Raw genomic sequence first — 72,089 nt, forward strand, 5'->3', positions numbered from 1 at the left:
TAAAGTTTGTTTGCCCAATGCAGTTGATGTTGAGCCCAGGGAAGTGTGCAGCATTCCTCAATCCATGCATGCAGAAAAAAACATTTCCTCTATAACTCAGAAAGGAAGCAGTGCTGCATTACTGAAAAGGACTTTGTCAGGAGCACAAGTAGACAAAGAAGGAAATACGGACCATAACCTCCTACTAGACTGTAAATCTGCATTAAAGGGTGGTGTCCAAGAGTTCTCTACTGTGAACAAGTGGCTTCAATCTCAAACACAGGAAAAAGGAAGAAAAACTGTCACAAGAAAGATAGTTTCCTCTAGAATGAAAGGGGATGAAGTGGAGAGTGCTTCAGTTACAGAGAGTGCTGAAATTGAGAGCAGTCGCAATGTCGAAACAAACCTGAAGTCTTTGGAAAAAGGTGGTCTTCAGGAGTCCATCAATGGAGACAAGAATCAGCAATGCCAAACACGCACAAGAGGAAGAAAACCTGTCACAAGAAAGGGGATCTTGCTTGCAACAAGAGGGGATGAAATGGAGTATGCCACAGTTTTGGGAATACCCTCAGTACTGGCAAACAATGATGAATCCAGCATCGGAGACAACAAACATCATGCTGATACACAGCAGAAAGAAAAGGAAGCTGCCTCAAGAAAGAGAACTTTGCAGGGAGGATCAGGCGCTGAGGAATCAAATTTGGGGACGCCTCTGATTCAAGTGGGTTCCATCGTGGAGATCAAGAATGTTTGTAATGCTATCGCTATGGATGACACCACACAAATTGAAGGAAGGAGCAGGAAAAAGAGGACTATGTTAGGAAGTACCCAACATTCCAAGAAGCTGAAAACTTCCAATTCTCTTTGTCTGCATACGCAGCCTTTGGCAAGTTCAGAGCAAAAGCTTGTTCAAGAAACTGAAGATGCAGAAAACCAACAGTGCTATAAGGCCATCAAGGGTGTGGATAGTCAAGATTGGGCTGCTACTGATCTAACCAATCTTGGTAGGAAGATTGAGGGTTCATCAGAAAAGAAAAGGAAGGAAGAGGGCAAGAGGAAGAGAGCAATGAAATTTGATGCTTTGCCAGTGGGATTTGGATTAGGAATAAGCTGCTGGTCACCATCCCCTCCAAAATGTCAAGGGCTAGAGTTACAAGAGTCAATTGGTGTTTCAGAATTTGATGACCAGCCCCGATTAATGTCACCAGGGGAGACTGAGGAACAGCCTCTTCTTCAAGAAGATGCTATGCTGGAAGATACCAGCAATTTTATATCAGGAAAAATGGACATGAAAGCTCAGCCTACAAATGGCTATAGGGTACCAAGTTCAGAAACTGAATTGCGAGAAAGCAGCCCATCACAAACTGATGTGAAATTACAATGTGGAAAGGTTAAGGTCAAGAGGCAGGTTGGTGGCAAAACCAAGAAAACAAACACAATACTAGACGCTTCACCAAAATTGGTTGCTGCCAGAAGTAGTGGTGATATGTGGGAGGAAAAGGGAAGGGAATCAGGCATTGATGGATCGAAAATCAAAAGGCAGCTGAGCTCTGCAAAAGGAGCAGCTACTACTCGGAGTAAGCGACTTACTCGAAGGACAAAACAGTAAGCTCACTGCTGTATTGAGTCAAGTATGGTAGATTCTCTGTCTAGTTCTCATTTTGGCAAGCTTTGCCAAAGGTGAATGTGAAGTTTTGTTTGTCAGTTGTTAAACTCGGGAATAACATACAAACATCGCTGCTTCCAATGAAGACTTGCCATGATTGAAGAAGGTAGGCAGCCTTTGGCTTTGTTGGATTCCTCGCCCTTGTGGTTTGCCTGTAGCAAATGTGGTCTTGATTACCTTGATCATCATGTACCTTTGCTTTGTCCAAATGTGGACTATGGTTCAATTATCGTGAGGAAGATACTCAGGTAAATGGCAAGCATTATCAACGTACAGAAGCATGCATAAAATTGACCATCATGTCATGATCGTGGCGTACCTGTGCTTTTGTAAGTCTAGTCTTTGGTTCACTAGAATTGAAAGGCAGTCTTGAGCTTGAATTGAAAAGCACTTTGGTGAACACAGAAGCATTTCCATTCTTGTGTTGCTGATATTTCTACAGGGTACTACGAAAAACACAGCTGTAGAAGATGTTTTTTGCCTCGTGACATGTTTGCTTGACTAAGCCATCCCCCTTACTGTTTCTAAACCATTGAATTTCATTGATTATTTTGCCAATGAGTGTAAATTATTAAAATGGCTATTAGAGAAAATTAAGCAATATTGAATTGTGCAATAAAATTGGAGTAAATTTACTGGTCTTGCGTCCCCAGCTTCACACTGTAATGAGCAAAGCTCCACCCAAAATTTTGTCCCTTATCTCAATCTGGTTGTGTGCGTGCTTGTGGATGGATGGGCGTATGAAGATAAGCTCCAATTCAAGCCTTTCAATATGTATAGCTTCCTTGCACTTTACATAAAGCATTGAAGAAACATTTATAAGAGCTTTGTAGTTGCACCATAATTTACACCATTGCTAGTGTTCGCAAGGCAAAAAATCATATTGGTTCACACAATTGAATGCTGGTTCTTAAAAAATAGCAGGAAAGCCTTTACATGTGAACTTTTGCAGCCTATTCTTGTCTTTTCTTTATAGCATGAATTGGTAGAGGACATGGTTGAATAGCTCATTCCTCCTTCATGAAGTGTAATCAAAGCATATTTGTTTTTTGGCCTCCTTGCTTATGCACACAAAAGTTTGCACTTCCACCAAAGACCTAAGATCTGTAGTTTCGTGCATGAATCTTTTGGTGTTTTGGTGGGTTTGGCATGCTTCAATTAGGGAAACTTTGGAGTATGAAAATTGTTCACTATAGAGAGCCCTATCAAATTTCAAATATTTTGTATATTGTTTTGTAATTAGTGCTTCTTGTTAACACACTTCTTATATCTACTAAATTTTGCAGTCGTATGCTTGATAGTACTATAAGTGAATCCCAAATTTTGCACATGACCTTTCCAATCTAATTGCCTCGTGCTCACGTATGCTCTTACTATATTCTCAAGCATTTGGTTGACGCGTTCAATTTGACCATCCATCTTTTAGTTATTGAATGTACTTTATTTCATTTGTGGGCCCAATCTCACAAAAGAACCCCTCTAAAAACAATTGTTGAACTTTGGATCATGGTCACTTACCATATAAACGATATATAGACGATAAAAATTTCTATGAATGGCCGAGCTAATACAAGAGTCTTAACTATGTACTTGGTTGGTATGAATTCACACATAGTCAATTGGTATATTGTCACCAAGATCCATTTCATTGTATAATAGACGGGAGACCAACTATGAAATCCATAGAGATACTTTCCCATTTGCCATTTGGGAGTGCTCTCTCCTTGAGGCTCCCTACTTTGTTAACTATACATTTTTGGCAGTGTAAGATACAATCTTGAACATGATGATATAATCCTAGTCAATAAACCTATCATCTTACTAGTGCAGAGGTTTTTTGTATCTAGTGATTATCAGTGTTAAATGGTAAGAAGTGTTAAGCAGTTTTCCAACCCATTCTAAGCTAATTGTAAAATTAGAGAGAACCTCACATTTGTGTCTATATGTGGGGTGTACTAGATCCTACTAGTGCTTGGAGGGAATAAGGACGTGTTAGATCCCTGAAAATCAGTATCAATGCAAATAACCATCTTCGTCGTCACTCAAGTGATTCCCAAGTCACCAAAGGCTCTGCTAGTCAATCTTCACCATTTCAATAGCCGAGCAGCGTCCAAATGCAACTAGACTTATAAAAATGATTAACAAAATCAGGGTGACCAATCCTATGGTCTCTTGTTATCCAACAATATGAGGTCGCAAATCGCGATACTAGACTCTAACCTTAATTTTGACATGTCAAAATCATCTTTTGAAACACCTTATAGCTAGGAATGAAGAGAGATATCCTATGCAATTGAATGTTCTGGAAGCTTGCAGCCCTAACTTTATTACCAATAATTACTAATAACTCACGATTACATCCGCAATAATAGAGATTACATAACGCGTGGACAAATGACCAATTGTCAACTTCATAAAATAATGTGGAAAAAACAACATGGAATGTTACAAGGTGCCTCATGATAATCTGCTAGGCTATAACTATCAGTTTGCTACTAACATTCCCCCTCTCCTAAGTCATGTCGTCCCTTGACATGTTGCTCCGATGGCAAGCTAGAGGTCACAACTATAGGATTTCTTTTCTCCTCTAGAGATGCTCTAAAGCTTCTTGGTATTTGATACGAAGCTTCTTGTCTTCTTTGGACATAAAATCTTCAGTCAAGGGGGTTTCAATGGCCAAATATGTGACAAATCTAGCATTGAGTGTCTTCGGTATTAGCCCAAGCAATTCCGTCCTTAAAGTGAAGAATTTTGTATAAAATACCTCCTCAAAAGTCTGCTTATAGGAGGATGGTAAGAACATTACTATGGCATAAAATCCATAAAGGATTTCATTTATTGGGGTTGCCTTGATAGCTCATAGCATAAACATTGTTGCCCTCAAGGAAGAACATCCAAGGTGCATTGGTTTACTCTACCCTGTGAAATGTTTCCAACCAGGTGAGTAACATTTGGGCTACTTTGCCACCATAGTGCAAAAAACATGAGGGGTTTCAATAGTGCGTAATAGGGGTTTTACCGTATAATACTCATTCAAGGCTATTTCTTTAGGCTTTTGCACTCGAGGGTAATCCATCCATGTGGTGCTTGTCTTGACCAATCTAAGATGCGATGCCCAACACTTGGAACACTAGGGTTGGACAAAAAATTGGATCCTTTCTATCTCCTTTGGAGCACTTGTCGGCAATAATAGTACCTTGGGTATTTGGATCCATCTTTTTCTCCATGTGGCCTCTATATGTTTGGTTGGATCTTTAGACTCGTGTTTCCACTCCTATAGATCCTTTAGTAACTTCTCCTTCACCCCAAGATGTTCAAACTTCATTAGTGGGAAGGGAAGAGATCTTTGGTGCCAAGAGTGTCCAGTATGCTTTGAAATAACCTTTGTGATGTTGACAAAATGTAATACTCTATGGTCCCATTATGCTTTCCTTTCATTGCCCATCTTCTTCTAATAGGATTTATTGTAGCTCTTTCTTGGCTTCAATGCTCAAGGTAGTAACCACGGTCGTGGTGCTAGCTTCAGCCTATGTGAGTGGCTCTTTGAAAGGGTCTACAGTCTCTTCCTGTGTCCTTGCATCTAGCTCTAGAAGTTTCAAGCCGATTCTATCCATCGATACATTGTCAATGGGGTCATCTTCCATGACTAGCCCCATTCCCTTGACTCCTTCTCTTGATTTTCGTAATCGATACTTGAGCTCTTTAATCTCTCTCTCCATCTCCTCTTCTCTTATCATTTGTTGTACAGTGAGATTCCATCAAATTCTTTGTTCAATATTCTATATTGTTTTTATTTCAAAAGTGGCATAGGCTTCGGGTCCTCCCAAATTTTTTTGAGAAGTGAATCTTGGGCCGCTAGCCTTTCTTTTGCCATCTTTAGTTGGGCGTTTAATAGATTCAATTGAATCTTTAATCTAAAGTTTTCCATTGCATGCATGTCTAATTCCACCTTCATTTGATCCATGTTCTCTTCTTGATCTGCATATGCCCCTTGAGTAGCTTCTAACCATTCTGTAACCATGGAAATGTTTGCTAATTGCTCATCTGGAATTTTTCGGCGAGAAGGTTAAGTTCCTCTTTAAGGTGGAACACTTTCCTTTTTTTTTTTCTCTTATGAATCTACAAGTGGTTACGTATCCTTCAGATTCTCGGACCCCAATTTCTAATTGTTGCACACCTATGCAGTCATTTGTTTAACTTTTTTTTTTTTTTGCTATAAGAAACTCGTTTGAATTTTTCTACCATCATTAGCATTTGTTGTGAGCAGTTTTCTATATCTACTAGTAATGAAGCAGTGCTTGTGGAGGCCTCTATCCAAGTCGGAGGGATTGTACTTTCAGAGGGTTTCATTGTATTATCTTGGACTTGCAAGTGGAGGCACTTCAATTGCTTTACATACTTTCAGAACTTGTGGATCGGGTAGAGAGGTATTTTCCATATTGGTGGTAGCATCCAAGTCCATTTCATGATCCTTGGGGTCCTCTAAAGTAGCTGGTACAATCTATTGTGCAGTTTGGGCATTGGCTCTATCTTGTGCTGCCAATTTTTTCCTTTTTGTTGCATTTTCTCTCTCTTATTATTCAGCCTCTTGCTTGAGCTATTGGGATTCCTCCTCCCTATGGAATCTTTCAAGCTCTTCTTGGTGGCTTGGAAGAGTGAGGGATTCTTTGTGCAAGGGTTTCCAGGGACCCATTTCTCCTCCATGTCTCTAGGTCTCCATGTAGAGCATGTTCTCTCGCAAAGCCATCCCTCTCTCTTTCCAAACGTGCTTCTCTTTGGAGAGGATCTTCAATAATCACTTCAGGCTTCCTTTTGAGGGTTTATCCACCTTCTCTAAAATAGCAATAGTGGGTGGGGTAGAGATAGGTACATCCTCAAGAGAGAGGGGGGGGGGGGGGGGGGGGGGGGGGGGGGGGGGGCTTGTCTAGGAGGAGTGAAAATTCAATCATTTTCTTCTTGGGCCTTCCTCCTTTGTTCCTCTTTTTAGAGCCTTTTGGTAGTCTCCCTAACTACTCGTTACTCCGCTATTACTCTCAAAATTTCCTCCTAGTCCCTTCAGATTTAAGCCATTGTTTTCCTTTTGGCTTAAGCTCTTTCTTATCTACAAAGTTCTTCATTTGTTTGTGCCCTTTGTTTAGCCTCCTCTTCTCTATGAGCTCTCTTTTGGGCCTCATCTTGTTCTTCTTCGGCCTTTTGTTTGTTTGTAGCTCTACTCATGGTTGCTTTTTAGGTGCCAATCATGGTCTCTTTAAGAACTTTGGTGGCTTCATCATCTTCTTGGTTGCTTAAAACCTCCTTGTCCTCTTTCAACTCTTCATCACTAAAGCCTTGTACTACTTCTCAGTTTCTTCCAAGCATTGTGCTAGGCCTTGGTGCTTTCTTTTGGAGATCTTCCTTGGGCTTCAGCCGTAAGTTTTTCTTTGGGGCTTGTGGGAGATTTTCTTCCATCCCTAGTGCGTAATAGACCAGTCATGTTAGAACTTTAGCCCCTCCAATTTACTTTATCTTTTTTGGTTTTCTTCGTGGAGTTTTTTTATCAGCCCTTCATAGAAGTACTTTGCCAAATTAAACTATCGTTTGGTCCTCGTCTTTAGCTGGTGTGCCATGAGGTTTGGGATATCATGGTTGAGGGTGGTATAGCAAATTGGCCTAGACTTTGAAATGGCCAAGTGTTATTGGAAGAGTTGGACTGGTACTTCTAGATCTTTCCATTCTAGGTCTGCAAATGTTTCCAAAGGTCTAGCTTTTCTATATGTCTCTGTGGTTGTCACTTCCCTTCCCTTTACTAAATCTCTAGTGTTGAGTAATTGCAAAGCTTCTACCACTGTTTCTTCAATAATGCTCACTATAATCTTCTCCATACTAAGAATTAGAGAGGGTGGCTGTACCATCTTCTTGGATGGTAGATACTAGCTCATAAGCTCGTATGTAGTCAACCCCACAAGGAGGTAGTTAAAAATACCTTTTGAGCCCAACCTTCTTGAAGATCCTATTGAATTCATTCTATTTGGCCAAGGCCTCCATCTCCTTGGGTATGCTTGGTAGCTCCACTTTTGTACCTTCTTCATCTCTGCAGTTTTCTTGGAAGGCTGTGATTGTATGTTCTTAATCTTTGTTTAGCTAGCATGATGTCAAATATTTGATTGTGTCTTCATCTAGTTGATAGGAGATTAGATGTTGAAACTTTTCCTTTTTGCTTCTCTTCTTTGGATTTGATTCTCGGCTAGACACGGATCCTGTTTGTGCCAAGTTAAAGTTCAAAGACGAGTTATAACCTTTTTTTTCATCGTGGACATAATTTGGTAGTTTAGAGTACAAAATTAAACTTTCAAAATTTATTCAAGCATGCAAACATGGCCGATGGGCATCAAGGAACCTGTAGAAAGCAAGAAATCCAAAAATGTACCCTTTGATCAGCATTGTGATATCAGACTCATGTGCATGACGTATATGTTTTTTCTTTACAACTTGGATGTCTATAGTATGAGTATGTTTCCCAAGTCTTGGGTGATTTGGATCACTAAAAGTTGGTACAAGATCCTTGAACAAAAATTTATTTGCCAAAATTTCTCTTATGTGGCTTTTTGTGGTTTTTGCATGTTTGAATGAGTTAAGATCTAGTGGATAGGCTTTGTGAGGCCAAGAGTCGACATAGCCCAGTGGGAAATCAAGACGAGGGCCTAACTATAAGAATAGATAGGGATGATTGGGAGGCACACTCAATTCCTTGGCTCTAGGCCTCTCACTAGTAGCAAAGCATGGTCATGGTGATAATTGTAGAATTTCTTTTTGCATGCATACAGCAAGGTGTGAAGAAGAAGAAGACAAAGAGGAGCTTCGAGGTCAGGCGTGTGTAAAACCTCTAGCACACACAACTCGGAATTTTTTTCCATGCACTAAGCCGGCATTGGGAATGGGGTCAAATTAATGTTTAAGGAATGGTTCATTGATGTAATATTCATCTTCCACTTCCCTTTCTAAAATACAATCCTCTCTTATTAAACTACAATGGTATGAAGCCCCACATATCCAAAGTTGTGGTCTTGACGTAAGCCAGGACAACAGGTTAGTATCTGCTATGATGATCAAATTGAATTCCTCAATAGGGGTCTTAGATACATTCCTATCAAAGTGAATCTTCAAGTTGATTTGTGTGATTATAACCACTTGTCTAAGGTATAGATAATTCTGACTATAAGCTTGGATCATTTGCAAGTGCCTCATGAATGGTCGTCCTAATAGGACATCATAGTTTGATGTTTTTTCCAAATTCTACACCTGAAAAGGTTTTTTTGCAGCCAATTCCACAAGGATTGTCCACAATTCCATTTAACAATCTCAACGGCCACTCTACATGTTGATCTACAACTTGTAGCTCCATTCGTGTATTTTGATTGTACGTTTCTACGAAGATTCCCAAACTGGTTTTGTAGCATTGGAAATTCCCCGTCCATTGTCCAACATGGCCATGCCTTTTTATACAAGCAAATTCCACAAGTAAGGTAGGCCCTCTTTGCCCTCAAAGTAGTTTCCAACCTTGTGAACTCAAATCAGTTTTATTATTTTCCTTCGAGAGTGTTTCTGTTTTATTTCATTGACCTACTCCATAACCTAGGATCACATAGGCCATCTTTAACCCCGTCCAACCCCATTGGATAACCCAGGATACAATAGTAAAGACTATCATTTACGTCAATTTTTAAGAAATCTCAGTATATCCAGGCAAAAGGTTGTTGCACTAGCCTTGTATTAATCAGGCAATCCATATCAAAAACCTCATGGTGAAGTCTAGGTATAGAAAGGCACCTACACTCGGACAAATATTCTTAGTATAAACACATCAAAAGAAACCAGTAAAGTCAAGCATAAACAAAATCACCAAGTATAACCATGAAAAAACCAATAAAGTTACTCCATACTCAGAAAGGCTCTAAGATTGAGCAACCCATAGTAGTAAAAACTCAACAAAATATCTCATTCACATCAAATGAGCAGATTTCAACATCAACAATGTCAGTGATCCCCCATTTCAAATATGCAATCTACAACATCAATATCTTCCCTTTTGGTAGAAACCCCAACAAAAAAGTGCACCTACACTCCATTAGTTACAATATGAAAGCATGCAGGTTTAAATTAAATAATTAACCAATTTATGCATCGTACCCGATCCTATCTAGAAGACTTTTTTCAAAAGACCAAGATCCCAATGCATATTATTAAACAGAAACCAATAGTAATTTTAGCAGTTTATACCACATCATACTCATATGTGCCCCACCATAATCACCAGTATACAAAGCTCCAAAGGGTTCAAGGTCAAGTGTTTTAAAAATATGCCATTAGGTCTCCCCAATCTCGAAAAATTAAAAAGCCTTTCAAAACATCAAAAAGAAATAAGCGAAGGTGAGTTTAGGAAATGAAAGGACCCATGGAAGTGGACAGTCAAAAGACTTTTTATGCTTATATAAAGAGAGATGGTCAGTTGCACATTACTACATTTATCTTTTTCTTTGCCTAATTTCCCTTTACTGTTTTCTTCTCTTTAGAGTGTCCTTTCACTATCTAAGTAGTGAATATATTTATTTGAAGCCATTAGGTTTATATTTAAGAATTTGTCAAAAGCAGACAAATTAGTTCAATCATGGTTTTTGAAGCTATTAGGTAAACATTTCAAAAAAAAAAAAGCAAATTACACCCACATGATGCAAAGCCTTAGCAATTTATGATATTTTTTAGATGATAATGAGAGAGTGTCTAAGAAAGATCGAGTATATCCACAAAGATCAAGGTAACAGAGTTGTTCAACCACAAAGCCGACACTCGGACCATTATTCAACATACCAACATACCATGTTGCAACAGTTAAACCCTCAGAGAAGCCACCATCATTCACTCTTACTTTCAAGAGGTTTAAATGAAAATAAATTAGTAAAACAAGGCTAAGTGAGGGTAGAGAAAACCCTCACCTTGGTTAAATAGGCAACTTATCCACCATAGCAATTTCAAGACCAAGAAGGCACCCAAGTAGCACCTTCATCATGGAATCTAGTAGGGCACCTTGAATAATGCTCAAAATCCAAGAATCGAGCAGCCTTGCAAGCCTCGGTTGTGTGAGTATTGCCAAAGATTTGGCATAGGGGAGATCACCCATATGCAGGGCCAACTCGAGTACATACTCTTAATTTGTCATGCAGTGTGAAAGGATACCAGAGATAGCTATGCATAGAGGGGAAAGGACAAGGATACATAAAGAATGCTACGATCTTGTTGAGAAAAATAGAGCAACAAGCACTATTACTGGTGCACAGAGAATGGCATGAGGGCAGTAGTGAATGCTTTGTCAAGCATAATGTCACGAAATGCCACGTGTAAAAACTTTTACAAGGGCGGTATCACACACAAGGGATAAGCTATCCGTTAAGGGAAAGTACCATATATTTTTAATGTTAATAGCCGGTGGGGTATCATCAAGCACAACTTTAAAATGAATATAGTTTAAGCTACTATGGAATAATGCAAGGTAGTTAACTAAAAAAAATGGTAGGCAGCTTAGATAGACCAAGCTGGGGTTATGCCTACTGGAGGTGAGAATTTTAGGGCCTTTAAAAGCATCAAGTGGGTAGCACTTTATTGGATATGGTCAAGTTATGTTGATATTTCTATTAAAGGCTTGAGACAAGAGTATATCAGGGGAATTTTCAGCTAGTATATTAGGGGACTTAATTATATGGTCAAGTTATATTGATATTGTTATTAAAGGCTTGAGACAAGAGTATCCAAGTATAGGGTAGATTGATTATCAGGGGAATTTTCACCTAGTATACCATAGATAAAAGTGATCAGTGTCAAAGCCACAACAACAGCTAGGCCAGAGCTAAGGTCAGGTCAAAGTGATAGTGCTACATAGGCACAAGAGTGATATCAAATATACGATAAATGAGTAGTTGTGGAAAATATCCTGCTAGTAAACCACACAAAAAAGTGACCAGGTACAAACTCAAGGTAATCACAACAGGACAAAATACTCATATGCTACATCAATAGCTCAAGTGTAAGTATATGTGGTTGAATGAAGCAAACATAGCCACATGAAGTGACCAAGTGGTGTGTGTGTGTGTGTGTGTGTGTGTGTGTGTGTGTTTATGTATGAAAATTTCTTCATATATGAGCCATACTTAGACAATTGCATTAAAAAATATATTAAATAACAATACCTTAAAACAACACAACCTAAAACTGTGTACACAGTAGTATATAAAATCTTGTACCACATTTCTCATATGCAACATACTGCATCTACTAGCCAATATAGTCATGTAGATTCAAACTTTGATCAATGACCATTAAAAATAGCATCTTCTATATGCATCCATCACTTGGGATGAGCCTCCACCACTCCCACAAGGAGAAGAGTCCACTTGTTATCTACATCCATACAAAAGCATTCAGTTAGAACTAGATATGTTTGTTGGATAGTAGGCTTAAGTTTATATAAAAAGGTTGTAAAATGGACATGGATAACAGCTAATAGGGTTTGTTGACACCTGTAACACGTATTCAAGGCTAGCGAATCTGTTATCTTGTTTACATGGATGCAGGTGAGAACTCTACCTTTTCATAGGATCTTTTTGGCTTAGCTGATGTCTGTCATTGATGTACCTAACCCTTTTCACTCCATAGACAAGAATTCCATATTATCCCTTGTACAAAAACACTAGAATGATACCTCATTCTCACAATAATGTACAAAAAATGAATCGAAGACTGAGTCATTTTTGTGCTACTCCTTGTCTTAAGCCAGCTGTCTTTTGAACTGTCATGTTCTTTTGTGTATAAGTATTAGTTTAAAAATAGCAACACACACACACACACACACACACACACACGCACACACACACACACACACACACGTGACCTAATAACTATAGATTCTTGGTAGTAGTGGCAGGTTGCAACGAAACATGTCTCTTCCACCAAAGTTCTTGGGGAAATATTTCAAGAACCTTGCATTTTTTAAACTCGCACTTTCTTGAAAGCCAAAGTTTTGTCTCTTGCAACTTCCATCTATTCAATGTAAAGCTTCTAATGTCAAGTAAGTGGAAAGTTTTATAGCATGTTGGATATTTATTTGTACCTTACTCTCATGTGTTGTGCTACAAAACCTCCTATATAACATTTCAAGCATGAACGGAGACCTCCCGAAACCTTTGAATCTCTTTTTGAAACCACACTTTGAAACTCCATGATTGCTATGCCTACACATCGCCTTTTAATGAGAACCATGCTGGCTAAAGACCAAAATAATGAACTTTTTACCTTACCTACTAAGACCTTGATCTCTCTAATTCAAGCTGTTAATCAAACAATGACTTCTATAAAATAAGAATGCATAAAGTTAGCCTCAACTGGTAGATACTTTTTTGATGATGATTACTATATGCATGCACACATTTGACAATAATGGCTTAGGACAAGGAAAAAGTAGTTTATTTTTCTTTGTCTTGATTGATAGAATAAATGTTGTTATGCTTTAATTGCACTGGTGAAAGGAAATATTATATACATGGTTGTGATAACTCTTGCTTTCAACTATTGAAAGGGAAGTTTGGATATGCATATAGTGCAGGTTCAAGCATATATACACTGAGGGGAAAGTCCATGAGATACATGTTAATTTTTGTAAGCTGTAAACCTCCTGGGAAGGGTCTTATTGAGAGAGGGCATAAGCTATATTTTTTGAAAAATGGTTCAAAGTACAAATGAGATGCTACTCAAATTTGATCAGGTTGTTCATATTGGTCTTTTACCTCAGTATATAGTATAAATAGCAAGCATTATATTTAGTAGGAAAAGAAAACTTTTCTTCTCGAGAAAATTCTAGATACATATATCTCACTTAAAGTTCAGCTTTTCTTACTTAAAGTTCAAATAATTGTCAATCCTTAGGGAAAGCTATAAACTAGGACTACATGTGTGACACGGATGACAACTTGGTCGAGTGTTGACACCTACAACACCAACTAGTGGAAACCCCCTCTAGTCTACTAGATGCCTATATGTCAATATCCATATGATAACCCATGTGATTGCATGTGATGCTTTACACTTAGGACAAATGACCTACATGATGATGTAATCCTTGATGACATACCGCATGCGGTAGGCACCAAATGAGCCTATATATTTAGCCTTGTATTTACTCATTTTCTATCAATCAATCAACTTAGCATTTGGGTCTACATTGTGCTACTCTACTCTCTACTCTATTACATGCACACGCACACCATGAATGCTTCAATCATTTTTAATTTATGAATCAACTAGCATTTGAGTACACTGTGCCACTATACTCTCTACTCTATCACACACACACACACACACACACACACACACACACACACACACACACACACACACACACACACACACACCATGAATGCATCACTAATCTATCCACCTTAACCTTTAATATCCCTCGATGGAGGAGGGTGTTAGTCTAGAGAGGCTAGCTAGAGTCTTGAAGAGAGGAGGAGAAAGTGCTAGTCTAAATTGTGTAGTCAAGTCTCCTTGCTAAATTCCTAATCCTAAGAGCTCAATGCTGGCCCATTTGTAACCTTTGAGCATTGCTTCGAAGAAAGGTGATAAGATTCCTACACACACACACAAAGAGAGAGAGAGAGAGAGAGAGAGAGAGAGAGAGAGAGAGAGAGAGAGAGAGAGTTTTGCTAACTATTCTTAGATGATGGGTACCTTCTCTAGAAGGGTATAGTTTGTGTCCCTTCTAGTTGTGACTTCAAGTGCCACATTATTTTTCAGAGTCACAAAAGTCGGAGTGCAGCTCATCCCAAGATTTAGAGGATAATGCCCTATTTATTCGCTAGTTTTATTGGCATAGTTTTCTTCAGGATGTCCAAAACTTCCTACCACGATGCAAGAACTGTCAGGTCAATAAACATGAATGCCTCAAGGTTGGAGGGTTTCTCCATTCTTTCGATAGTCTTCAAGGGAATAGGAAAGCATTTTGATGGATTTTATCTCACAAAATTGTGAAGAACAACTAAAGGGAATGATTTGGTTTGGATAGTGATAGATAAGTTAACTAAGTTACATATTATAACTAAGTTATGTATTATTAAGAATGTGAAAACGGATGAGCTAGTTAAGTTATTTGTTGAGCATCTCTACAAGCAATAAAACCTACCCATAGATATAGTGTTATAAGATATAGATTTCAATAGCCACTTTGGAAAAAAAGCCTTCAAAAAGCTGGACACTTCTCTTCGAGTATGAGTACAACTAAATTCACAATAGTTTGATGGTCTGATTGAGAGAGTCAACCAAATTTGGAGGATATTTTGTGTTGTTATGTGAGCAAAACAATCCATTTGGAAGGGTTTTTCACCACATTTGGACTTTCCTTACAAAAGCTCCAAACATTCGGTTACAAGCTTCACAACGTTCATGTTGATGTATGTCCACAGAGCTAGAAGAGGAGAAAATTCAATTTATCAAGAAATTCCTTAAGTGCATCAATGACATGCTAAAGGTAGTGAGAGAAAGCATGTATAGTGAACATGATCGTGCCAAGATGTAAGCTAATAAAAGGTATAGACCTATTACCTTGGTACGTAGTCAAAAGGTATGAAAACAAGAAAGACATTTCTCACAATACTATATACCCTTCAAAATCCTAAAAAAGATAAGGGATGTAGCTTATAAACTTGAGTTGCTCGTGCCAAGATGTAAGCTAATGAAAGGTATAGACTTATTACTTTTGTTTTTTTTTAAGGTTCCAACATAGTCAAAAATTGTGAAAAACGGGGAAGTGTAGTAAACATTCCCCACACTACCGTGGACCCTTCAAAATCCTTAAGAAGATTGGGATGTACCTTATAAACTTGAGTTGCCCAAGATTTTTCAAGTGCAACCTATGATTCACGTTTGTAGGGTGAAAGACTCCCTTCATCCTTAAAAAAACATAATTTTGTCAGATGGCTTGATGGAGCTTGTAAAGGTAGCCGTAGTTCCACATGAGCTTGAAAAGATCTTAGGATGATATAAGCATCATCATATGAGGCAAATGACACAAAGATGTTCTAATAAAGTGAAAAGAGAAATGAGAATGCTTTTACTTGGGAACCAAGAGACTTCCGCAATTGGTTTTGAGGATGAAAACTCTTGTTTGTGGGGGGCGGGGGTGTATGTTACACAACTAATAATGGCTATTTGAGGCTGAATGCTCATCGAGCTTGACACCACCCCTAGAGGGTGGCAACTTGACAATTCAACTTACAAATTTGCAACCCATGTTTCATGTTAATAACTTGCAAGGGTCCCTTCATAATTAGAAGAACATAGTTTCTCTTCATGTCTTGGTGGAGCTCATAAAGCCACCATGTGGTTCCATGTGAACTTGAGAAGATCCTAGGACGATCGACATATGAGGCACATCGTTCAAAGAGGTTCCATCAAAGTGGAAACATAGAGATGAGGATGCATCTACTCGGGAACACCGTAGGTTAATTGTCGAGAGATCTCCCCACTTTGTTTTCGAGGATTGATTATTTATTTTTATTTTTTTGGGGGGGTACATATCTGGTAATGTTTATTTGTGATTGTACCGGCATCAAGCCTCATCATCACCCACCAGAGTGCGGTGACAGGTATACCTGCGGGGGTGAATGCATTTGCAAGAGGGATTGGGTGGCAATTCGGGCTTGTGTGGGCATGCATGCCACAACATATAGCCTGGCGATGAGATGCTTTCTCAGTATTCCCTCCACACCTCAATGGAGAGCCATGCCTTGTACCCTTCTCTTAGGTTTGAGCATCCATAGTAGTTACGATTAGCTGGTGAGCTAACGCCTCATAATATTTCAACATACCTTACTCACGAAGACCATTGGTGTTGTACAGAGAGGTGCTAATGCTTTATCATTATTAACCTAGGAGCTATTGCAATTATGACATTTTAATCACTGATAGGCTTTGATGTTGGGGTTATGGAGAGTAGATTATGGTCGCATTTGTAGTGATTAATCATGGAGTATTATCTACTTAATTACTTGATTCAGGCACTAAGGAAGTCAACAACAATCAAGATAAGAGATATACAAAATAACTCATGTATTAACTCAAAAGATTATTTCAATATCTCTTAGAATGTATGTAGATGTAGAAGCTTTATAGGCAAAGAGAAGGTACCCATGCTCGATGAATTCATCAACCTAAAAGTAAAGCATGTCATAAAATATAATATCTAACTTTACCAAATGATTTTCCCATATGAAACTGATCATTTAATATAGGAAGATAAAAGGGGACAAGAGTTATGATATAGATATGTGCTTCTAAACCTATCTCAATAGGGGACCAAAAGGAGAAATAGTTGCATCTCAATAGGGGTCCAAAAGGAGACGGTCTACCAAAGAGCAACATGCAATAAGTGCTTCTAGATTTACCTCGGTAAGGGACCAAGAGAAGAGATGGTTACATCTCAATAGGGGTCCAAAAGGATGTAGTCTATCAAAGAGCAACATGCATCTAATGGAGCTTAAAAGACCTTCGAGTTAGCTTCATTAAAGACCTCCAAAAGTTAGTGTTAAAAAGTCATTTGACCTTAGGCAAGCTAGGGCTGACCTTGAGGTGGGAATCCTACCCAAGCATGAGGTGCTTATCAGCTTGCTAATTAAAGTGCTTAAAGTGTTTGTGGGAACCTTGCCCAAGCTTGAGGTGATTTTCATGCTTAAATGACTAAGGTTCTTGAAGTGTTCAATTCAAAGATAAACTCTCAAGAGGCATTAACTGTGTCCATGCTTAATTGAAACTAAGTGCTTAAAGTGTTCAATTCAAACCAAATGACTTAAGAAGCATACAAGACACATGTCAAAATCCTCTACATGTGGCTCTCATGATGTATTTGAATCCTATTGGATAGGCTTTAAAAGGGTCCAACGAGAATTTAGATACATAAAAATAAATAAATAAGTTCTTTCTCTGAAATAGAAAAAAGAGGACACATGTCCAAATGATATAATTAAATAATACGAGAGAGAGAGAGAGAGGGGTGGACCAAGCATGAGAGGGGGTATACTCTCCCACAACCCCACACACACTCTCTCATTGTGGGAAGTGCAAAGTGCAAGAGCTCCATTTTCTTCTCCAAGCTTGTTGAGAAGTTGAGAGCCTACACCAACACTCTTGGCTATGGAATGCAAATCCAACCAAGAGCCATGCTTCAATGCTTATGTCATAATAATCAATATCTACTTCTCCTAAATGATTTTCTCATGTTAAACTGATCAATTAATATGGGGAAGTGCCAGGGGAGAAAAAGCTAGAAATTGGTTAAGGTAGTAGACCGGCCATAGTAGAGATCCAAAGGAGGGAAAATAGGGATCCCAAGGGGGGGCCATCTGTAAAAGAGCCATGTGCAACAATGGACTTAAAAGACCCTAAGGTTCAGCCCATTAAGACTTCCTTTACTCAAAGGGAATGAGGGACACATGTCAGCTTCCTAGCCCAGATGCCCACAAGGTGTACCCAATTCCTATTGGATGGCCTTGGAGGTGGACCAATGAGAATTAAGCTAAAGTAAATCTAGTTTAATTAATTTAAAAACACTTAACAAAAGAACCAATAAGAATTAAGCTCTCTAGAAGACTATTGGACAGTCTCCCAAGGGGACCAATGAGCATTCAACAGCCCAATGGCTTGCCTGATTCCTATTGGCCAGGAGGCAAAGGGGTCCAATGAGACTTTAGTTGCATTTATTAATTACCTAAAGCTCTCACAAAAGGGAAAAGGGGGACACATGTCAGAAGGCTATCACTTATACTGCTTAATTCCCATTGGCTAGTCATGGGGAGGTCCAATAGGACTGTAGCAAGAGCAAATTGGAAGGGGGGTCGACTAAGAGAGAGAGAGGGGGCTGATTTTTGCAAGGCATTATCACACACACACACACACTCAAACAATCTCATGTGTGAAGAAAAGAAGACTCTCTCTTCTTCTCAAGCTTTAATGGAAAGCTTACCACCTACTCCAAGCTTGTGAGAAGGGAGGCCTACATCAACAACTCTTGGCTTTGTGATGCAAATCCAATTAAGAGCCAAGCTTCAATGCATGCTCATCTCCTCTACCATGCTAATTACTAAGCTAAGCTATGCTAATATGAGTGGTTATGTGAGGAGATGTACATCTTTCTCGTAAGAATACTCCTTCTTCCTCTCAATCTACTCTCATAACCCGCTAGCTCTCACCATCTTCGAAGGTGTGTGAGATATTGGGTCTGAGACCGTGAGGGAATTGATGTTGTGTTTGATAAGTGTTTTGCGGGGGACGCTTAAGGAGGTAGTGAAGCGAGCTTTGGAGTGAGTTTTTTTTTTTTTCATCCCACCACCACTACCTCCCATTGCCGCCCCTTAGCAACCATCACCACCCACCACCCTAACCCACCGCTAGTGGTTAGTGGTGCTAACTTACTACCACCATGTTCCGCCCCTACTCCTACCACCACCGCCCATTGCCACCCCTCTCTCCAGTGGAGTAGCCAAGGATCTCCTCTCTCTCTCTCTCTCTCTCTCTCTCTCTCTCTCTCTCTCTCTCCTGCTGTCTTCCCTCTGTGCATGTGTCTCTCTCTTGACCGCCACCCCTCTCTCTTGTTGTCTCCCCCTAACACCCCCTACCTCCCCCCCCCCCCCCCCCCCCCCCCCCCCCCCCCCCCCCCCCCCCCCCCCCCCCTCTCTCTCTCTCTCTCTCTCTCTCTCTCCCCCCCCCCCCCCCCCCCCCCCTCTTCCCTTCTCTCCCTCTCTGCCCCTTGCCTTTCCTCCCTTCCAAGAGTGAGTTCCACCCCTCTCCCCCCCATGTCTCTCTCTCTCTCTCTCTCTCTCTCTCTCTCTCTCTCTCTCTCTCTCTCTCTCTCTCTCTCTCTCTATGTATGTATATATATATATATATACTATATATACATACTTTTCTATAACGTTAAAATTCTCCTCTCTTTCTCTCTGTGTCTCTAAACAAATCTAAAACATTAGCGATTTTGCTAGTGCTTAAAAAAAAAAAAGAAAATTTGACCTTCTCATCTCTCCCCTTCTCTCCCTCTCATGATTCCTCCAACCCATTCCCCTCTCTCTCTCTCTCTCTCTCTCTCTCTCTCTCGCCCACCTCTTTCCTCTCTCTGGCCCCCACATCTTGCTCTACGTCCGCCCTCTCCCTAGCTCCGATCCTCCCCCCCCTCTTCTCTCTCTCTCTCTCTCTATATATATATATATATATATATATATATGTCCTCCTATCTTGCTCTCCCTATCCCTCTCTCTCTCTCTGCCCCCCTCCACTTGCCACCTCTCTCCCCACCCCTATTCCTTTTCTCTCTCTTTACTCTCACCACACCACCCCTCGAGTCCCTCCAACCCTAGAGAGAAATGAAACGAAATGCTATATTAAGAATTTTCATAAGGTAAAAATGACATATGAGACCAAACTGATACAGTCTTGGTGAATATAATACAATGCATGGGTACAAAGGAAAATGAGAGAGAAAGAGGGGAGAGAGAGAGAGAGGGGGAAGGGAGGGCCAGCGGCGGAGGGAGAGGTAGATAGATAGATTTGTTTATCGTATGACATATGGGACCAAAGTTACATGTGATGTAATATTTGTGTCGCTGATGAGTGATTCTTGATGGTCCAAAATTGTGGTGATGAGAGTCGCAATGGAAAGCCCACACTATGGCTGGGAGAGGAAAGTGTGTAGGTCTAGGTCATGGATGAAAATGTGAAGGAAGTAAGCTTACATGTGACCAAAAGCTGAGCACTCTAGAAGTGTGTGGTACTCAGACTCTCGAACTTGCAGTGAAAGAGAGAGAGAGAGAGAGAGAGAGAGAGCGGGGGGGGGGGGGGGGGGGGGGGGGGGCGCGGAGGGGAGAGACTGTGAGAGGGGGGGGAGTGGAGTGTAGTTTTTTTTTAAAAAAAGGGAAAGAAAGGGAGAGAGAGGAATGCTTAGGCCCCCCAAAAAAACAAAAAAAAACCATCCAAAGCAATAGAATTAAAAAAAAACCATCCAAAGCAATCCCTATTGCTTTGAATGTTTTTTTTAAATTTTTTTTGGGGGGCCTAAGCACTCCTCTCTCTCCCTTTCTTTCCCTTAAAAAAAGAAAAAAGAAAAACTACACTCCACTCTCCCCCTCTCACAATCCCCTCCCCCCCATCCCCGTGTGCCCAAACCTTCCCTTTCCTTGCGGACCCCTCTCCCCCCTTCTCTCTCTCTCTCTCTCTCTCTCTATCTCTCTCTCCCCTTCTTTCTCATTTTATTTTGTACCCAGACATTGTATTAGATCCACCAAGAATGTATCATTTTGGTCACATGGGTCATTTTGGCCTTTTGATGACAGTTAACATAGCATTTCATTTCATTTGTCATTAGGATTGGAGGGACTCAAAAAGCGACAATGTGACAGGAGGCAGAGAAAGAAAAAAGGAAGATGTAGTGGAAGAGAGATCGATAAGGGGAGAGAGAGAGAGAGAGAGAGAGAGAGAGAGAGAAGGGGGTGACAAAATTCTGAGGGAGAGAGGTGAAGTGTATTGTTTTTTTTTAAAAGGGGAGAGAGAGAGAGAGAGAGAGAGAGAGAGAGAGAGAGAGAGAGAGAGAAGGGGGTGACAAAATTCTGAGGGAGAGAGGTGAAGTGTATTGTTTTTAAAAAAAAGAAAAACGGGTTCACCTTGTACAACCCCTTCCCCCCCCCCTGCGCTCCCTTCCTTTCTCCCTCCCAGTCTCCTACTCTCTCTCCACCTGCCACCCCTCTTCTCTTGATCTCTCTCTCCCTCCCAATGCCCCCCCTCTCTCCCTCCCCTCCCGCTATCACTCTCTCTTTCTCTCCCCCTCTCTCCCTCTTTTACAAAAAAAGGGAGGCACTAGAGATATTGCTAGTGCTTTGGTTTTTTTTAAATAGCTCTCTGCACTCTCTCTCTCTCTCTCTCTCTCTCTCTCTCTCTCTCTCTCTCTGTGACACACACTAGGACGAGAGGGAAGGGTGGCAAGGGTAGAGTGAGCTCTCTGTGACACACACTAGGACGAGAGGGAAGGGTGGCAAGGGTAGAGTGAGAGAGAGAGAGAGAGAGAGAGAGAGAGAGAGAGAGAGAAGACATGGGGGAGAGAGGGGTGAAGCTCACTCCAGGAAGGGAGGGAAGGCAAGGGGGAGAGAGAGAGACAGAGAGGGGGGGGGGGGGGGGTAGGGGGTCGGAGGGGGAGACAACGAGAGAGAGGGGTGGCGGGGCGAGAGAGAGAGACACACACAGAGGGAAGACAGCACGAGAGAGGGGTGGAGAGAGAGAGAGAGAGAGAGAGAGAGAGAGAGAGAGAGAGGGGTTATAGAGCGACTAAGAAAAGAGAGAGGAAGAAGGGAGTAAGAGATAGGAGGACTTTAGGGAAGGGGTGGTGGTTTCTAGAGCAGGAGCTAGAGGAAGGGAAGGTGGTTGGAGGAGTAGATGGAGAGAGGAGGTGGAGGAGGAGAGGAAATATTTTGGAGGAGGAGGCTGAGGAGGAGGAGGAAGGGAAGAGAAGGAAGCACATGGGTGGCAAGAGGAGGAAGGGGAGGTAGAGAGGGCGGCACTCCCCAAAAAAAAAAAAGCTCGCTCCGTTGAGTTCGCTCGAAGACCTAACTCGTGTTTTGCGTAGTGCATGAAGTTTCCATCTTCATTGCACTAGCTAGTATTGAAGGAACACAAGAAATTGTATTGTAAAATGTCTCTCTTGATGGGAGAAACCATATTACAAAGCCTTTTGGAGGGGGGACCGGCTCCATGCAAATCCGGTCCTCAACTGTTGTCAATTGCTTAATTTATCTCTCTTTTGAAGTATTGTTCATGCTGTCTAACTAGGCGTTATGCTTTTTGTTTCTCTCTCCACCCAAGCACTCTTGTTATTCTCATTAGGAAGCTATTCTAATGAAATGCTCACTATGTTCATGCTATTTTCTGCTACACACAAGTTACTAGATCATTAAATGTTACAGCTTAAGCTTGCCATCTTCTTCATCTTCATTACTATGCTATTATGCTATGCTAAGCAAGAAGAGTGATGATAAGTGAGAAACTATTTCTTTCTCCTATGGATGATTCTTCTTCCTCTTCCCTATGCTCATTCCCCGCTAGCTCTCTCCACCTTCGAAGGTGTTTGAGGCTTTGGGACTGAGGCCTGGGATAGTTAATGCTTTTTGCAAAGTTTATGTTATGCTTGTGATGCATGAAGCTTTCCATCTTCATAGCATCACCGAGGTCACAAGGAACACAAAGATTGTACTGCACCAAGTCTCTGTTGATGGGAGAATCTATAATACAAACGCCTTTTGGAGGGGGGTCCAGCTCCAAGTAAATCCGGTCCTCAACTAGGGTAAAACACCCAACTTAAGGCCGCCTAAGAAAGGCGATGAATTGCGACCAGTCTGATGCACTGTTTTCAGCTTGGGAGGGTGCAATCAAAAGCTGAGCGCAAGGGCTATTAGCTGTAGAAGCGATGTCGCGAACACTGAAGGCTGCAGGACGCACGAGATGGAACAAAATTCCATGTGTAACAAAAAACGCCATGACTAAGGAGACGCTATGGGGTGTAAGTTGAGCCAATGAGCCACCAAGGCTTGAACTCGAGATCCAACGGCATGCATTCAATCGTCGCTTGCCCTAACCAACCCAACACCCGCTTGATTGTGTCTCAAACTTGGAGCAAAACGGCTTTATTTTAGGCAGTCCACGAGTCCCATTAAAGGGGGCCGGTTTTTTATTGGCCCCTTTATCCTATCGTCAAGTTCTCTAATACTCTCTCTCTTGCAAAAGTATTGTGAATGCCAAGTTAATTAAGTACTATGTTTATGTTGCTACCATCAATTAAGTCCACCCGTATGTTCTCAAGGTGATCTCACAAAAACTCATTCTAATTCTCTTAATTCCGCTATTTTCAAAGTGCACAGGCCATTTCCATTATAGAGCAACTTTAGGAAAATATAGTGGGGTCCTTCTAGCTTCTTCCATGAGCTATCCAAGTGGCAATAGGTAAGTAAATACGACTTTTTGTAGTAGAGGTGCACACCTCATGAGGTATAAACATGACTACATAGAAACATAAATGTGTGGCGGGGGTACGCTCTTTTTCCAATGAACGAAGCTGTCAGTGCTATGTGCGCATGTGCATTACACAGTTCTTCCGGTTTAATTACTCTCCTAAAATGATCTTGGCAAAGAACGTTGGATGTGTGACGCTGAGAATAAGTACGAAAAGGATGGGTCGCATTGTTCGGGAAAAATGTGTCTCAACGCAATATCGTGCCGTTTTCAATTTCGAAAGTGCCGATTGAGCGCAAGGGGACAAGGAGAATTCTGCCTCAAAATAGAGAAAAATAGTGTAAAAACCCAATAAAATGGCCTAATTTTTAAGAATTCCCTCTTTACAAAATCAAGAAAAGGAACTTTGCATGTTTGGAAAAACGATTTTTCCCGAACACTAGATGGGTGTAAACACCTGGGCTAGGCAATAAAATGGTATAACGACAATGGACAACTAAATGGTGGGAAGGGAGCATCTGGGACGAAGAAAATGAAAAAAGGGCTTCGGAAGATTAGGTGGTCTATATTTTTCGCTCGCATTCTCCAAACACGTACGCCAAAGCGACGACGAGGAGACCCGCAACCGTCGGATATGCAGATCGTACGGCAGGCATGCTGGCATGCGGGTTGTCTGGATTTCCTTTGGCATCCTCGATACCTTTTATGCATCGACGATGCGATTCTGTGGGAACTTGAGAGAGAGAGAGAGAAAGAGAGAGAGAGAGCTTTTTCTGTGTGTGAGCTCGTGTGGGTGGATATTGCTGTGAAATTGTGAGTTGCTTGCAGCACCTTGGCTGAGAGAGAGAGAGAGAGAGAGAGAGAGAGAGAGAGACCTTAGTTCTCTGCATGTGCGTGGCCCAAGCTCTCTGCCATCATCCTTACGATGCTTTACCACCTCGAAGCAGCTCAGCTTTGCGCAAAACATCAGCTCAACGCCATTTTCTATCAGGGGAAATTTTGTTAAAAGAGGGCTTTGGTGTCTGTCTATATGATTTGCATTCTTGTATGTAGCGCTGAGCTTTGTCCATGGCACCTAGCAAGCCGCCAGCGTTTGCAGTATGTGGTGGAGTTTCGGTGGAGACAGTAGTTACAGGTGTCGGGAGACGAAGGAGCAGCGGCAGGACCACAAAAAAGAGTGCTGTGGCAGGTGTAGCAGACTCCTTGTATGCAGATCTGCTATGGGATTGCGGGGGTGCCAATGTTGAGAATGCAACAGCAGTGGGGACAACGTCATCAATGCAAGCAATCCAAATTCAGGATTTTTCAGATGTTTTTGGAGGGCCTCCCAAGTTTGCCTCAATCTCTTCTGAGCTTTCCTTTCGGAGAGGAGTGACCAAGGTTTCTGATGCTTGTTCCAATGGAGTCTTTTTAATCGAATCGACTGCAAGCACCCCATCATGTATCGTACAAAAAACTCTTGGAAACTCTACCCCCACTTCCAGTCCTGCAAGGTCTGTTAAAGTAAGGTAAGCCTTCTATCTAAGTCTAGGAAAATGTACATCTTGGCTGCTAATATAATTCTAACCGATCCTTCCTATTGGAACTAAAGCAATGGAAAGAGCACAGTTTGCAATGCTGCAACTGTGCAAAGTACATTGCCAGATTATAACCTAATTAGCAATGTGAAATGTGGTCCCAATCCTTAATCCTGCATTGAATGTTTTAGTAGTGATGACTTACTCTTTACAATAGCACACATTTTCCAGGACTGCAAATTAACATCAACTATTCATCCATTCAACTTACTGGTTTCTACATTGATGGGTTAGAGGCAGCAGCTGAGGAAACGCTTGTGGCACAAAGGTGAGAGGGGAGAGAGGAGAGGAGATAATGTAGAAGAAGAAACATGCGTGCTATATATGTATATGTATATTATATGTGTGTGTATGCATGCATGCGTGTGTATTATGTGCGTATATATGTGTGTGACAAACATAAGTGCATGCACACACACACACACACACACACGCACACACACACATTTAAGTACTTATACAATTATAGCTCTACACCTGACCAGATCAGCTTACAAACAATCTCTCACTGCCTGATAGAGTCGGGGATTTTTCCCCACCAAAGAAGATTAGTCACCACCTCTTAAACTAGCTTCCCCCCGTAGGGTTGGACCTTGGAATGGGCGCACAATATAAATCCAGTAATTACTCTGCATACATAGCAATCCAGGACCCCTTTTGACAAAAAATAATGTTCTCCCCTTAGGGCATCCACTTATTCTCTGTGGATAAGTCCCTTCACTAGAGAGCTTGACCTCCTTTGGTAAAAACTACGTGTAGGTTTTTTACCTACCCCCAATGGGGCGCATGGAGTATTCATATTACATCTTTAAACGTTTGTTGGCAACTGTGCACTTTACACCCCACTCCTTGCCTTAGGCTCACGAGCCTCTCTTTGCTATACATGCGAGCATCAGGCTCCTTAGCTTTCTCCCATTGGAGCTGCACCGCTTGGAGCATGAGCGCTTGTATGCTTGATGCATGCCTGAGCTATGGGTATGGGTGAAGAGATTCTTGTAATTAATATTTTCTTTGCTCTCTAATGAGTTAATGCTCTTTTGCTCTTTGTTTTCCATGTGTGAATGATCCTCTGTGCATTGGCTTGCTTTGATTGAGAGAGGTGACGTCTACATCATGTGTGTGTGTGTGTGTGTGCGCGCGCGCGCGCATGCTTTAGTGTACTCATCCATGATGAACTCACCTAGAAGGCCATACAAAATGGGGGGTAGATGGCAAGGCTATGCCAATTGGGTGGCTTCCGTGAGAGAGGGTGATAGTATAGATTCCTTCACACATTTACTCAGCACAAATAACAAAACATGCATGGGATAGACTAGCTTCTTTGAATGCATGTCCTTATTTGGCAAACATTGCTTACCGTCATAAGGATTCTAACCTACTAATGACCAAGCTTGGAATGGATCCTCACTGTTGGCGCTATTGAGTACATTAATCGGATATGCTTCACTATTTAAATGAGGTGAGGGTTGCTCTATGCCCCTCACTTAGCCTTGTCCTTTGCGTATTGTTTGTGTGTGTGAAAGAGAGTTTTTTTTTAGGGCATCTTTTGCTCGACTGTCTGTTGTATAGCCATGGAATCGGTGGAACATGGGGTTACTTGTCACATGCACATGGCTCTGTGTGCTACGTGGACATACTTCATCGACTTCCAGAGCCAGTTTTCCCCTTCTTCCTAGATAGGTGTTAGGTGCAGCGGAATGAATGTTGTATTTTCTCAAGATTAGTGATCTTTACTGCTCAAGGTTCCTTTTAGTTCTTAGGGAAAGAGAGAGCTTTCCGTCTTATGGAGAGTGCTATGATCACGAACAAAGTGAGTGGATATTGTGCGTGCAAGTGAATGAGACTGAGAGAAGGAGAGAGAAGAGATACGACATCGAGAGGTTGTAAAACCCTCCTCCGAAGGCCCCACTCTCGTCGGCGAGAGTGGTCTATTCTTTGATTGCACAAAGGTGTACAATGCGTATGCAACTTGGTCTATGCCGATGACGACGACGGTGACGACGACAACGACGACAATGGCTGAAATCTGAGATCTTCTAATCGTTGAATTTCGGGATTGTTTCGGTGGCTGAAAATGACTGTTTTGGTTGCGTTTTCTGGGCTGAAAAATGAGGTTTCTTAGGGCTGAATCTGCTACACTTTAGGTGAATAATGCCGGTCTTAATTTGCTGCTGAAATCCAAAAACGCCAGGGGTTGAAATTGGTCCTTCTGTCGCCGGGGTTCTGCAAATGCCAAAACGCTAGGCTGATCTGCTGTGTCGTGATGACGCCGGGGCTGATCTGCTGTGCACAAATCGCCAAGGCTGATCTGATGCAAAAACGCTAGGCCTTCTGTGGAGAAAACGCCAAAGTAGTCGCGGAGGTTGGTCTTGTTGAGAAGTTGTCTGTTGAGCAAGGTGCTCCTGCTGCCTCTTCTGCCAGAAAGTGCTAACTTGGGTTTGCTTATATATTAACTTAGCAAAATTGCCCTACCTACTTTTGTAGGAAAGTCACTTAAAAATAATAAGTGAAAATCCCAATAAATAGGAAAATAGGCTAAATGCACTGGAAAATTCCCCTAACTGATGCTAATGGATTCTGATGGGAATTCCGATAATCATGCTGTGTGCATCCGGAGGATATGCATCTATGCTAAGTGACTGGGCATGCACGGTCTACGAATAGACTCACAAAAGTGCCAGATCACTGCTAATCTAACTTGATCGGACTGACTGAACCCTGCTGTGGTGTAGCTTGTCCACGGACACATAGGGTTGGGATGTGTCACGTGACATCCCCTCCTTTTCAAAGTGAGGTACTGGTACCGAACTGTATGGTGTCGAGGGAGATCGCCAACAGCATTCGGAATCCTGGAAGGGACTCGTCGCTGGCCCACTCTCATGTGTGGGTCGAGCGGTACTTGAATTTCATAAAGGTCTGCAATGCTTGCTTCTTTGGGCCGCGCCGAAAGCGACTCAAAGTCTTCTGTAGCTCCTTTCTTGCTTCAACTTCGTCTAGAGTCGTGCTTCTTCCATCTTCAAGAATCTCCATGGCTGAAAATTCCTGAAACAATCTCCAACACAAAACCATGAACATACCCATTCCATGTAAAGTGAAGGAAAAAAATCTTGTCTTCTCTAAAGATTGTGTATGCAATGTAGACGAACATAGAGACGGAGTGACAACCCGTTCATCAAACATATGCAAACAATGCGCTCGAATCTTTTGTGTTTGATCGAAATCAATCAATTGTGGCAAATCACAATGGAAATGCCCATGCTTGGTGCTCATACTATTGTGTGATCTTTCGGAAACTGTGTCATGCCAAGGAAGAGACATGGAATGTGACTTCCTGACATACAAACTTTTCAACTTTTCATGCACAATCCGCATACATTCGTGCCCATTCATGAGAGAAACGTGCTCAACATACAATATGTCATGCCTAGTAAAAGGGATCACATAACGATGCTGACTAAAATACAGGAAACCTTCACGAATGAAACACTCGAACAATGCGTGCGTATCAATCATGCGAACACATAAGACTTCCTGTAAGGGTTCTTTGGACCAAGGCTCGAGAGCCAAGATCGCTTCTTCGGGATCGATCGAATCTTCTTGTGGGGGATCTGTGGACCTCGACTCGAAAGCCAAGATCGATTCTTGGTGATTGATCGAATCTGCAACGAGGTTAGCTTCGCTAGAAAAAGCATCAACTAACACATCATTCTTGCGAGTAATCACATCATCTTCATGCAATTCATCATGCTTGTGAGAAATCACATCTTGATCATGCAAATCATCATGCCTGTCATTGTCATCCAAATCATTATGCAAATCATTGGCATCCAAATCATCATGCTTATCATTGTGCTTCAAATCATCATGCAAATCATTATCATTCAATTCATCATGCTTCTCATCATGCAATTCCTGTGTGTCATGTTGTGGAGAAGAAGAGACGGAGAGAGTCTCCTTTTCCCGAATTTCGTGCATCGGTGCCAGTACTTGAGAAAAGAGTTGCAACAAGGCGGCTTTCCTTTCTTTGTACTCATGCTTTATGGCTGCCATTCTTTCTTCGTGTTCACGCTCTCTTTCTGCTTTTCTTGCTTCTTGTTCTAACTTCTGTGTCAGAAAAAATTGCTGCAAAGCCTCCATAGGAGTTAGTGCAATCTTTGTCGTAGATGGGAAAGGGTCGAAAAAACCTCCTAGTGGGGAACATTCTTCTTCGCCTCTCTCATGCTCATCACTTCCAAGCGAAGTATCCAATCCGCTTCGAGTGATGATCATTCTGCAAATGTGGGTTCTTGTGTTCTTAAGTTCACGAGGAACTTGGGTTCTTGAGGGTCTTGGGTTCTGAGGTTCTTGAGGAACTTGGGTTCTTGGGGGTCTTGGGTTCTTAAGTTCTTGAGGTTTTCTTTCGCTTGCAAATCGCGTTGAGAAGGATCTTCTCTTCACCCGAGTTCTACCCTTTTCTGTGGGCGCACCCCTTGGCGGTCTTGCGCTCACACCAAGGTTGCTTTTTCCAACCTCACGTCGATTGGCCGGCCGCTAAGTGCACGGTCCGCTCTCAATGAGTGAAAAGAGACACAAGGGGAGGCTGGACAAGCCCTTCTTTCTTGGGATTCCTGTCACTCTTCAACAAAACACGATTAGGAATCGCCGCGCCCAAGTAAACTTTGGTTCGTGCGACCTTAACAAGCAAAAAAAAATTCTTGTGGTTCTTTCCTTGAGTAATGAAGAACACTTCCAAAGCTTTGATACCAATGTTAGGTGCAACGGAATGAATGTTGTATTTTCTCAAGATTAGTGATCTTTACTGCTCAAGGTTCCTTTTAGTTCTTAGGGAAAGAGAGAGCTTTCCGTCTTATGGAGAGTGCTATGATCACGAACAAAGTGAGTGGATATTGTGCGTGCAAGTGAATGAGTCTGAGAGAAGGAGAGAGAAGAGATACGACATCGAGAGGTTGTAAAACCCTCCTCCGAAGGCCCCACTCTCGTCGGCGAGAGTGGTCTATTCTTTGATTGCACAAAGGTGTACAATGCGTATGCAATGGACTATGCAACTTGGTCTATGCCGATGACGACGATGACGACGACAATGGCTGAAATCTGAGATCTTCTAATCGCTGAATTTCGGGACTGTTTTGGTGGCTGAAAATGACTGTTTTGGCTGCGTTTTCTTGGCTGAAAAATGCGGTTTCTTAGGGCTGAAAACTGATGGTCTTTACGGGCTGAATCTGCTACACTTTAGGTGAATAATGCCGGTCTTAATTTGCTGCTGAAATCCAAAAACGCCAGGGGCTGAAATTGGTCCTTCTGTCGCCGGGGTTTTGCAAATGCCAAAACGCTAGGCTGATCTGCTGTTTCGTGATGACGCCGGGGCTGATCTGCTATGCACAAATAGCTAAGGTTGATCTGATGCAAAAACGCTAGGTCTTCTGTGGAGAAAACGCCAAAGTAGTCGCGGAGGTTGGTCTTGCTGAGAAGTTGCCTGTTGAGCAAGGTGCTCCTGCTGCCTCTTCTGCCAGAAAGTTCTAACTTGGGTTTGCTTATATATTAACTTAGCAAAAATTGCCCTACCTACTTTTGTAGGAAAGTCACTTAAAAATAATAAGTGAAAATCCCAATAAATAGAAAAATAGGCTAAATGCAATGGAAAATTCCCCTAACTGATGCTAATGGATTCTGATGGGAATTCCGATGATCATGCTGTGTGCAACCGGAGGATATGCATCTATGCTAAGTGACTGGGCATGCACGGTCTACGAATAGACTCACAAAAGTGCCAGATCACTGCTAATCTAACTTGATCGAACTGACTGAACCCTGCTGTGGTGTAGCTTGTCCACGGACACATAGGGTTGGGATGTGTCACGTGACAATAGGGATGTCTAGAATCTTAGGAGGATTAGTACCGGCAATTTTGTGAGCCTGTTCGCAGGACCTGCATGTCCGGACAAATCCATTAGATTAGGTTTTCCAGTCTTGCATAAATGGTTTGTATACGCATTTTGACAGATGTTATTACACTACGGTGGGCATTTGGCATGACGAGCATGTAGTTCTAGGCTAGAGGAATCCGACGTGCCAGACCGCGCGTCGATCGGAATTCCCGGGTGGGCGGATGTGTGACAGTTGCACCCAGATTTGGACCCCCTAGACTTATTTTTAATAAATCATTTTTATGATTTATTTGTTGGAAATCCTGGTGGATAGTTGCCCTACCTAGGCCTTAGTAATTTACTTAAGGCCCATTCCCCACCTCTAAAAGGAACCATTTGTCAGCACTTGGAGCAAGAAGGAAGAAGCGCCCAGTTCAGCCAGCGTTTTAGCGAAGGACAACCAGCATTTTCTCAGCAAGAACATCCAGCGTTTTTGCAGAGTTCAGCCAGCAGCCAGCGTTTTTAGAATTCAGCCCCATCGCCGGCGATTCTCAGCCATACCAGCCAGCGTTTTTGGTTTCCAGCCCAAGCTCTGCAGCAATAGCAGATCAGCCCTGCGTTTTTCAGTTTTCAGCCCATCCCTCGCCGGGTGTGCAAGAGATCCGTAGTGGTTCCTATTGACGGATGCGGTTCGGTAGTTCGGCAGCCATTGATCCCTCCTCTCGGCAATTCCCTCGCCGAAATCGAGTGCTCCATTGCTGTCCATCATCGGCCTCGTCGAGGTCTGTGTTTTCAGCCCATCATCCTTCTCACATCGGAAGTGCAAATCAGCCCGTGGTGGTCATCCGCAATTTCCACATCGAGAAGGATCCAAGGTGCATCAAATCAGCCCCGGAGGTGCCTCATCTGGAGGAGTTACCGCGGTGACATTCCCTAATCGAGTCGGTAGAGTCTGCATTGAGGTATTGCATTGTGTATACATTCCATTTACGCAATCTAAAGCAAATACCACATCGGTAATGGTGTGGGGGGCCCTTGAGAGGGTTGATTGGGACCCCATCGGGTGTCGCTCTCTTTTTCTCTCTCTTTCTCCCTCCCTCTACACATCTCTATTGCATTCTCTCAACCCCTCTCTTCAGGGGAACATAAAAAGAACATTCATTGAAGCACAAAACATTCACTAACACAAGGAAAGAAGGAAAGGATTTTGTGGAAGTGTGAAACTAGATCTCCACCATTTTTATCCCGCTGCACCTGACATTGGTATCAGAGCTTTAAAGATTTTGCACTAATCCGCTAATCCACAGCAAGTTTTTTTTCTCTCGTGTTTTCTAGTTGTGTTGGCAGCCCTTTGGTGTATACTCCTCCCACTCTTGGAACAGCAGGCCTGCCATTGCGCGTAGAGCCGTGCGCCTTGAGCGTCGGAAAATAGCAACCAATTGTATACCGGGTGTTGCATGCGGGGTGCGCCGACGAGGGGGTAGATAGTCTCCGGAAGATTAGTCTGCGACCTTCCTTGAACCAAGAGGAGAAATCCTTGCATGGTCAAGACTCGTAGCGGTATGAATACCTCCCCAAATCAAGAAGGCGAGCAAGAGCCAGCTATGGATCCTCCAAGCCCTCCCCCAACTCCACCTTCGCCATCAAATCCCATGGATGCTATGATGCGCATGACGATGGAGATGATGATGCGGCAAGACGAAGCTTGGCGACAAGAGCGTGTGGAAACGGTGGAGCGCGAGGAGCGTCGATTGGCGGCTGAAGCCGAGGCTCGTAGGCTGGAAAGGGATTCCATGCATGATCTCATCACCACCTTGGCGGTGCGATCCGATCCCCCATCTTCGGAGCCCGATTATGAAAAGCTTGCCAAGACCATCGTGGAGGCAACCATTGCTACACGGACGATCAGTGATCCAATTCCCGAGAAGATCACGTTCAGTAAGTATGACGGTAAGATGGATGCTATTGTCATTTAATCGTGGTTGCATCCTATTTTGCGGTTGTTAGAAAGTCTGAAAATAACAAGGTTCTCTTGGCTTCCATGCATCTCACGGGTGATGCCACCACTTGGAAGGATGAATGGATGGAGAAGCAAGAGGTGGCCCATACGGCTGCCCATGCCGAGTCCTACGTCATTTCCCCTCTCGAGCTAAGTTGGGAGGAGTTCGCGGAGGATCTCAAGACTCGCTTCCTCCCTCCACAGTACTTGAAGCGTTTGAAGGAGGATTTGCGGGCTTTGTCTCAACAAGGTAAACCGGTGATGTCGTATGCTAACCGTGTGTCACAGCTAGGTGGACAATTGCGAAAATCGGATGAGGAGAGGTTAGAGGCTTTTCTCTTTGGATTGGACCACTCAATCAAGTTTGACGTGGAGGTCGGTGATCCAAAGACATTGCAAGAAGCAATCGGCTTGGCTCAACTCCAAGAGATGAAGCACAACAAGGGTAAGCTTAAGATGGCCTCAGGTAATGGTACTCCTTCCTCTCCTGACTTGTCTAAGGAAAAGGACAAGAATTCTAATGGGAATGGCAACAATAAAAAGAACTCTCCAAATTCTTCTCAATCTACTTCTACCTCTCAATCTCAATCTAAGGGCGATAAATCTAAGGATAAGGGTAAAGGAAAATCGGTTAAGCCTCAACTCACACCTGATGAAAAGATTGCTCAAGGGGTTCTAGGTGGTTCATCAAGTAGAGAAGAACAAGCATTGCATGCAAAAGAACATAGGTGTTTCCATTGCTCAATTGTAGGTCACATGAAACAAGAGTGTCCTAAGAAAGAATCTAAAAAGCAAATCTCTATTGCGTCCATTCTGACGCTACCCCTCAGGTGAATGCCATGAGTGTGGTAGAGAAAGAAGCTAAGCAGGAGGGGACTTTCGAAGAGGATGAACTCATAAAATGTTATGGACATGTTAATGGTCGAAGGGTCATTGTGTTGTTTGATTCTGGAAGTTCTCATGATGTCATAAGTGAATCTCTTGTGAAACGTGCACGTCTTCAGTCAAATCCAATCCCCACCATCCCGGTGCAAGGATTTTCTGAAGGCATGGACACCTCTCTCCAGTGTGACATGAAACGTTTCGGAGTTTCGTGCGTTTTGGGGTTTCGAGGTTTCTGAAACGTTTTGTTTCGGGGCTCAGAGAAAGCGAAACACATGTTTCGTTTTACATGTATGTACCTATAATTATACATTGAATATACATATAAATTTACCTATCAAAACATGTGAAATACCAAAATCTGGATGTGAGACTGAGTCACGAGTACACAAGGTATCGACTTTGTGAAGCGGCCTGGCTATCCCCAAATGGGTGGTTTAAGGTCAACTAGTCAAAAGGGGGGCAAAAAAAATGTCGACTCGTTTCGCCCGTTTCGCCGAAACGTTTCGGCCGTTTCGACGTTTCAAAGGGCCGAAACGCGTTTTTATGTCACATTGCCTCTCTCTCTCTCTCTCTCTCTCTCTCACGAAGTTAATGATGTCAATTTAATTGTTCAACAAACTCAATTTACTCGTCGTTTTGTAGTCTCTAAACTTGCAGGATGTGATGTCATTTTGGGCATTAAGTGGTTTTCGCATGTTTAAGCCCATTGTTGATTGGGAGAAGTACACGCTTCTCATCAATCACAATGTGTCGCAGCCAGTCCTCATTCGAGGCGAGAGCAGCATTCCCTCCCTCCCTCTCATTTCTCATGTCCAGGATAAAAGAGAGCTACGTTGAGGAGCCCAAGCGGCGGTCATCTATGTCAACCCCACATCCAGGAACTTGGGTATTCCTGACAGGTATGGTGAGTTGTTTGAGAAGTTTGAGCATTTATTTCTCTAGGATGATCTCCCCCCTACACTCCCTCCCGAGCGACCCGAAGATCATGTCATCGACCTAATGGATGGCGCACAACCTGTAAGTAAGTTTCCATATCGTATGAACAAGGCTAATGAAGAGGAGCTAGAGCGACAACTAGGTGAGTTGTTGGATAGGGGTTTTATACGTCCCAGTGTAAGTCCTTTTGCTGCTCCTATTCTCTTTGTTCGTAAGAAAGATGGCTCATTGCTGTTATGTGTGGATTACAGGGCCCTCAACAAGATGACGGTCAAGAACAAATTCCCTATGCCTCACATTGAGTACATTTTGGAGCGTCTCAATGGCGCAGTGGTGTTTTCAAAAATCGATTTGAAGAGTGGCTACCACCAGGGTGATCCTCCAAGGAGCGTTCCTGATGAGGACCAACCGGAGATTGTTGATGACGCCGAGGTAATGGAGCCCGAGCAGATCCTTTTGGATCGATTCAAGCACGGCACGAAGAAGCAAGCACGACAATATTTCCTCAAATTCAAGGATCGAGGGACACATGAAGCGGCATGGGTGGACGAGGAATTCTTCATCGATTACCCGGATTTGCTAGCCTCATACAAGGAGGCCATGCAGATCGGTACCCGTACCTCACCTTAAGCAGGAGGGGATGTCACGTGCACATGGCTCTGTGTGCCACGTGGACATACTTCATCGACTTCCAGAGCCAGTTTTCCCCTTCTTCCTAGATAGGGATGTCTAGAATCCTAGGAGGATTAGTACCTGCAATTTTGTGAGCCTGTTCGCAGGACCTGCATGTCCGGACAAATCCATTAGATTAGGTTTTCCAGTTTGGAACCCTCTTGCATAAATGGTTATACGCATTTTGACAGATGTTATTACACTATGGTGGGCATCTGGCATGACGAGCATGTAGTTCTAGGTTAGAGGAATCCGACTTGCCAGACCGCGCGTTGATCGGATTCCCGGGTGGGCGGATGTGTGACAGTTGCACCCAGAGCACCCAGATTTGGACCCCCTAGACTTGTTTTTAATAAATCATTTTTATGATTTATTTGTTGGAAATCCTGGTGGACATTTGCCCTACCTAGGCCTTAATAATTACTTCTGGCCCATTCCCCACCTATATAAGGAACCATCTGCCCAGCACTTGGAGCAAGAAGGAAGAAGCGCCCAGTTCAGCCAGTGTTTTAACGAAGGACAGCCAGCGTTTTCTCAGCAAGAACATCCAGCGTTTTTGCAGAGTTCAGCCAGCAGCCAGCGTTTCCAGAATTCAGCCCCATCGCCGGCAATTCTCAGCCATACCAGCCAACGTTTTTGGTTTCCAGCCCAAGAGCTGCAGCAGCAGCAGCAGCAGATCAGCCCTGCGTTTTTCAGTTTTCAGCCCATCCCTCGCCGGATGTGCAAGAGATCCGTAGCGGTTCCTATTGACGGATGTGGTGTGGTACTTCGGCAGCCATTGATCCCTCCTCTCGGCAATTCCCTCACCGAAATCGAGTACTCCATGTGTTGTCCATCATCGGCCTCGTCGAGGTCTGCGTTTTCAGCCCATCATCCTTCTCACATCGGAAGTGCAAATCAGCCCGTGGTGGTCATCCGCATTCCCACATCGAGAAGGATCCAAGGTGCATCAAATCAGCCTCGGAGGTGCCTCATCTGGAGGAGTTATCACGGCGACATTCCCTAATCGAGTCGGTAGAGTCTGCATTGAGGTATTGCATTGTGTATACATTCCATTTACGCAATCTAAAGCAAATACCACATCGGTAATGGTGTGGGGGACCCTTGAGAGGGTTGGTTGGGACCCCATCGGGTGTCGCTCTCTTCTTCTCTCTCTTTCTCTCTCCCTCTACACATCTCTATTGCATTCTCTCAACCCCTCTCTTCAGGGGAACATAAAAGGAACATTCATTGAAGCACAAAACATTCATAACGCAAGGAAAGAAGGAAAGGATTTTGTGGAAGTGTAAAACTAGATCTTCACCATTTTTATTCCGCTGCACCTGACATCACTTCTCATGTCGGTACCTTACCGGAAACATCTCATTTTTTGGTTTTTTCAAGTATAAGTTTTGCTCTCGCTTGGGTGGTGATGTGATGTATACATTGAGTTGGGCTCTGTTTTTCTCATTACGCTACACTGTTTTGTTTTATATGTCGGATGTTAATACACCATGGTTTGACAGGAACCCATTTATTACCTGTGCGATTGTGATTGTGGTTGGGATATTTGGTATGGTGTTTCATTGACCATGTGCAGGAGACCAGCCCGTACAACACGTGTTAATATGCATTGATTGGTCATGTCAAAATTAATCAACTATCACCTAAATTTCCAAGTCAAGGAGAATCTTTTGTCAAAGATGTAGTGATAGCTGCGGCTGGAAGAGAGAGAAGAACATGAGAAAAGAGGGTAGGCCATAGAATCTTGTATCAAATCGACCTTTATCTTCTCAAACCTTGCTTAAATCACTACCCAAGTTTTCATATCAATGAATTGTGGAGTCAAATGGATCAAACTCCACAAGGGGTTGAGAAGACAATGTCACCGACTATTTTAAAGTTTTTCATTGATCATATGGAATAAGTTCAAACCACCAATAACACCAAAAGAATAATTGAAAATGAATGTTTCATGAAGACCTCCAAATGAGACATGAGCTTCTGAAAAAGCATGCATAAGAAACATGTGCCAAATGGTGACTCTATCCATAGTCTGTTAGTATTTTGGAGGTCATATTTCTGGTGGCGGGAGAGGGTTGCTTTTATAGGTAAGGTCCCCCTCGAAGAATAGAGGGTTGTGTAACAAACTGCTGACGTGTCAAAGCCTAAAGAATGGAGCCAACTTACAGATGTGGCCGAGGAGCCTAAACCCTAAGAAGAACAAGTAATAGAAGAAGTGTCACAAAGTGATGACGTGGTTGCCCGAGAGCAGAAAACCCTAATCCTAATTTCTGCCAGAAACCCTAACTGTTGAAACCCTAATTCCAAAAACCCTAACTGCTAAAACCCTAATTCCAAAAACCCTAATTGCTGAAACCCTAAAACCCTAACTGCTGAAACCTAATTTTGAAACCCTAACCCTAAAACCTGCAAACCCTAATTTTGGAAACCCTAACCCAAAAACTGCAACAACGTGGCTGATTTTCAAAAATTGCGCTGACATGATGATGTGGCAGGCTGTACGGATTTCCCTGATTCATGCTGGCAGCTTTTGGCATTGCTTTTTGGACCAGAAGCTTTTGAGTTTGAAAGCTTTTCATGTAAACTGCTTTTTGGACCAGAAGCTTTTGATTTTGAAAGCTTTTCATATAAACTGCTTTTTAGGCCAAGGGCCTTTAAATATGAGGCTAGGGCTCATTCTCTGGCATGCTTCCTGGAGAAGGTGCAGAGTCTGGTGTACCGGCTTGTACTTTGATGATGCAATATAAAGAAATACCAAAAGGGGCGCCAAGGTTTGAGGCCAATACTCTCTGGGGTGGAATTTCGCTACTCCGTGTCGCGTGTCGTCTCTCTCTTTCAGTTCAATTGTTATTGAAGTGCTAAAAGTCTGTTCAGTCTGTTCTTTTCTATTGGCACGTGGTGCCCGCCTTGTGACAGTGGTATCAGAGCATCTGGCGTGTGCTTTTCTGAAAGCAGACCGGTCTAACCCGGACTTATTAGCCACTCCCACCCTTACTTCATCGCGCATCGGGCGCGCTCCCGTCTTCACCGCAGTGTCTTACAGGGCATAAGCCAATTAAGATCACTTGCAAGGGAAGGATCCAGATTTGTTTCAAGTCACTGTTTTTTTTCTCAGAAGCAGTGCCATGCAGATGTTGATGTCTACAGCTACCAAGCAACATACTCCAAGGACTTGGCAAGCTTTTAAGAAATAGTTTTACTCGAAGTTATATGGTTTCTGACATCTTCCTTCAGAGTGCAATTCCTGGCAGAGTGGGGTATCCTGAAATGCTTGCCATGGAAACCCTAGTAGATTATAACTTGAAGTTTCTCGACATCTCTTAGTAGATGTCTCTTCACGATCAGATGACCTTGGAGGTTCATTGCTATCTCTTGGGACTACCATCGCCGCTAAAGAAACACTGTTTGTCCAAGAGCTGATGGACCATGCTGTGCTCGGCTATGACCTCATGGAAGGAACCTAACCCTAATTTTTGGTGCAGGTTTCAAGATGGAAAGTCAGTCGACTTTTCGAGCTCGTCTGATGTCGAGATTGCTTTTTAAGTTTGAGTTCTGTTTGATCTTGTTTGGAATCTGTTTGAAATGGATGGTATTTGTTTTGAACCTGTTTTGGTGCCGATTTGAAATGTTGACTCTGGTTTCAAGACTGGTTTCATTGATTGGTGATTTTTACTCCTGGGTGGAGAAGTGAGAAATACTATTTTGGTGTTGTTTGAACCTCGGAACGACGCAGGCCGATACGTGGGGAGCGTTTGGTTGTATGCTTGAACCTCCGAGCGACGCAGACTGCGGTCTGGGGAGCGTTTGGTTGTACAGTCCTCTGAGCTCATGGCCCGGACCTTTTTAGGTTATTTACGGGGGGAGTGACGAGGTAGTTGTTGAGTAGCTTCATACCGCAGACCGTTTGTCTCGGGGGAGTGCTTAGCGGCGCTGTTTGTTGTGTCTTGTAACATGCATATGTGAGCATTTGTGTTGCATTATGATGTGTCAATTACTGAATATTCCTAATTGGATGAGATTGCCTGGGTATGTAATTTTAGTGCATCAAGACACCCGTGGAAGATCAGTACGGTATGGGTGTGATGGCTAATTTTACTACACCGGAATATCAAGAGTTTCGATCTGGACGAACGGAGAAGCTAACTCCTTGATCAAAACAGCCAAAACGAAAAGCTTACTCCTCGATCAAAAGAGCAGAAAGGAGAAGCTAACTCCTTGATCAAAACAGTCGAAAAGAGAAGCTAACTCCTAAATAGAAAGAGCAAACTGATTGTCCCTCGGAATGTCCCTTGGAATGACCCTCGGAAATTTTTGAGCTAACTTGAGTTGTTTTGAGTTGTTTTGCAGATATGCTGTAATCGAGGACGATTACTCTCTTTCAAGAAGGGGAGATGTAACAAACTACTGACGTGTCAAAGCCTAAAGAATGGAGCCAACTTACAGATGTGGCCGAGGAGCCTAAACCCTAAGAAGAACAAGTAACAGAAGAAGTGTCACAAAGTGATGACGTGGTTGCCCGAAAGCAAAAAACCCTAACCCTAATTTCTGCCAAAAACCCTAACTGCTAAAACCCTAATTCCAAAAACCCTAACTGTTGAAACCCTAATTCCGAAAACCGTAATTTTTGAAACCCTAATTCCAAAAACCCTAACTGCTGAAACCCTAATTTCAAAAACCCTAACTGCTGAAACCCTTATTCGAGAAACCCTAACTGCTGAAACCCTAATTCTGAAAACCCTAACCCTAAAACTGCAACAACGTGGCTGATTTCCGAAAATTGCGCTGGCATGATGATGTGGCAGGTTGTACGGATTTCCATGATTTACGCTGGCAGCTTTTGGCATTGCTTTTTGGACCAGATGCTTTTGAGTTTGAAAGCTTTTCATGTAAATTGCTTTTTGGACCAGAAGCTTTTGATTTTAAAAGCTTTTCATATAAACTGCTTTTTAGGCCAAGGGCCTTTAAATATGAGGCTAGGGCTCATTCTCTGGCATGCTTCCTGGAGAAGGTGCAGAGTCTGGTGTACCGGCTTGGACTTTGATGATGCAATATAAAGAAATACCGAAAGGGGCCCCAAGGTTTGGGGCCAATACTCTCTGGGGTGGAATTCCGCCACTCCATGTCGCGTGTCGTCTCTCTCTTTCAGTTTAGTTGTTATTGAAGTGCTAAAAGTCTGTTCAGTCTGTTCTTTTCTATTGGCACGTGGTGCCCGCCTTGTGACAGGTTGCTTTCTCACAAAGATAGGGTGTAATGGGATAGCACCATGTGCCAACTAAAACGAACAGATTGGAACATATGTTTAGCACTTCAAATAACTTGAACGTGGAGAGAGAGAGAGAGAGAGAGAGAGAGAGAGAGAGAGAGAGAGAGAGAGAGAGAGAGAGAGAGAGAGAGAGAGAGAGAGAGAGAGAGAGAGAGAGAGAGAGAGAGAGAGAGAGAGATGAAATGTTATATTAAACGTCTTCAAAAGGCCAAAATGACCTGTGAGATCAAACTGATACAATCTTGGTGGATCTTATTCAATATCTGGGTACGAAATAAAAATAAAGTGAAGTGAGTAAAATTATCATCATCATCAGTGCCCGAGGATGCATTGTCTGAGAAAGTACTGCATCGGTCACTCAAGAGCTTCGTCAATGCCCACCTCTGTAAATAGTCGTAGTGGGCGTCTCCCATGTCGTGCTAGAATAGTCCTGATCCTCTGATGGAGGCTGGAGCCTCCGTCGATGTCGTGGTCGCCCTTGTAGACGTGGGCGTCTTAAGGCCCAACGATAGTCTTCATGTAATTCCAATAGGTACATGTGCACAGCGTGCGTGGAATCCACCTTGCTGAAGCTGAGCGCCTCTTTGAAAGCTGTCGTATACTTATCAAACGATAGAGATTTCATCGAAAGACTATGCAATTTAGCGTAAGCTTTCAAAGGATCCATTTTGGCGAAATCTCTCTTAAATTTCACACAGAAAGCAGCCCACGTCGTAGGCTTCTCTGTCATGTCGCGCCATCAGGTAAGCACCTTACTGCGCAGATAGGGAGGAATCGTCTGAATCGTCCGTTCATCATGCTCCCCATGGAGGTCAAAATACGTGGTCCATTGATGTAGCCAGTTATATACGGCCAGTTCCGTACACTCCTCTTCCCCTGAGAAATTTGTAGTTCTGTATGGAATCGTGTCAGTTGGACCAGCCTGTGAACGCCCAAAAGTAGCAATCTGCGTCTGCAATTGATGGAGATGGGTTTCCCTCTCGAAAATACGCGCAGTCGTCGAATGAGCCATATTTTCTAGAGCAATAAGACGGGAACTAAGCCCTTGCACGACCCCTTCGAGAGAGGCCAAGTGAATGTTCGTCTGAACATTCGCGTTTTCCAGAGCGGTAACACCTTGGTCGAAGCTTTGGAAGGTACTTGTACTCCATGCGTATAGAGCATGCGTGAACGGAATTTGAACATTACCTGGCGCATCGTCACCCTGCACATCCGATGTGGAGGAATCCATGGCAAAGTGCGTGAAAAACTGAAGGTTTCACGCGAGACCGGACCTTTTCTGTACTTTTCGATCGCGAAAAGTCGAACTCTGAAGAGCGTTATGCGGCGACGTACACGTCCAGAGGCAAGCAGGTGATGGCGGGAGCGTGGGAGTGCGAGCAGGTTGGAGAGAGCAGCGGTGGGAGAGAGACAGAGGGCTGAAAACTGAGTTTTTGTTGCAAAAACTCACTCTCTGTAAGTAGTTTTTTATAACGTGCAGGTTTCATACCATGCTTTTAAAAAGACCCAAAATGTCCTGGCCTTTATTAAAATAAAGGTCACTTAAACATATGAGTGAAAAAAATCCAAAAGAGGGCAGCGTTAAAAAAAATCAAACGCTGGTTGCTCGTACAGCTTGCCGCGTGGAGTCAGGGAGAGAGCGCACGTGCATGACTTGGGAAAGCTTGTGCTCGCGTGTGTCAAGCACATGATGTGCTGCTAGTTGAGCACCACGCTGGAGAAAAACAACCCACCCTGAAAGCCAGCACTGGCAGCAATTACTTTGCGCAAGGATCTTCTCTCTCTCTTCGATCCACCTTGGAGGTAACAGAGAGGAGAGCCAAACTCTCTCTCTCTCTCTCTCTCTCTCTCTATATATATATATATATATATATATATATATATATATATATATATATATATATATATATATATATATATATATATATATATATATACTTCGCACAGAGAGCATTAGAGAGAGATTTTAAAGCTTTCATTTGCTGAATTTAGTGTAAAATCAGTAAATTAACGAATAAGTCACCCAAAAAATTAGCGAGCAGCTCAGTAAATTTCAGTTACAAACATGCTCACGAGAAGAAAACAATCAATTAAACAGTTAATTCATCAATAATTGCATGAAATGGCAATTATCCGACTCTAACCAGCCCGTAGGTGTGCACACGGTCCATTCCGTAGCCAAGCCGGCTTTGATACCATGAAACGAAACAATGAAAGTGGATCTCCCGGCTACACGGACCGCCTACAGACACGCATCGGACAAACCACCCGACCATAGCCACCATCCGGCAGCTCCTCCGTGCTGGGGCCAGCATCCAAGGACGTAGGCATGCACCTGTAAGACCGAGCGTCCCATACCACCCGGCTTCACCTCCTCGAGGTGACCTCGTGCACTCCTATTCTCGCGGGCTAACCATTGGCACTTTGCCAGTGGGGGGTCGATAACTGCAAATGAGGCCTTGGCCTCCCTTTTATAATAATGGCTGGCCACACTAGCCGTGTTCACACTACGTCCGTCCGGACACTGGACGTCCATCCCGACGGCATCTGGGCTAGATCCCCTCTCTTGTTGGAGTCGTGCGGTGAAGCTAATGGGCTGATCTGTCGCTGATGATGCCAAGGATGGCTGATCTGTGGGCTTAAAATCGTTGGCTGATCTGTGGGCTGAAAACTGAAAACCGCTGGTTGATCTGTGGGCTGAAAACTGAAAACGCTGCTGACCTTGTTGCGATGGAATGATTGACCACGGCAAGGCAAGGCTGATTTGATGAGGTTTTGTGGTGGTATGCCGATGGTGACAAAAACGCTGCTGGCTGAAAACTATGTGGATAGTTAGCGCATTGTGGTCTTGTTTGATTGAGGTAGTATGCATGATGTGATTAGTGACTCTTGTGAAGAGCGCAGGTTCAAAAGCTCTTCCCATAGGGTGGCCCGAAACTAGAGTCTAGGAGCTATTATTTCTTTATCTTTATTGGTCAAGGAAATAGAGTACAATTGTATTTGATTCGGATAATTGAACGGAACTTTAACACAGAATCTGCAGGAAGAGGACTCTAGGAGCAGAGTCGGAAAAAGGTTGCAGGTATGCCATGCCTTGAGTCTGGAAGGTGAAATCCAGAGGCGAGAACTTAAATTCTCGAGGACTCAGAATAAGGAACAGAAGTTCCTAAGAATAGGGCTTTGTCCTGAGGATGGAAGCTGAGGCTTCCGGGAACCATCAAGTCTTATTCTAGAACAAAAGTGGTAATACGTTCGGTTCAAGTGCTTGTATAGGCTTCTCCTCAGTAATAAAGATACTATTACGGGGGGGGACCAACCCATCTTCTGGTCCCGAGTACTGTGTCCATCTTCTCACTCTCTTAACTCTCGCTCTATCAATCTCTCTATATGCTCTGGCTTCAATATTAAGTGATAAATTCTATTTATCCGAGTATATTTTATATTGTTATGCGCTCCGGTTTGTGACACCTAGGACCTTCCCCTAGTGCCTCATTCTAGGGAAATTGACGAGAGCATGTGTTGGGCCGCCTGAAACAGGTACTCTTCACACATCGCATGACATAAAGTATCAAGAATGGGTAACCGACCATCCGGAATGGACATTTCTTATGCATCAAGGAATGCGTGACTTAGAGCACTGCTAAGGATTTACTCTGTTACAGGCTTGGACACTTAGTCGAGATATCAATAGCAACACACGAACATAAACTGCGAAATCACTGAACTTCAATAGAGAGAGGAGAGTCGACACAGCACGGTGGAGTTCCGAGCCAAGACGCACTGGCCCCAAAGCCTGGCATCCCTTTCAGTATTTCTTTATTATTATTTTGCCGAGGTACAACTCCCGAGGGTCCAACTCTCTCCGAGACTCTGTATCCACATCCTCTTCAAAAGAGTGGCCCTTAGGTACTTACAAATGTACAAGATTCCAAAAGCACTTGATTCCAAAAGCATCTGCACCCAAAAGCTTGCACCAAAAACTGCCCAAAACTGCCAACGCAAATTGTGAAAATCCGTACAGCCTGCCACGTCAGCATATCAGCGTACGGACGCCCGGAAAAAAGTTCACGGTCTTCAATTCAGTTGAGCGTTTGAAGTTTATTGTCGCCCATTTTTGTGCGGCTGGCCCAAACATGCATGGAAGCAAAACGTTTCGAAATTGGAAATGGCAACCTGTGTGTGCATGTTGCTTGATTTGTCTGTCTTGTGCACATAATTAGCTCTATTCATAGTTTGTGACTTCGTAGCTTCTTGATCTCCTGAAGGGATTCCTGTTTTGACTTAATTCACTGTGGGTGTGGCTAAGTTTTGGAGTGGCTTGCATTGGTCTTGGATTAAATTTAATAGGCACGTGTCTATGTCTTAACCAGGGCAATTACAGAAGCAGATTTCTCTTCACGCATTTGTCATAGGTGAGAACAATTCAGACTTTTTCTTTGTTTCCAGCTTCATGCTGTCTGCTAGTGGCTTCACAATCATTCTTTGATTTGGACAGCGATAGTGACAGCAAATGTTGTATTCAGCACAAGGGTGATATGTGTAATAGTGGAAAGCAGTTTTCTTCAACAGTACCATCAGGGGCTTCTTCACGTGTGAGGACTGCAAGCACATATGTGAGGCGAAAAGAATCTTTCAAATCTGATTTGGAAGGGGACACAAAAAGTTCCAGCTTATCACAATCATCTAGAAACGATTTAGCTGGTATGAAGGAGAATATTGAAGAGTTTATTAAGGTTCCTGGGAGTGAACAGGAGGGCAACCTTGCCAACGTTCATGAGAAAATGGCACATGTCTTAAAAGGTTCCCAGGACAGAAAACAAAAGCTGGGTCGCAATGGTCAACATGCTAAATTACGGAGGCAAAACCATCATTTAAAAATGAAAAAGAACAGTCCTGAAGAGCATTGGGTGACAATTAAGGATGTTCAGTGTGCAACAGAACCGTCTAGGTTCCCTCCACCTTCAAGGCCCCCTCCAGAACTTAAATCTGATGCTGCATGCATGTCCAAAAATACAGACAAAGCTGCAAGTAGCATAGATGATCGGCAGAAAGGTTCTGGCCTGGCCTTACCAAAACAATCAACGTTTGAATCTGGTTCATTGAGCTCATCTTCCACACAAGAGCTGAACACAAGAGCTACCTATGATTCAAGAGTTGTCGAAGATGCTGTTGAAATAGCTGAAGCAAAGATTAAAATGGTACTCGAGGCTAGAGAAAAGGCGAAGTTGATGGTTGAGAATAAACTTAAAGAAAAGCGAAGGGCTCATCAGCTAAAGGAAAGAAGTGCAAGAGAGAGTAAGCCAGGAGCAGAAATTGAGCTCAAAGGACCCATGGAGGGCTTGAAAGGTGGAAAAGGAAAATCAAGACTTCGATGCACTAAACATGATGTGAATAAACTGGACTCACATCAACTGGAATCAGAGCAGACTAGGCAAAGGGACATAGCCAGGAGATGTATCGAAAAAGCGACCCAAGAGTCGCAAAATCAATCTGTTTCAAGTGTTCAGGAAAGGGTGGCTGAGTTAAGATTCTCACACAATTTTGAAGAACTAAGAGAAGAATGCCATGATGCTAAAGCTGATCTGAACCGATCACCAGCTCACTCTGAACCTACTTCACAGTCAGGGTGTTTTTGGTTGGAGACAAGTGGAGTGTACCAAAAGCAATCTTCTTGTGAAGATAGAAGCGAGAAAGTTGTTGAAGAGGCCATAAAAGCGCCACGTAAGCAACAGCAGGCAGGTATTTGCTTGCCCTGATAAAGTGAGGCAGTCAAAGTAGAGCACATTTTTGAGATGCCCAAACAATATGCATTGTTGTTTCTTAGTACTGAAGCATTCTTATTGCTAGCAGGATCCTCTTTCTAGCTCATGGTGTTCTATGGAACAGAACAAATTTGACCAGTTTTCCAGTTTGAATGAATTGGACTCATGCACACATACTACTTTGGATTCACTTCATAGCAAGGGTGCAGTTTTGCTTCATGGTAAGAGCGCTTTAGTCTGTGCTTTGTCTCTGTGCTCACAGTTTTAGAGCAGTGAAAATAGGTTTCTTTTTAAACAGGTTTCTGTTGTGCATGCATAAAGTAGTGTAGCTCAGTGTGAGCAGTGTATGTTGGGTTCAGGCAATGATATATTCTCAACTGGTTTTCAAGAAATCATGGGAGAAACTCTAGAAAGACGAATGGCAAGGTGGGATCGTCACTGCCGTACTGCTGCTCGTATGGTATGTGACATGTTTCCTGAGCTTAAGCTATGGAGTCAGTGCAATGTGACTGATTGTAACGTTTGGCACATTTAGTGATGCAGTCCTGTGTCGTTTTGAGTTGCTCCTTTTGTTCTTCTTATGTAATTATTAATTGGATTTTCCCCATATAACCTTAGCGTTTGAAGTGGAGTGTGAGGGTTTTCTTTCTATTTGAGTATCTTCTACTATTTTATCTTGATCACACCCTCCTTTAGGTCATTTCTCCAAGATCCATGTTGCATTGTTTCTTTCAGTTTCATGTCTCTACATTAACTTTGTGCTGCTTTATTATCAGGAATTCATTGGGGAGTGTGCTTTTGATGAATGTTTATATGCATCTCCCCCCCCCCCCCCCCTCCCCTCCTCTCTCTCTCTCTCTCTCTCTCTCTCTCTCTCTCTCTCTCGGACGGAAGGAGTAGCTGTATACCATGTACAAAGAGACCTCTGGGGATGCTCAACAGCCTATCTCGAGAGGAAGTACTCAACGGAGAGTACAATATGAGTGCTATCTATTCATCAGCAGAATGAACCACTGAGGAGACCCTGATCCAAACCGAAAAGAACTGAAGACCTCGCCTGTATCTGAAGGAAAGAGTATCTATGCCGCTTTGCTGCCCTGGAGGAGCCTGCTGAAGTATCCCATTGGCTGCAAAGAGTATGCAGCACTCAATTCAGATAGCTGTCAAGGTGGTAGATGTCGGTGAAGGCTGTTATCCTAGAATGTGAGCAACACGAGCCTTCCACATAGTCTATAGTGTGATGCTACAAATCGATGTAAAGATTGCATCTTGCGGATGGAGATCAAACTGATGTGCAGTGGGTGGAAGCATCTGAAGAGAGCCTTGTTTGTATCCCAAGGATGTGAGCAAGAAAATCGGATCTGTAGTAGAGCCCTCAATAAGAACGTGTGACCTCAAAAATCACAAAAACCATGCAACTGCACCCATGTCACAAACCCATCATGTATGTCCACTCTAATACGTAATTAACATACCGCCCTCCAAACCGGATGTACATAAGGGCAAACCCAGAAACAATCGGATGTGTTGGAGAGCCCTCAATAAGAGTGTGTGACCCCAAAATCACAAAAGCCATGCAAGTGCACCCATGTCACAAAGCCATCATGTATGTCCACTCTAATAAGTATTCAACATACTGCCCTCCAAACCGGATGTACATAAGGGCAAACCCAAAAACAATTGCATAAGTACTCGTGCTATAAGGTAAATCGCTTTTTACAGTACATCGCTGGCTTGTTCGTGGCCAGTCCATCGAGCCCAATTGCCTTCAGGTAGTCCTGCATGTGCAATCATCCACGTGAAATAGCATTCAATGGCTGACTTTGAGGCTCCAAATGCATGACCAAAACTGTAGCTGAAAAGCACGAGAAATGCTCATGTTAGACATGAGCTTTGATTGACAGGGACAGTGAGGAGGGTGCTACGCTCTCAACAAGATCCGCTCCTAATGGAAACAGTGTACTCAAAGGAAGTCTCAAGTGCAGCGGATGACAAGATCTAGACTTTACACTTCCACAAATCTTTACCTCTTTCCTTGCTTCAATGTGTGCTACTTAGCACGAATTGTCACAAACTGGTGACGTGGCAATAGGTCCCCGGACAACCACAATGCTGACGTGGCAGCAAGCTCCATAAAATGCCTCGACAGGCTGACTTGGTAGAATGTACGGACCCCCAAAAATTGCGCCGCAAATTGCCCTGCTGACGTGGCAGTTCGTACGGAAATCGGAAAATTGCGCTGGCTGATTTATGGCAGCTTTTGGGATTGGATGCTTTAATTTTTGAAAGCTTTTGAGGATCGGTTGCTTTTGGAACTTTTTGCGTTTGAGTTTGACTGATTTTGGGGCTCTGCTTTTGGCATCCCTTGTAAGAATAAAAGAACCCTAAGGGCCTCACTCTTGAGGGCATCTAGACACAGAGCCTGAGATCGGAGGACCTTGCGGGGGTTCTACTTTGCTCAAAGATTAATATAAAAAGAAATATCGAAAGGGGCGCCAGTCTTTGGGGCCAATACCTCTTGGCACGGAACTACGCCGGGCCGTGTCGACTCTCTTTTGAACTGTGATTTGAAGTGGCGAAGTATTTTTGAAGTGAATCGCTACTATGTCGCGGTAGAATCTAGACTTGGGGTGTCCAAGTTTGTTACAGTGGTATCAGAGCACATAAAGATTCTTCTTCTACGAAGGATCCGATCCTTTTTGCAGCGCACACAGCTTTTGGGAAAGAATCTTTGTGTCCCGACCCCGGACTTATTAGCCACTCTCACCCTTCATACATCGCGCATCGGGCGCGCTCCTGTCTTCATCGCTCTGTCTTACAGGGCATAAAGCCATAAAGAATCCTAGATTACACAAGGGTTCTCGTGAAGAATCTGACAGAGATGACACCTCAGTGGGAAGGCAAAGAGAAGTTGAAAATCAGGCGCGGGAACTGAAGAAAAGAATGAAGATTTGGGCAAATTTTTTTCGGACAAGTTTGCCAGAATGGAGTACAAATGTCAACTACAGATTGACATATGAGTGAATAGATTGATTAAGTACTCCAGGGACATGAGATTGGCGAGACACCTGAAGAATTACCCGATTGATAAGATTTACTCAAGATGGCATGTAGCCATTGCTCCTCAAGTTAGGAGGAAAGCCGAAAGGACAGACGAGTGCGGAAGAAAAGAAGCAGGCGAGTGCGGAAGAAAAGAACGGATAAAAGTAGAACTCCTACCACTTTGCGTGGGGCCCGAACCGAATGAGATGAACAAAAAGTAAAACTTTGCCATTTTTGGGGCGAAGTGAAAGATCAGGAAGCCCTTATTTTTCTTTGATGGAGGAGCCAAGGCCAACTTCTTGAATTGGCGGCTCGATTTGGAATTATGCCCGACAGATTGAGGCCACAGGCGGAGGCGGTTCTAGTGGCACCGGGACAGGATGTTGCCATTACACCGATCATTGGCAAACTTCGTTTGCAATGTCAGGGGTGTTTAGTGTACGAGGACTTCCACGTAATGCCCTTGGGAGGTTGTGAAGTCCTCCTAAGAATCCCTTGGCACCACAATTGACTATTGGGGTATGAAAGCGACTTTGGACAAATGCGAGGCAAGAGAGATTGTACTTGATGAAATTCAGTTTCTTTACTCGATTTTTCTTGAGAGAATTGAATGATGATTGAAGATCGAATATGTTTGATCTCGAAAAGAAACAAGGTTCACAAGATTCTTTTTTCTGCAATAGAGGCTAATTGTTTCTCGGAAGGCGTACAAAACGAGTTACCTCCTTTACGTCGTGAAGATTTCATGATTGATTCGTGGTAGTACACCACCGAACCGGCCTCCTTACAACGTTAGCCAAGGCCAAGATAAAGAAACAATGAACCAGAAGAGATTTCCACATTACGAGGATCAATGATATACTCGACAGGCTTCAGAATTCTACTTGCCGAATTGATATGAAGAAGTGATTATCATCAGATGTGTATTGTTCCTGGAGGCTTCTACGAGACAGCTTTCAGGACGACTTTTTGGATTTTCAGAGACACATTTTCTCGCAACAGGAGTATAGATGGACCCGGCCAAGATTGAAACTATACGTGATTAATGTTCATGAAGTGAGAAGCTTCTTGGACTTAGTGCGGCTCATTAGAAAATTTGCAAAGGTTGCTTACCCTTTGCACATTCTAACACAGATATGAGTTCCTTCCTCGTGGGGACCCACAGAGGTAACTGCCTTTCAGACACTGAAATAGAAAGTGACTACTAGACCAGTGTTGGCTTTGCCGAACTTGCAAAAGCCATTCAAAGTATATTGTGATGCTTGTGGTCGTAGTCTGGGAACGGTCTTAATGCAAGGCGGCCATGTCATTGCCTATGAGAGCCGATTGTTTTCAAGGCCGGAATTGACAACATAGATTTATGAGAAAGAGCTTTTGGCGGTTATCCATGCTCTTACTTAGTGGCGACATTACCTACTCGGAGCCGATTTTACGGTCTTCACTGATAACCAGAGTTTACGCTACTTCTTGTCACAGAAGCAGCTTTTGGAAAAGTAGATGCGGTGGGCTAACATCTTGTCACAGTTTCACTTCCAGATTGTCCATGTGCAGGGACATAAGAACTTGGTGGCAGATGCTTTGTCTTGGAAGCCGTTAGTCTTGGCTATTTCCGTGATTCATCGTAGAAGTTTCGAGGACATGGTTGATCAGTATGCCACAGATCCAGATTTTTCATATGTATTCAGTCGAATATAGAATGGGGAGGTAGTAGCAGGATATTCCATTCGGGACGGCTACTTGATGAAGAAAACGATGTTGTGCGTTACACAGCGGTTGAGGGAAAAGATTCTAACCGAATGCCACTATCCACCATTTACGGGTCACTGCGGTATTGATACCACCTTGAAAGGTGTGGAGCGATACTTCTTTTGGCCGAGACTCGAGAAGGATATGGACGATTTTGTACGCAGTTGCTTGGTATGCCAGAAGGTCAAGTTTGACAGACACAACCACAATGCTGACGTGGCAGCAAGCTCCGTAAAACGCACTGATAGGCTGACATGGCAGAATGTACGGACCCCCAAAAATTGCGCCGCAAATCGCGCTGCTAACGCAGCAGTCTGTACGGAAATCCGGAAATTGCGCTGGCTGATTTACAACAGCTTTTGAGATTGGATGCTTAAATTTTTGAAAGCTTTTGAGGATCAGTTGCTTTTGGAACTTTTGCTTTTGAGTTTGACTGATTTTGGGGCTTTGCTTTTGGCATCCCTTGTAAGAATAAAAGAGCCCTAAGGGCCTCACTCTTGAGGGCATCTGGACGCAGAGCTTCAGAGCAGAATTAGGATTAGGGCAGAATTAGGATTTCAGATTTTAGGGTTAGGGTTAGGGCAGAATTAGGATTTCAGATTTTAGGGTTAGGGTTTCAGCAGAATTAAGGTCTTTGATTTTAGGGGTAGGGCTTAAGCAAAATTAGGGTTTTTGATTTTAGGGTTAGGGTTTCAGCAAAATTAGGGTTTTTGGTTTTAGGGTTAGTGTTTCAGTAGAATTAGGGTTGGCAGCCACGTCATCACTTTGTGAGAGTGAACCAAATTGCAAACCAGATGGATGCACGTAGAGCGAATTGATGATATGCAAACGTCGATGCCCGCGAAGGTTACCGGCTAGCCTATGTTGACCCTACACGAGATGATTGGCAAGAGCAATACCGAATGGGTGAAGGTGGATATGTCCTTTGGAATGCCCACGAACCATGGCAAGTGCTCTGTATGATGTCTCATGAAACTGCCAAACAACTCCTCAAAGATAGAGACACCTCTTGGGGCTTCGCCTAGATTGCCGTATGATGGAAGCCCTAGATGAATCCTCGTCTCTGCAATGGATGTGATTGCGAACGTAGGCTCACGATGCTTGCTAACTCTCATGGTGGACCGTGGTTGCCTCGGATTGGAAGCCTTTGGCTTTGGATTGATGGCCACCAAGATTTGCCACCCTTTGTGGAGACATACTCAGTATTGTCACATGGAATGGGGGCTGAAGCAAGATGGAAGGTGGTAATAAATGGTGAAAGTAATATGCACCATATGCGGAAAAGGGAAAATAGCATGTGGGCTACAATGAGTAGCATGTGTGCATAGAATAAGAAGCATGTGCTAGGGAACTCTTATGTAGGAGGTTGCATGTATGCACATAGGGGTGCATGCTAGTATGCTTGGCTTTAGAGATTGGTCACACATAAGAGTGTAAGCTAAAGGCTTACCCCAACATGCATCTGGTGGTTCTGAATCCTGATGGCAGCATCTTGGAGCTTATCATGATGGGCTTGTTTGCTCCTTCTTTCGGATGGTTGCTTTTAGAGTCCCTTCTTGCTTGTGCACCAATCCTCTCGTGCTCTTGTCTCTTGGTCTATGAGAGGTGGGTGCCAGACTTCTCCATGGAGGAATTGGGATTGTAAGCAAAGTTCCCCACTTCCCACTCACACCCTCCTTTCCTCATCTCCGATTACCCTGCACACAAACAAAATAAGTTGCAAACCAAAGAACAGGCAGGCGTGTAACACAGACAGAAAAAGACAAGGAACTTGTGGGTGGAGAAACAAACAAAGAAAACATCCAATAAAACACTGTAGGGGTGAACCCGCCATGATGACGAAGGGAGGGGGGGGAAGGACGCCATCTGGTGCAGACAAGAAGGCAGAACATTAGGTGGGCAGATTCGCATGATGCATCATGGGGGGCTGGCGATGGAGGCACTTGTTGGTAGTGGCGTCTATCCTACACAAATCTGCCAAAAGCTCAGTCTGCCTTGGGTGATGTGGCGAAACCACAATGTGCAGTGATAGATTTTTAAGTGATATAAAGTATCTGCTGTAAAAAGCATCCTATAGCAGCTCACAAAAGCCAAGGGACTGTGAAACCCCTGGGCTGTGGCTGCAAAATCATCCGCATCCACTCTTAATGTGTCTTGATGTTGTACCCCAAAAAAGGACGCAGATACAGTTGAACCATACTCTAAGAGAGGCAGAAGGGACCGAATCGTTGTCCACCACAAAGGCCAAGGGAAGGTACCAAGATGCACATCTTTCTGATCAAACCAACCTTCCCAAGACCTCACTAAACTACGACAGCAGATTTTAGAGTCTACCCATACCAAAGGTACATTGATTGACCGAGCCCTTCAGCTCGGGAGATCCAGCGCCCACGACTACGAGGAGCATTACGACATCGACGGAGACTACAGTGGAAGATCAGGACTACTCTACTATAGCGAAGGAGACGGCTGGTCAGAGTACTTTCCATGGAGGACATTGGAGATCCTGGGACACCAACGACGATGATGATGTTTTATACCCTCATGCGATTGTATCTTTGTTTTTTGCTAGAGAGCTCCTAGTCACCCCCCTCAACAATTTTACTTCAGTTGTTTTAGTTTTGTTTTTCCAAACACTTAATCAGATTCTCCAGAGATGTAACTTTTTGGTCTCATATGTCATTTTGGCCTTTTGAAGAAGTTTTATATAACATTTCATTTCATCTCTCTCTCTCTCTCTCTCTCTCTCTCTCTCTCTCTCATACATAACAAGTCTTGAGTTCAACTCCTTGTCGCTAGATCTTTAAGGTCTCTTGGGATCGTTTCCTACGACGCTAAAACTCTCTTCCTCTTCTTCTTCTTCTTCTTCTTCTCTCTCTCTCTCTCTCTCTCTCTCTCTCTCTCTCTCTCTCAACATGGATAGACTGCCTCCATTCGAGTACTCCTTGGATGCACCCTCCCTATCTCTCACACGGATAGAGATTACTAGACTCGTACTTCAGGATTTGATTCAGCGTGATACCACGAGCACATGGATATATCCGACGGAGGAGTTGGGTACGAAGATGGCTTTCTATAGAGAGCATCTTCTCCAACTAACAGAGGATGGATATGTGATTAGACTGGCATACATGGACACTCATTTATCCTATGGGATACATTGTGCGTTACATCAATGTAGTATAGAGCCAGAGACAAGATATACATCACATTTAGAGTACATAGAGTTGTGTCATATGGAGCCAGAGACAAGAGTTACATCACATTTGTCATTGTCCGATATACTATGAGATACGAGGCCGCTTTCATTGTCTATTGAGAGAGGGTTTGGACCGTTGGCGAGAGTCATGAGATATCAAGATCAGAGATGGCTCGGGTTGATTTTGCTAGAGCTGCGTAGACAGAGGGAGAGTCTCTTGAGGAGATCAGGCAGTGGGAGACATTCACAGAGAGAGATCACTAACTTCTTTAGAGCGAGACTCGGCAGCCCAGACGAGCATTCACAACAGACTTCAGAGCCCACCAGTTGAGAGAGCCATTGAGCTCGGGCGAGCCAGATGCCCACGTCTACGACGACGACCTTGACATTGACGGAGGCTCCATTAGAGGATGAGGACTATTCTAGCACGACATGGGAGACGCCCAATATGACTATTTACAGAGGCGGACATTGTCGAAGCTCTTCAACGACCGATGCAATACTTTCTCGGACAACGCCCGATGCCGGGCATCCTCGGGCATTGATGATGATGATTTAAGTCTTTCACTTTACTTCATTCTTATTTTTATTTTTGTACCCAGACATTGGATTAGATCCATGAAGATTGTATCAATTTGGTCTCATAGGTCATTTTAGCCTTTTGAAGACGTTTTATAGAACATTCCATTTCATTTCATTCTCTCTCTCTCTCTCTCTCTCTCTCTCTCTCTCTCTCTCTCTCTCTCTCTGGTTGTTTTTGCTAGAGCTGCGTAGATACATGGAAAGTCTTGAGGAGATCAGGTAGTGAGAGACATTCATAGAGGGAGATCACTGAATTCTTTAGAACAGGGACTCAGCAGCTGGATGAGCATGCTTCGCAGCAGACTCCGGAGCTCACTTCTACGAGAGATATATTAGTGGACAAAGCCACTGAGCTCGGGAGAGCTAGACGCCCATGCCTACGGGGTGGACCACGACATCGACGGAGGCTCCACTAGAGAATCAGGACTATTCTAGCACGACATGGAAGACGCCCAGTGTGATTAATTTCAAAAGCGGACATTGATGAAGCTCGTCAGCGATGGATGCAATACTTTCACGGACAACACCCGATGCTGGGCATCCTCGGGCATGGATGATGATGATGATGATTTTTAGGCTGACGATTTGAGTCTTTTAGTTTTAGTCTTTCACTTCACTTCGTTTTATTTTTGTACCCAGACTTTGGATTAGATCCACAAGGATTGTATCAGTTTGGTCTCATAGGTCATTTTGGCCTTTTGAAGATGTTAAATATAACATTTCATTTCATCTCTCTCTCTCTTTCTCTCTCTCTCTCTCTCTCTCTCTCTCTCTCTCTCTCTCTCTCTCAGATTGTATCAGTCTGGTCTAATAGGTGATTTTGGCCTTTTCAAGATGTTTAATATAACATTTCATTTCATTTCAAATTTTTTTCTCTCTCGTACGCGCACGCATGGGTGTGGTGAAGTTTTTTACGTGATTGGATCTCCCATAGGCCAAAGCTTTGGAAGAGAAAAAGCAACGTGATTTGGAATGTCAAAAGGAGCAGGCAGAAAGACATGTAAGAATTGTTGTAATGTCTGTTGAGCTCTTAGCTTTTCAATTATGGAGTTCTGATCTCGATCCTAACGATTATTGCGATGATACTTTTCTGTTAGGAAGCGGCAGAGATGCTAGATGAGGAGATAAAGATTTGGGCTGCTGGAAAGGAGGGAAATCTTGAAGCATTGCTATGCAGTCTGCATCTTGTAGGTGCTTTAGCAGGGTTCTTGCATTTGAACTATTCATGTCATAATTCTCGTTCTCGCTTGGTGTTTTGTCTAGGTTTTGTGGCCGGAATGTGGGTGGAAGGTGACCTCACCTGCTGAATTTTCAACTACAGTTGCGGTGAAGAAAGCTTATAGACGAGCCACATTGTGTGTGCATCCGGATAAGGTGCAGCAGAGAGGTGCAACCGTAGCTCAAAAATACGTCGCGGAAAAAGTGTTTGATCTCTTGAGGGTGAGTCATTAGACATGGCATCCTTCCATTTTGCAGCATGTTGGGCAATGGTTATTAGGAAATTGATTCTTTTTGTACTAATCAAATTTTCTAGATATTAGAGACCTTATTGGCTGCTTTTTAGTTCGTGGAGTCATGTGTCTGTATATATGTTGTTACATCTTTTTCCACAGCCTCGCTGCCTGTTTGAGCTCGTAAGTAATTTCTGACTTCAACGGGGGTTTTTAAATCAATCCTTTGATGCAGGAAGCTTCGGCAATTTATAAGTGAGCAGATTTGAAATAGACGAGTCGTCATTAAAGTGATTCGAGCCGCTCTGAACTCTCAGGCTGGAGGTGACAAGAGCATGTTTTACACATTTGGGTCCTGATTCTCCATTTGGGACGTCTCAGGGTCGCTTGTTTGCTTCACCCTAATGAATTTATTGGCTATGAAAGCCTTTGGTTGGCATGCTATTTTGAACGACCATGTTTGCCAAACATGCATGACCAGTGTAATATGTACATATAACAGTTTCCTCATGTTAGGAGCCCGATTTTTATCTTATTGGAATTCTATCATTGAATATAAAGAATATCAGGTTTACCTTGTTTTTGCAAAACCCATTTTTGTCAAAGCGCGTCAAAGTTTGGGCGTGAATTTGTAAGAGCTCCAAAATCAAAGGTGGCTTAAATGAAGTGTTATTTTTGTTGGGAATGGGCTTTAGCTTATGACCTTCCTCTATCAGCAGATGATTATCCCATGTGATGATGTGTGTGAACCTTCTCTAGCCTAGAGAGCATGATGGTAGCTTGGAAAGTGTGCAAAGAATAGGTGAGAACCATGTGTCTATACCTACAAAAGGTTTTGTAATCTTATGCTTAATCATGAGTTCACCCCACACACACACACACACACACAACACACACACACGATTGCCACACATTTATCCACCTAACCCTGAAAAGTTTGTTTGATATGCAGGTTGGTGAGAAACAATATAGGTGGGTTTTTCTCTAGTGTTTAGACGGAATTTATTTTCCTCGCGTCTGAGCAAACCTTTCTGAGTAGTATGAACTTGAGCTTGCTCTTTTATTTCCATAGAGAAGAAAGTGCAAGAGCAAGAAAACTATGAAGAAAGCATGCAAGCTTGCACTTGAAGTTTATCTCACTGCTTCTGGACATGAGGTTGAAGACAAGCTTTTGTCTCTCCCAACGAGGGTTTGGCCCTTGTAAAATTATTTCAACTTTTTAAATAAGTATGCACTGAAGAATATGAGGCTTGGGTGTAAGTGCACTCTAATATTCACAAACTTGAACATTTGAAAATATGTCGAAGTTCTCTCCTAACTTCATGATAGTGTTATACTTTACATTACAACTAATAGGGCTGTTTTAATGCCTTGGGACAGGTTTTTAGCGATAGATTACTCTCGAGCATTTGGTCAAAATTAGATGTGGTGATGATCAAGGAAAGAGAATTCAAAAGTTTATGAATTGTGAACTTTTTCCCATCACAACACTTTCAAAGTGTATTTTCTGTATATTGTTTTACATAGTTTTTGCTATGTCGGGAACTCCGTTGATATGCATTTGAAAGCTACATAGGGTTAAGGGGCCAATAAGTGGATAGTTACCGAAGGTTGGATGGAGCCATCCCCAAAGAGAGAAAAATAGGGGAATATGCTTGGATTCTTGCTTAGGGGATCTCATGTGATTAGTTCAAAAGTGTATTGTTATTGGGGCTTGAGTGTCTCTAAAAAGCTCTCAAACTTTTTCAAATAGAGCGTTGAGGAAAAACAAAAATAATATCAATCTTAGTATCATCTAATCCATCTTTTTCATATGGAACCTTATGCACTTTTCATATTTCAAATTTGGCAAGATATGTAAAATTCCCCCAAAATTACTGCTATGCAAAGAAGAGGTGAGAACCATGTGTCTATGCTTATAAAAGAAAGTTTTTTTCAAATGCTTAATCAAGAGTTTCATTAGAGTGAGTCTACCTTGTGGGTGTCTCTCTCTTTGAACACACACACACACACACACACACACACACACACACATCACCCGATCCAAATAAAGGGCACTCCACTTGATATGTTTAATCTATAGCTTTCATATTGGGTTGAACCCCTTTGTGCACTATACTTGCTCAAATATTGCTCTTCAGTAAAGTTTTCCCCTAACCCCTCTCCTTTCCTTGACCCGATCCAAGTAAAGGGCACTCCACTTGATAATCTATAGCTTTCATATTGGGTTGAACCCCTTTGTGCACTATACTTGCTCAAATATTGCTCTTTGGTAAAATTTTCCCCTGGTTCTCTGAATACCTATGGAGTTACCCCTTTCCTTTCCCTTGGAAAACCCCCCTATCACCTCTTTTTGAGTGCCAATTACTTGATGGATAACCTCTTTTTGGTATCATTCTGGTGCTATAAGTTGTTTGGTTTGTTTGCATTTGTGAACTCAGTCAATTAACTGTATTGGTCACTATACTTATACAAAATAACTACTTCATCTTGATATTCTATAGCCACTATACTTATACAAAATAACTACTTCATCTTGATATTCTATAGCCACTATACTTATACAAAATAACTACTTTTGTTGGCTTGCACTTATTAGATGAAGTAGATGGTTATACTGTCTTATTGAGTGCACACCTTGCATATCTTACCCAAACTATCCTAATGGGTGATTTTGGCTATCGAAGCTAATAAGTTAGTTAATTGTGGTTGACCTATAAGGTGTTTGCCTAGGATCATTTGTTTTCATCGTTCGCATGTGGTGGGAACGTACGTGTTTAAAACAAAATGTTACAATTTTTTTCTATTTGGTGTGAATCCGTCACATACCTCCTAAATAAGGGCGTATTGGGTAATTACCCTTCTATTGCATCAATTTTAATTGCTTCTCCTCTCCACACACTCTCTCCCTCTGCTGAACCTCTGTCGTGCTGCGCCCCGATGTGTCATATGGTGAACTTGCATATCTTAACCTTTTTCTCTGTACCATATGGAGGTGCATAATGTATCTCTCTCTCTCTCTCTCTCTCTCTCTCTCTCTCTCTAGCCTGTGACATGCCAATGAGTGTGCTTTGGTCTGATGTCGATTAATTGCTTGACCTATTGGGCTACCCATTGATATTTGTGCCTCTGTGCTCCTCTAAGGATTGCATGGCTGGTGTATACTTGGGATTTGGAGCTGCATCCACAAATTGGGGTTTTTTTGCTCGCTACAGACCGGACTGACTTCCACCTTCTGCTATTTATTAAGGTGAGCGTTGAATCTTTCCCTCACTTAGCGTTGAATCCCGTTTCGTTTTGCATTCTGTGAGTGAGGGCCGTAGTTGCTTTATTACTCACTTGTTGTCTTCAATATAGGACTCTTTGAGAAGGGGAAAGTTTCTCAGGTTGGTGCTGAAATCTATTTGCACTATTGATTTTTTTAACTGTGGAAACTCGGATCTGGTACATTTTAAGCATTAATATGCATGTTATTGCTCTCCCCCAATGACCTAATTTCTATTGTGAAGCAATTAAAGATGTTGGTTGAGGACGAGCTGTTGTTTCTTTTTGGTTTTGGAAAAAATTAAAACCTTTTCATCTGACGCTAGTTACCTTGATTGGATGATGATGATGATGGCCATTGGCTGAGGCTGAACCGTTTTACCTTTTTGGTTAAAATTTTTAAAACTGATTTGGTAGTGACTGATCTGGTATTTGTGATTAATCTGCAGATTAGTTGAATGCTGGTCATGGCCTTGTTTGTTGTCCTGCGTACTTCAAAATTGATTTGGTGGTTCTTATTCATTTTTGAGATAGACATCTTCTGAGCGACGACCTAGGAACACCTAATGCTAATATGCACTATGGAGGGCATTTGTATGATGCCCATACTTCTTAAAAAACCCTAAAAAGTTGACCCTATAAGGTTTATATAGATAAAACACCTACTATTGAGGCTACGACGCTTGAACTATGTACAACAATGTTAATTACTTATAACTAGTCCAACCTTTGTCGAACAAAAGAGATGGTTGAACAAAATCTTCCATCTCAGGTCGGTGCCAAACTTTTGTTGATAAATTTCACATGCAATTGGCTACTTTTTTGTGGTTTCTGGTTTTCTGCTAGGGTCAGATTGTTGCCAAAATGTTGACGTAGCTTATTTAATATGCCTTTCGTCATCACTAGAATGAAGAAAAATCACAAAATTGCTAGCTAGTGTTAGAATTTGAAGATTCTGACACTAACAATGCGTCCGAAACGCCCTAAAACCTAAAAAACGAATGTCTACTTGCCTCTTTTTGACACCCGGAGAGAGAGAGAGAGAGAGAGAGAGAGAGAGAGAGAGAGAGAGAGAGAGAGAGAGAATGCCAAACCCCCCCTTTTTCTTGCACACGACGCGCGCGGGGCATTCCAATTTTTTTGGAATGCCCCTTGCGCATCGTGTGCATAAATCTTCTTTCTAGGGATTTTTTAAGCCTTTTCTCCCTACCCATGTGTCAGAAAAGAGCAAGATTTTTCAGGTTTTTAAACATTTCGGACGCATTGGCAATGTCAAAATTTTCAAATTCTAACACTAGCTAGCAGTTTTGTGATTTTTGCATTCCAGTGGTGATGACGAAAGGCATATTGAATGAACAACGCCTACCTCATGCAAAAGACCCACGCATTTAATGAAAACGTGACCATTTTCAAGGATCATCAAAAAGTTAGGTTCACTTTTGAGAGTGTCTAGTTGTCCTTTTGGACGTACTTAGTAAGTTCAAGTGCATTTTAAGAAAATTTTCTAAAGAGAAATAGAATTTCTTAGAAGGCCCTCCAAATGACCTCTGAAATCTCCTAATGTGTTGATGAAATTCCGCCATTGCATATTACAATGATAGCTATATTTTTCTCATTCTTAGCATGTGTGCTCATGAATATTTTACAACTTGACTAGTTCTGATGTTTTGACTTGGTATGATTTAAACCTCTAAAACATCCATTACTTTTGTTTTTTGATCCTAGTACCATTTAGATGCATTGCATAGATTACAATAATTCTTATAAATCTATAATGCTGGTATATATTTATTGGAATGCTTGGACTAGTGCCGATTCTGATGATTTGACTTTGTATGATTCAAACCTCTAAAACATCCATGAATTTTTGATCCTAATACCATTCAGTTGCATTGCATATACTGCATTAATTTGTATAGGCTTGATCAAATCTATAAAACTGCAAGTTACTACTGGTCTATTTATCAGATTGCTTGTGCTACTAGAGTATTTATCACATATATTGCACTGATTTTTCTATGACATGTCTAGCTAGGAACAAAAATCAAAGAAAGACAATGAGTTACTTCTGGTTTTATTGAATACTATGGTTACCTTTGGAATTTTTAGGATTTGGGATACTCCTTGTATGGCTTGAGATAATAGATGGTTGAGGATATTGCTTATGGCACATGTGTAAAAACTTAGATCTATTTCTTGATTATAAAAACCACTTTGGTTTAGCAAGAGGGCTGCTTGGAAATAGTGCCACTTGTTGGCTCGGAATACATGTTGGTGACCACTTGCTGCTTTGGAATACTTGCTGATTTTGTCAAGCTTTCCTACTTGATAATGTTTTGATGTTAGACATGTTAAACTATTCACTTTAACCTTTTTAGGTTATAAAGGGGGTGTTTTATCTCAAAACTAGCTTACCAATAGCGCTTACTTTTGATGACTGTTGGTGCATAACTTGCCTAAGGCCTGGTTGATAATACCTTTTTAGTACCTAGCTTATACTGCTGATATTGACTAGGAATAATTTAACATTTGTAACTCTTGAACTATATTTCTTAAAAACCAGTCAGTGGTATTGCATATACAATGATTAAACCATTTTTTGACCGTAGATTTCATTAGAAACAAGAACATTTTAAAGCCTGAACTGGTTTGACAAAAAAGCTTAGTGGGATAAAAAATGGGTAAAACACTTGGATCAGAAGGGGTGATGACCTTCTGATTAGAATTTAGTCTAATTGATATCTATAATTTCTTTACAAAAATGGGGTTTCTACTTACTTTTACATCAGAAGGGGTGATGGCCTTCTAATCACAAACCTAAAAATAATTTTAAAATAAAAAACACACTTTACACTCAATAAGGAGGGGTAATGGCCTCCTGATCTCACTGTGATAGCCTCATAACATTTTTTCTGAGAATGGATACTTGTTGTATTTAACTCTTAATGGATGGTAGGTATAAGTTAAAAAAGGTTTTAAGTAGGATATGGATAATAACTCATAGGGTTTGTTGACACTTGTAAAACATACTCAAGGCTAACAATATGTTGTCTTGTTTATATTGATGTAGGTGAGGACTCTATCTTTACTTACGATCTTTTTGGCTTAGCTGTTGCCCATCACTGTCGAACTTGGCCTCTGTCACTTTAGAATCGGTTGTTCTTGACTATCTTATGTACAAAACACTAAAATGATACCTCATTCTCACTATGATGTAAAAAAATGAATCAAAGACTGAGTCATTTTTGTGCTAATCCTTGTCCTTTGTCCAAAGCAAGCTTTCTTTTGGATTGTTATATTCTTTTGTGTATAAGTATTAGTCTAAAAACAACACACACACACACACACACACACACACACACACACACACACACACACACACACACACACACACACACACACACACACACACACACACCATGAATGCTGAACATTGATTCACCCTTATCCTAAAAGGTTGGGTGTCATTTGTAAAGGTTTGCTCGATATGCAGGTAGGTGAGACAATATAGGTGGATTTTTCTTTAATATTAAGACAAAATTTCTTTTTCAGGTGTCTGAGAAAATCCTTTTGAGCAGTATGAATTTGAGTGTGCCCTTCTATTACCATGGAGAAGAAAGAGCATGTGCAAGAAAACTCTGAATAAAGCATGTATGCTTGAACTTAAAATTTATCTCACTATTTCTGGACATGAGGGTGAAGACAAGCTTTCCTCTCGCCCAACAAGGGTTTGGTCCTTGTAAAATGATTTCAAGTTTTTTTTTAATAACTATGGAAGTTTTGTGCAATGAAGAATATGAGGCTTCATAGCTGTTTGCGGCGGTGGTGCAAGTGCACTTTGATTTTTACCAACCTGAACATCTGAAAATACGTCAAGATGTTCTTTCCTAACTTCATGACAGTGGCAAGTAGTGTTCAGGAAAAATGTGTCTCGGCTTAATATCGTGCTGTTTTCAATTTTAAAAATTCCGGTTGAAGGGAAGGGGAAAAGGAGAAATTCTGCCCCAAAATAGAGAAAAGTAGTGTAAAAACCCAAAAAATAAATCTGATTTTCTAAAATTCCTCTTGGAAAATTCAAGAAGGGGAATTTTGTATGTTTGGAGAAATGATTTTTCCCGAACACTGGTGGTAAGTCTTATAATTATGTTTTGCGTTACATCTACTAGGGCTGTTTTAGGGCTTGTGATAGGTTTATGTCCTAAAATAGCTTTGATTACATGTACACGCAAGCGCATTTGGTCAAAATTAGATGAAGTGATAAAAGAAAATGAACTAAAAAGCTAAATGATTTGTGAACTCCCTCCTATCACAACGCTTGCAAAGTATCATTTTGATTAAGCTTGCTTTTCTGTGGGACAATTTTGCTCATACGTTTTGTCCAAGGAAGCATTTCATGAAATACCCACTATGAAGTAGAGTGAAACAAGGTGAAGATGCACGGTGTCCTGCATAAGGATGTAGGAGTGTGGAGTGGAAAAGATACAGGTGTTGAAAAGGTAGCATGATGTATGTCGCAGAATGATCTGATCAGTTTATGAAATTTGTGCCTCTTTGGCACATGCACAATGTGGAGCTGGTCCATATGTGATTCAAGGAAGATCCATGGATGGTTGTAATTCCTGTCAATCTCTACTTAATCCCATATTTGGCAAAGGAAGAAGAAACGCGATTGTAGGAACGGTTTGGAATGATACTGTCAGTGTTCAAGTCACCAAGATTACATTGTAATTTCCTTGTTGTGATTGCCAAGGAAGGATGTTACTGTGTCAAGTAAGTTTGATTGTGTACACACACACACACACACACACACACACACACACACACACACACACACTTATACTGACATATTGTCAGTTAATTTCTCAGTTCTCAGCTTTGTGTATGCTTGTAGGCTTGCAGGTCAAGCATACACAAAGTCAAATTCAATAAACATTAGAATTTCGGACAAAGTGCAAGCATGAGGCCTAGTTTTCGTTGAAAGGAGACTTTTCACAAGCAACAGGTCATAAGACGCATTATCCTCAGTGCCGGAAATCAGGACTTGACTCATGACTCCTGGAAATGCCTTGGATAAGGCTACAATAATTGAAACAGAAAAGCCCAATGGTCAGGTCCTGGATATGCATGCCCTGACGTACAAAAGGCTTACGAAATCTTCAGCAATGCAGCATTCTGAAGCTGTAGCAGCTAGCTCTTTGTGTTTTTTTGGATGAAAATTAGGATTCTTGTCTACAGCTACATCTCCTGCATGCTCATCATATCACGTCTAAGGAATGATCCCCAATCTACTCACACTCCCATATCTCACAATGTGGAAGGTAGCGTCATCACTGGCGTGAGAATCTCTGACATCAAACTCGCCAAGAAAGCCTGGATCCTCCCCGGTCAAAGTTGCACCATCATCAACCTCATCCTCCTCTGTCCAGTCATGCTCCTTTGGTCGCCTCCCATTTGTCTTTTTGCCCTCCACTCATGCCTACCAAACCTACACCTCTGCGCTATCCACCCCCTCTGTTGAGAACGGCCACTATCCCCTCCATCTACATCCCATGGCCAAGGATGTCCACCTTCACCTGAGCCTTCTACAAAGGGCACAACTCGTGCTCTGCCTGGTGTACACACAGTCAGAATGTCTCCACTCACAGTTTTTACGCTGCATCGAGTTGCTACATTCCCATACACTGCGCTCATCTGAGAAAGCCTACCCGTGTGCATGTAGTCCAGGCAGAGGACCTGCAATGTATGCAGCCTGAGGGAATCGCCTTGCCAGAGAGAGAGAGAGAGAGAGAGAGAGAGAGAGAGAGAGAGAGAGAGAGAGAGAGAGAGGTCTCTGGCAACTGACGAGCGGGTTGGAATCCGCAATCCAACAGAGACCTGGAACAGTGGAAGTGGCACGCCTCCTATCAGCTCTACACAATAAAAATAAGGTGGAATGGTGGGCGAAGCTTCGCACCAGTCTTGTCTGCTGAACGCAGTACTGCACGAGAGCTCACGAGTTCACCTGCAGCGAAAGACTTAAACAAAAAATACACGTCCACGTGGACGGCATCGCTTGGAGGATGCCTAAGCTGACCCAATACTAGGGCCTTTCTTTAGGAGGCCAAAAACGATTAAAACCTTAAGAGCTCTAAGGTGATGGAAAGTGAAGAGACAAGATGCTAGTCGGAAACTAGAAGGTCAAAATGTGTAAGACATACTTGTCACATACTGGTAGCTTCGAAATGATATTGCACGCGAATCTCCGCTGATGCCTTTCCTGGCTTTCTCTGGCGCACACGGAGCAGCAAAACCAAGGAATCATCGTGGTTTCGAACGCGGACGGACTCAACTCCCTTTCATTGCTCTAACCACCTAAGCACGTAGCTTTCACTGAGTCCTACAATACGCCTGTAATTAGAATACAAAACATTCGACCCCCTCCCAGCCCCTTCTCCATCTCAAGCGCTGCTGAGGGTGACCTTACGTGCGTGCGTCGGCATCTGTTGCTCGAGACATCCACCCGTATTTTTTTTTTTTAATCTCATTTTCCTCCATCCACGTCGCCTGCTTCCACCCATTTCTTTTCAAGGCATCTCATGAGATTCTTACATCTTTTCTTTTTTTTAAATCGTAGTCACATACTCGTTTCATAAGAGTGTAAACCCTACACATTACCATGATATATTTCTCCTTCCTTGTTATCTACTAATTTCTAGTGGTCACTTCTTTTGCCTTATTTTCCATTTATGTGCTAGAAACCAAAATCCTATAAGATAGTAGGTCGGCTCAATTTTGGTTGTATTTGTTTTAAAGGGAATCATAGGAGATACTCTTTGAGTTGAGGGGAAAAAGTGATGCTTTTAACTTATCTCCCAAAGAACTGCTATCTCATGGAGATTGCCTTGGTTGAAAAGGCGAAAGGGGAAGAGGGAGGGGCAGTTGTGAGAGAGAGAGAGAGAGAGAGAGAGAGAGAGAGAGAGTGGCAAATATATTTTTTCCCTCTGCATAACATCAAAGACCAAGGTGATGCTTGGAGTGTCTGGTTTGTGTCACAGGCGAAGCGGAGATAATGCGTATAGAGGGCATACCTGCTACGATGGGAAGGCGCATCGGGGGGGGGGGGGGGGTTGTTATGACTATGATTGCTAGTGCTTTGTGTGTGCTTCCAAGGTGGATGAGACCATGCACTGCGTGAGGTTGAGTCTAGATTGGTGGCAGAGCACAAGTGTGGCGAGGGAAGCATGGGAAATGAAGATAGAGACCAGAGCGAGGGAGGGAGACAAATGCAAGAAGGGGGGAAAGCTGAGGGGAAATGTGAGATCTTGTATGAAAAATCAATGGACCGAGGGATGTGGAAAGTCAAGCGTTTGGAGGAGATGAAAAGTGAAAAGTTATTCAAGGGTTTTACGTCGCCTGCACAGAGAGGGGTGCACTGTGGAGCTTCATGTCGATCGTGCAGATGGAAAGGCAAGCCTGGCAAGCTTGGTGAATGCAAGGCCTCTCTCTCTATCGCACACTTCGAGCGCTCGATGGCCCTTTGGTGATCGCGGTAAGCGCAGCTCTGTTGGCGGGAGGCCTGGTGAATGCAAGGCCTCTCTCTCTCTCTCTCTCTCCCCTTGATTGCGGGCAGCAGGCTCAGGGGCTTGCGCAAAGAGAGTGGGAGATTGGATATGGGGGCAGGGGCCGAGGTGGCGATGGGGGTGGATGGAGCAGCCTCCTCTGTCGAGTGCCAGTGGGGACCACGTCGCTGCGCATGAACCAGGGAGAATTCAAAATCTTAACGCCAAACGGAATCTAGTTCATTAATTAATTAATGAAAAGGTCATCGACCCAGTAAGGCGATTATGTCTAAAAGTAATGAAGCGCTTGATCTCCAAAGCCTCCATAACCAACACAAATTCTAGTTTTAGCATCTTGTACAAACCTTTTTATCCTTTTTATCACGATCGGGGGTTTTTGGAAAATTTGGAAAATTTGAAGGGCATTTTGAAAAGGGGTAAAGTGTAGGGTGCACGCGGCCAAGAGATAGGAAGAGAGAGGAGGGGAATATTTTTCCCAAAGACACATGCACACAGACGTTGATGCCTCCCCTCTCTCTCTCTCTCTCTCTCTCTCTCTCTCTCTCTCTCTCCGGAGGGACATGAGGGGAGCCTTCCCTTGTTGATGCGCATGCCTCTTTCTCTCTCCCGTTGGTGTGGCGGAGACACAGGGTCTACCTCTCTTTTTCTGGTGATGATAATAGGCATGTGTGTGCGTGGGAGGTGGGCACACAAAGCAACAAACTCTGTGTTAGAGAAAGAGGATCTGATGCGACGGAGGGAGCAAGCTTGCATAGAGGAGGTACGTCATAGGTTGAAACGTGTGGTGACGACATTGTAGCTGGCAAGAAGTGGGAAGGGGGCCTTTTTTGCCATAGACCCAAAAGCTATTCTAAAAACGAGTTGATTGCGTTGTTGATGTCCGCCAGTCGGATGGCGCAACAAAGGAGGGCATCGGTCACGGGCAATACACAGAGAAAAATTGTCGAACTGAATCGGTTGCTAGGTAACACTTGGCTGTAATCGCTCACAAAACTAGAAGCTCCATAAATGCGGGTTGGCACGTGGCTTGGAGTTCACCATTGGGCCTCATCACTATATGGCACGGCTCTGGCCACGAGGGACCTACGGCCCAAATTTGGGGGCACGAGGTGGCTTTAATCTCGGCCGTCGGATCACGCAGTGAACTGGGGGTGAACTCAAGGCAAAAATGGCGCCCCCAAGTTCACTCCTAGTTCACCGCCCCTAGTTCACCCGCCTCACGGAGTGTGGGTCGAACCTGGGACGTCTCGGTTGCCACACGAATGCCCTACCACCACACTAGCGCACATCACTGTCCATGTTGGCATGGCACATGATCATACCCTAGTTTAGGCGCCCCTAGTTCACCCACCCCTAGCTTACCCGCCCCTAGTTCACTGTTAGTTCACCCTCTTCCAAGGTGGATGAGACCACCCGTTGGTGTGTTGCAATGGTGGATGAGGCCATGCACTGCGTGAGGTTGAGTCTAGATTGGTGGCAGAGCACAAGTGTGGCGAGGGCAGCATGGGCAATGAAGATAGAGACCAGAGCGAGGGAGGGACAAATGCAAGAAGGGTGATAAATTAATGACAAAAGGTTAGAAACCTTAAATTAGTTCTGTACGCATGTCTCATTAACGGGAATCAACCAAGATACCTAATTTGCAAAAGCAAAAGGCAAAAGAAGGAGTAAATTTGGGGTTGACAGGTGGCAAAATACCCCTCTCATTTGTGGAAATTCCCAAAATACCCCTCAAATTTAACGCTTCTCTCTGTGTGTGTGTGTGTGTGTGTGTGTGTGTGCGCCAAGCTCGCATGCAGGGAATCGTTCCTCCCTCTCCCAGGCAGTTCGCGTACTATCTCCCATAAAATCGTCTCTCTCTCTCTCTCTCTCTCTCTCTCTCTCTCTCTCTCTGTGCCAGGCTCGCATGCAGGGAATCGTTCCTCCCTCTCCCAGGCGGTTCGCGTACTATCTCCCATAAAATTGTCTCTCTCTCTCTCTCTCTCTCTCTCTCTCTCTCTCTCTCTAAGCAAGAGACGGGGCTGGCAGGAGCTCGCACCCAAGGATGGGAGGGAAAAAAAGACATGTGTCGGGAGGGGAGGAAAGGCAGTGTTGGAGCAGACCATTAGAGGGTCTCTCTCTCTCTCTCTCTCTCTCTCTCTCTCTCTCTGTGCGCCCTGCGACCAGCAATGGAGATGCCGTGTGTGTGTGTGTGTGTGTGTGTGTGTGTGTGTGTGTGTGTGTGTGTGTGTGTGTCGGGCATGTGTCATGCGCACTTGCAAGCTTGGCCGACACGCAATGTGGGGGTGTGTGGGCGGCAAAATGGGGATGGATTGGGACACATTGATAGGGAGAACATATTTTTGATTCATTTGGTTGTCGTGCAGTAGAAGAAGAAACAGAGTCATGCAATTATAGTGACACGGCTGATATCAATGAGCTTTCCGTGTAGGAGGACGATGCAGGTGTAGTATGGGTAGGAGGTGCCAGGTAGAGTATGAAGGTAGCATGATGCAAGTACATGGCACAAGAGGGTCTCATCCACAGTCGTGCAGACGCGGGCCGGGGGGGAGGAGCGGGTACATCTGACGACGACAAAGGGGGAACATGGGCGGACAAGGTGGGAACATGGGCGTGTAGGGAACGAAAAGGGGCGTGCTAGCTTGATTTTTCCTGTGGGGAAGGAGGAGACAGAGAGGGAATCGATATAGATTCGATCTAATAAAAGTCGAGCGAGTAGGTCGCCACAATCTTGTTTTTGGGGCTGATTAGAAGGAATCTCACGTAGATTCTAGTTTTCTTTTATCTCTTTTATGGAAAAGAGGCATTCAAGCATAAATTTTAGGCGAATCAGAGGCAGGGGTGACGTGTTGGAAGCAGCGCAGCTGGTGTGCAAGCTAGGCATGGCCGAGAGCCTAGAGGACCCAATGCCTCCAGGAGTCTCTCTCTCTCTCTCAAACTCTGTCAATCATTCCTCCCCTCCCTGCCATTGCAAGTGTACGCAGGGGCGAGTGATCTGGATTGCGAAAATTGACACAACTCTTGCGAACCTGCCCTTGGCTCCATCGCGGTTCACTTCTGTTGTGATCTCTCTCTCTCTCCCCCCCCCCCGACAGGCTGGGCCTGAACATGGCCTTGTGTGTGTGTGTGTGTGTGTGTGTGTGTGTGTGTGTGTGTGTGTGTGTGTGTGTGTGCGCGTGTTTCACAGGTACGGGCAGCGTCTTGATGGTGCTTGATGCGAAGTGGCAAGAGGAGTATTGGGGTCGCAGGGAATAGGAGGCGAGGTGGAGGTGCTCAGGGGATGTGCATAGCTACGATGACTGAAAGAATGCAGGGCAATGAATGTAGTGCAGGGCAATGAATCCGTCATGATGCACTGGCCATTGTACGTGCGCGGGGAGATTGACCGGGGAGATTGAGTGCCATGCAATAGTGAAGTGATTAGTGTGGGTGCGGACCAAGGAGAGAAGAGACGAGGGCTTCACAGAGCGAGCGATGGTGCAGGGGACTGCAGATCGTGGACGACGACAAGGCAGGCTATGATAGCGTGCAGACAGTGCAAAGGGCTCAATCCGTGTGAACTGGACTAGAGATTAGTTTGCTTTCGAGTTCGAAAGATTCAACGAAATCTTTATGAAAAATTAATGATTTCTTGCAATGTAGACCTAGTAGTAGCTAAATAGAGGGATTACAGGGAGAGAGAAAAGGGTTAAACCATGTAGAGGAGATGAAATGAAGAGTTTATAAAGGAGAAATCATAGATATGAATTATACCCTCACCCCCCAAAAAAAAAAGACCATCGTGCCACCATCTTGTCAAATGGCTACATTCCTTAGGTGGTGGGTGTATATCCTCAGGACTTCCCTAAAGGAATCAACTAACAAATCAAACCATTTTCAAAGGAGCTATATATATATATAAATATAAAAGCCCTGCCAATTTTGGATTCATTAGTCTTGAGGGAATCGTACTAAGATGCTATTTGGAAAACTAAAGGAAAACGATTAAAGTGGGGGGAAAAGGAAAAGCCTTGCTAGATGGACGTGTAGTGATTTTGATTTTGGAAAATTACCAAAATATCCCTCTAATTCATGTAAGTTTCCAAAATTTTGGTCATATTGTTCAAGATTTACCAATCTTTATTTGACAATTGAGATCCTACAATTTGTCACAAATCACATCGCAAAAAAAAAGCGAAGATTGTGAAATTGTAGCATAGGTTATTCAAGCAATTAATCCTCAATGCTTGAACCCAAATGGGTATGGATGGATGCAAATGGAAGCTCATGAAAAGGTTAAACATACACACACAAATCATTCTCCGATTTGTAAAATCAAGCGTGCTTCTGTGGCCTTCAATTGAGCATCTCTAGTGGAAATGCAACCTAAATGCTGGTGCAAAAAAATATACACACACTAATTGCTACTAATCGTGTGCTCCTCTCATAGATGGAGGTAGTGTCTTGCAGCCTCAGGATGAAATCCCGCTCCTTAGAAGATAGAAGAGCACAATTTGTAATAATGGAGGAGAGAAGAGAGTTGACCAAGGAGAGGGGAGCTGAAGTGATGGGTGTGTAGGTAGAGGAATCTAAAAGATGTCT

General features: G+C 43.1%; 2 protein-coding genes across 6 annotated transcripts in view; both read left to right on the forward strand.

The window, feature by feature from the left end:
- The window catches only part of LOC147460652 (uncharacterized), a 4,318-nt gene extending 2,444 nt beyond the window's left edge, over positions 1-1,874 (forward strand). The window contains exons 3-4 of the mRNA XM_086508380.1: positions 1-1,584; positions 1,685-1,874. The exon at positions 1-1,584 is cut by the window's left edge and continues 917 nt beyond it. Coding sequence (XP_086364506.1) covers positions 1-1,584; positions 1,685-1,691 — 1,591 coding nt within the window. The 3' untranslated portion in view covers positions 1,692-1,874. The remainder of the gene's footprint in view (positions 1,585-1,684) is intronic.
- A 22,464-nt stretch (positions 1,875-24,338) lies between these two features.
- Positions 24,339-57,275, forward strand: LOC147460653 (uncharacterized). 5 transcript variants are annotated; one of them, XM_086508382.1, is made up of 9 exons: positions 24,350-25,212; positions 45,274-45,315; positions 45,399-46,638; positions 46,754-46,886; positions 47,055-47,125; positions 56,169-56,234; positions 56,332-56,421; positions 56,498-56,674; positions 56,921-57,275. In XM_086508382.1, the coding sequence occupies exons 1-9, from the start codon at positions 24,773-24,775 to the stop codon at positions 56,942-56,944; spliced, it is 2,283 nt and encodes a 760-aa protein (XP_086364508.1). In that variant the 5' UTR covers positions 24,350-24,772; the 3' UTR covers positions 56,945-57,275. The 5 variants fall into 5 exon arrangements, 2 of the variants coding, with proteins under 2 accessions (XP_086364508.1, XP_086364507.1); XM_086508381.1 differs by having other exon boundaries at positions 24,351-25,212; positions 47,025-47,125; XR_015187517.1 differs by lacking the exon at positions 56,921-57,275 and having other exon boundaries at positions 24,339-25,212; positions 47,025-47,125; positions 56,336-56,421; positions 56,498-56,638.
- The last annotated feature ends 14,814 nt before the right edge of the window (positions 57,276-72,089 follow it).

Source organism: Adiantum capillus-veneris, chromosome 3 (assembly GCF_014529385.1).
Source record: "Adiantum capillus-veneris isolate H3 chromosome 3, ASM1452938v2, whole genome shotgun sequence".
Lineage (NCBI taxonomy): Eukaryota > Viridiplantae > Streptophyta > Polypodiopsida > Polypodiales > Pteridaceae > Adiantum > Adiantum capillus-veneris.

Bases quoted from the DNA above. Each gene is read 5' to 3' on its own strand.
- LOC147460653 (XM_086508381.1), top strand. From the start codon at position 24,773: ATGGCACCTAGCAAGCCGCCAGCGTTTGCAGTATGTGGTGGAGTTTCG. The intron at 45,316-45,398 runs GTGAGAACAATT...TGATTTGGACAG, and splicing joins TCTTCACGCATTTGTCATAG to CGATAGTGACAGCAAATGTT. The intron at 56,235-56,331 runs GTAAGAATTGTT...CTTTTCTGTTAG, and splicing joins AGGAGCAGGCAGAAAGACAT to GAAGCGGCAGAGATGCTAGA.